Below are 72,089 nucleotides of genomic sequence, written 5' to 3' on the forward strand. Positions count from 1 at the left end.
ATTAGAGAGTGTTATGAGGTGTAGTTAAATATTTGCTTTGAGAGTGTGGGTGTACTGGGGTGCCGGTGTTAGAGAGAAAGAAGTCTATGTGTTGTAACAATTTTCACATAGTGATATTCTCTGGTTGTCATTTGGCAACGGCCGTGGTTTTTTTCTCCAGTAATTGGAGTTTTCACGTTAAATTCTTGTGTTGTGACTGTGTCTATTTTATTTCTCTGTGAAATGTATTTTCTCAAGGGAAAATGGTGTATTATTCCCAACACTTTTTAATTGCAACAATTTGGTCCTCTAAATTTTAAAAAATGCACCAATGTATTTTGTTATGTATTTTTTGTCACCGAAATTCAATACTGTTAGTGACGTAGCTCAAGTTTTGCCACGTTGGACATCTTAAAACGATGTCATACGCAAATTTTGGTGCTAAAAAATATATTAAATGACATCGTTTGAGGGTTATGACAATGAATTTGGTTGACAAGATTGTTCAAAATCTCAAACGACGTCGTTTAATGCTTTTTTTTAGCACCAAAATGCATACAACGTTGTTTTAATATGTTCAACATAGTAAGACTTGAGTCACGTCACTAACGACGTTGAACTCCGGTGACAAAAAATATACAAGGGACTATATTGATGCACTTTTTTTAATCTAGAGGATTAAATTGTAGCTATTGAGATGTCAAAAATTAAATTAGTGCAAGTCGCCAATTTTAAAGACCAAAATGAGATTTAACTTTTCAAATATGACTCAATAATTATATTGTAAAATAACAAATTTTAAATTGAATAAATATGTTTTGAGTTATTGAGTTAACAATGATATTTTTTTGGATTATATTGGAGTGTTACTCTCAAATAACTGAATAAGAAACCGTTTAATTTGAGGTATAGAGAAATTGAAAAAAAAATAAAGTAAAAAATTAAAATTTTTAATTTGTGTACTTTTCACAATTAAAAACAAATAAAAAATTACAATATTTGAGTATGTTTAGGCATGGCAACAGGTACCTATGGGGGCGGGACATATTCAGGTTGTGTCTTTGCCCGTCTCGTCCCTGCCACGAGTAACGTAAACCTCGTATCCGTCGGGAATTGGGAACTCCACGATATCCACGAATTTATAAAAAATAAAAAAATGAAAAAAATGAAAAAACTATATCAATTATCATGTTTCTTGTTTCTAAAGCATTAACAACAAAGATATTAACAATATGTTCCTTGTCTCCAAAAACATTAACAACAACAAACAATATCAAACATATCCATAAAATAACCAAAGTATCAAATATATCCAAAAACTACAAAGCATAATTCATCACATTGTAGAATTCTCAAATCTTTTTTCATGATGTAACGATAGTGATGGTAAATTTCGATTTGTTTGAATTCTACATAAAAAAGAAGAACACAATTAAAAGTCAAAATCGTAAAATAAATCATGAATAAGTCAATAATATGAAAAAAATAGTATTGTATATAATTTAGTAATTTTCTTACATCAACCTCTGCTTCAATGCTATTAATTGTATAGCACTTAAATCCTATGTTAGTTGTAGTTCCAAACTCATTCCAAAACCAATCTTGATTTCACATTAAAGCCTCTAACATATTTGGACGCAACCTACTACAATGTGGTGTAACAAATCGATCACCAATACTAAATGAAGACTCAGAAGCAACTGTAGATATAGGAATCGCCAAAAAATCCCTAGCAATCGCTTGCAAAGTGAAAATTTTCGTACCATTTGATTTTCACTGATTTAAGATATCAAAGTTATCTTCAGTTTGTGGCACAGGTCTTTAAGATAATAATCTAACTCGCTTTTTGTATCAATAAATACATATTATTCCTCACTTACATGGGCAGCAAAGTCAGCTTGCCAAAATTCATGACTAAACTTCTTCTCCCTTGAACATGAAGGTATTGATAGTGGCGGCAACATACTTAAATGAGTAGCTTGGTCTCTCTCTTCTCTTGGTTGCATATTTAACTTCGTCCCCCACCCCGTTTAGTATACTGGGTCCCGTCTCCCGTTTTCACGAGTAGAAATCAGTCATATATCTGTCCTCTAGTGAGTAAATTCTCGAGAGTACCGTGTCAAACATTTTTACCATGTCTAAGCATATCACTCATATGATATCACTTTCATAGACAAAAAAATTAACTTTAAATTTATGTGTTTTAAATAAGATCGGATCATGAACACCCTTATTTATAACATATCAAAATTATATCTAGCTATATTATTTATATCATCATAAATATAAAAATGTTATATAAAAGTCAGAAGTTAACAATTATCATATTTTTATAGAATTTTTAATAAAATAATTAATTACTAAAATAATCAATTTTGTTGCAAATAAATTTGTATGATAAAATAATCAATTTTTTATGAATATAAAAAAGTCGCATTAATTAACAACCTAGGTTCTAATGAGGTTTTACTTGGATAGTAAAGTAAAAATAAAAAAAGCCTTCAGTTAAAAATAAAATTAGAGCATCTTTTTGACTGAAAAAATTACCTTGTTCTATATAATATTTATTAAATACGCTGATAAAATTTTTTTATATTTTTGATATTAAATATATATACTCAAAAAATAAATTAAATTTAATATAACTTTTTACATACATAATTAATAAAATGAGAATTTTTATTTTAAAAATTTGATAATTTTATATTAAGTAAATTTTTTTACATTTTTTCATAATAAAAAAAATAAAAAATTAAAAATCGAATTTTAGTATCTTTTATATATTTTTTGAATAATTATCTAAATATTATTATAAAATTTTAGATCATATACATAAACATTTTACTAAAAAAAAAGTTTAAGTATTTTTATCAACATATTAAAAAGTTAGGAGCGGATTTAATAGTTTATCCATGTTTGGATAAAAAATTTCGGGTCCAAATAGACCCGACCCATGACTGAGATAAGTTATCGCACCGCGTGATTTCTGAAGCCCACTACCCACCCAAGCAGATAGCACCACGTTCTTCTTCGTTTCTGAAAATACCATAATTTTGTAAAATTAAGAAAGAAACACCATTGTTGTGAGTAAAACATTAAATTATTCAAATATCCTTCTCCCTCTTTATCCAAACCCTAGAAAATTAGGGTTCTTTTCTTCTTTCTCAGTCATGGTCGGAAAAGCCATGGCCCCGACCTCGCGCGAGAAGCTCGCCAACCTCTTCAACTCTGCCAAGTTCGCCGTTGATGTAACTTCCAAGCTCGATACTCTCCGCCGGTTGCGGCGCCAACTTCCGCCGGAGGACCCCGTAATCCTCGCCGAGTTCCTCCCGTCGCTTTTCGAATTCCTCTCTGATCAATTCAGCCCCGTTCGCAAGTTTGTCACCGAGTACGCTTCCAATTCGCCAGCTTTTCTCTTTCGATTTTACGGCATTGGAGTTTGTGCAATTGGAAGTTGAATTTGGAACTTTGTTTTCGTTGTTGGTGTTTTCATGCAGGATGGTTGGTGAAATTGGATTGAAGAACACGGAGTTCCTGCCAGACATTGTGCCTGTGCTGATTGAAGTGTTGGACGATGACACTCCTGCTGTTGTTCGACAAGTTATATTGCTGGGAATCGATTTGTTTCGTTCCACGCTTGAGAAAATCGCACTTCAGGTTTTTCTCTTTTCAATTTTCAATTTTCATTTTTTTATTGGGTCAATGCGTGAATTCGCAGTCTCTGAGCTTTTCGTTCAGTCAATTGTAAATTATTTTTACTATCACATTTTATTCTCAAATTCATGCATCTGAAAGATAATATTGTGAAGTTTGCTCTATTCTTTGATTTCTTTTATAAATTCTTTCTGGCAATCTTGAGATAGGTGCTATTCTGATTGTATTCAACAATTGTTAATACTCTACTTGCTTCTAGAATGGAATGGGGGTGTTCCAAGTTGAGAGAGATGTTGACTAGTTAGATTAGAATTTATTTATATAAATCGAGAAGGACCAAAAGTGAGAGAATAGTGTTGAAAGCATTAGAATTTTACTCTTATGTATGTTTTGTCGCCATCCATCTAAATCTGGTTTCCCCCTTCTTGGTGCAGAACTAAAACATTTTATAGAAACTGATAAAGCAAGTATACTATTCATATCTCCACCAAAAGAAATCAGGAAATTGATGAGAAAACTTAGCAAGTGTTCATGCTCAACTTTTGAAAATTATTGTTGTTGTTATTATTATTATTATTATTATTATTGATTGTCTTCCATCTTACCTTGTGAATACTTTTTTATTTTTGGGACTGTATGGACATTTTCATTTTTGTTTACTTATCTTTTTTAGGGTCTATATTCTAGTGATTTAGACAGTGCACTTGAATCTGCATGGGTATGGATGGTGAAATTCAAAGATAAAGTATACTCAATTGCTTTTCAAGTAAGTAGTTTCACTCTTCAAAATATGGAATTACTGTTTTGGTCTATTGTTTGATGGTTCTTTCTTAATATACTTTAAGCATGGAAGTGGTGGTGCAAGGCTGCTGGCACTGAAGTTTGTTGAAGCAGTTATTCGTCTTTACACACCTGATCCCAATGGTTCCTTGGAGCCCACTCCTCATCAAGGTCTTAAACCTCAGCAGAAATTTTTGTCAAGATAATTTTGATGTATTCCTCCATTACTTGCTTACATGGTTTCTCATCTGTTTACAGGAAGGCCCATGGGGTTTAATATATCATGGCTGAGGCGTGGTCATCCTGTACTTAATGTTCGTGATTTGTCAACTGAAGCTAGTCACAGTTTGGGTCTCCTGCTTGATCAACTCAGGTCTCCAACTGTGAAGTCTCTGAGTAACTCAGTGATCATTGTGCTAATTAAAAGGTATTTTATCAATTCTTATACGCCATTTGATTGCTGCCCATTAGTTAATGAAGCAAGTGGTTTCAAAAGGCACACGACTTCGTATTGTAGTCCTTATTTGCATGATTAAAAATATTCTATATATTCAACCTCCACTCTCTCTCTCTCTCTCTCTCTCTCTCTCTCTCTCTCTCTCTCTCTCTCTCTCGGTTTTGTCCACAAGCATGCAGAGAAACACATGGCCACACACAAATGATAACATTGTGTCACTAATTGATTGCTGATAACGTTGCTTGTAGAATTCTGTTTCTCCAAATATTAGTTGCTTGCTATTGATTTCCTTATTGATGTTCCTAGCCTTTCAGCTATTGCAATAGACAGGCCTACATTCTATGGCCGCATCTTGCCTGTTTTGCTCAATTTGGAACCCCCAAGCACTGTTGTTAATGGGGTGAGTGTAACAGCGGCACATCTTGCTTTGAAGAATGCCTTTCTGACATGCTCAAAATGTACACATCCAAGTGCTGCTCCGGTATTTATTTTAGACTAAGATGAGCTTGATATCCTGATTGTTTAATTTAATGGTGTTTTTGGTTGCACACCTTTTAGTGTCATATAGATGAATTGAATTTGAATAGAGTTGGATTTTTTTATTTCCTTTTCTTCTGAAGTGACTTATGTTGGTGTTTAGTAGTGCCTATATTTTTGAATATTTACTGCGTTTCCATATTAATTTCTTATTATATTTGCATGTCATAAAAAATGTTTGATGGGCAGTAGAAGTGGCAGTGTTTAGTAAGGCAACCATAGGGTTTTCTGGGTGGATCAGTTGTAGAAAAATAAGCAGATTGAAAATTCATTGAGTATACAAATGGCTAAATGTTGGAGTTTGAAAGCAACAAGAGTGGTATTTTATTATGAAGGGCATGAGTGCTTGATGATATACCTTGTAAGGTTGAGAAGCTAGATATTTTAGGAGGAAATGTGTTACTTGAGAGGTTTTTGCATGCTGTGGGAACCTATTGCTGAAACAGATAGGCATACGAGAAATTGACATAAAATTTCATGTGATTTTGCATACTTTGGGCCCAAACAATTTTAAAGGATGGGATTTATGTCTGGACTATATTTGGCGTAAAGCTCTTCATTGTTTTAGAGAATTTCTTCCCTTTAGACATGTTGAGAGATTGGAAAAGCTATGGTTCATTGATAATTTTTTTCCTTGTCTTTATAGCTCGTGAGGATGATCTCTTATTCTCCTATCTTGTATTATTGTTCTCCCAATGTTGATATCTCTTGTTGATTAAAAAAAGGATCTTATTGCTTATTTTGTGTTTAATATTTTATAAGTTTGCATTGAAAATGAGTTTCAAGAAGGTTTGAGTTTAATGTGTTCAAAGATGTATTAGAAAGTGCTATTCTAATATAATAAATCATGCCTAATTTTTATTTAAAACTTTGTTGCTTACCTGCATTGAGATGATGTCTTTTAATTTCTTGGTTTGTGGCAGTTTGCATTTGGCACAACCAATTGTTTTATATGTAAACCTTTTATTGTAATTCATTGTCTTGCAAATCATATGCTTCTGTTGGAATAATAAGTCATTGGAAAGAAATGATGTATATATCCCTTTCTATTTCTGGGGTTGGTTGTGAACAAAATTATATATAGAGTTGAAAGTATAAAAATAATTTAGTAATTCTAACTTTTTTCATATGAGATTGTATGAGTAGTCTAGTTCACATTTCATATTTGTGAAATTTGATTTTATCCGGCTTTATAGAAAAATGATTAGTTTCATTTTCATAGTGGAGAGATCGTTTGGCTGGTGCCTTGAAGGAGATGCAGTCTGATGGGAAGGCAGACCAGGTTTTCCACCTGATATCTGATATTAATGGAAGCTTAGAGAAAGAGAAAGATGTTCAACCACTTATCAAGGTAACTACCCTGCCTTCCTGGGATGTTTTTTCTTTTTTTGATTATTCCATTGTTATATATGTGCTTCTTTGAGCTGTATACACGTAGATATGGAACTCGTGTCAGCTGGATAAAATATTAGTTACTAATGGATATAGATAAAGGATTGATAATTCTATATGCATGAGGAAGAGATGGTAATTTCTTTAATGCCAAATAGAGTTGGAGTTTTGGTTCCAATTTTAGAGTTGTCTTCATGGATTGTTGAGTAACTTTTTCACTTTGAATTTGCTAGTGTATTTCTTATAGTAAGGGTGTCTTTGGGAATTGGGAAGGGTATATTAAATTGTGACTAAAAGGAGACCTTTTTACTGGTATACTTGTGGCAGCATTTATTGCTAATGGTTATATTTTTTTTAAAGGGCATTGCTCTTCAATTGTTGATTAGCATTTTATCTTTTGCAGAAAGAGGAACATGCTGTAAATTCATGTGATTCAGTGCACAGTAATTTGGCTAGTAAGCGAGCAGGATCACAAAATGGAGGTGATTTAGCTGAAGATGAAGATGTGCCTATAAAACGTGTCAAAACAACTTCTGATTTAAAGGAACCTAAGAAAGAGTTGGGCAGAGGTACCACTAACTCTCAGGATGACACTCCTTCAATGGGTCCAAAATCATCAAAAGGAGATGTAGATAATGGCCATGTGCAGCAGCTTGTTGCCATGTTTGGTGCTTTGGTTGCACGAGGTGAAGAAGCTGTTGCCTCCTTGGAAATTCTTATATCAAGTATTTCTGCTGACTTGCTTGCTGATGTGGTGATGGCAAATATGCATCACCTACCTTACCCGAATTCCGAAGGAGATGATGAACTGCTGCATGACATCAACATTATTGGTTCTGATGACAAGGCTAAATATCCACCATCTTTTGTGGCTGGCGTCATGTCACTTTCCAGTACTTTCCCACCAATAGCATCACTTCTTGGTGCTCATCAATCCGTCTCCAATGAGGTAAATCTATAATTTATTTTATTTAGTTAACTCATACTTTTGTTTTTAAGACATCTTTATTTCTCATTTACCTCCAATCCTAACTTTGGTGCATATTATAGAGGTCTCAAGGGGACGAAGAAGTTTCTGCAAGTGGGGTAGATAGTGCTGCTGTGCATTCTGGACTAATTCTTACTTCCGAAAATGTCTCCTCTCCTACTGACTTTCCGTCCTCTGATGCCAGCATACCTGGAGTGGAGAATGGATGTGCAACTGTGCCTTCTAATATTCATGATATTGGAAACATAGAGAGTGGAATCCCTGGCCTGGATTCTTTCGGTCGTAGTGATGCTTATTCCGAAAGTTTGGCTGCTTCCTCGTTGGCCTCGTCTGAGATTCAACATGAAGAAACTAATCAAGAACAAGCAACTAGTTTAGATCAAAGGTCACCACTGAACTTAGTTACATCAGTATCTACAGATAGATCTGAGGAGCTCAGCCCAAAAGCAGCTGTTGCAGATGTCAACAGCTTGGTGTCATCAACAGCTACTTCGGTTGTGTTGCCTTCCCGTGTAGTCCTGCCAAAGATGATTGCACCTGTTGTTGACCATTCAGATGAGCAAAAGGATCAATTGCAAAAGTTGTGTTTCATGCGTATTGTTGATGCATATAAGCAAATAGCTGTAGCTGGAGGATCACAAGTCCGATTTTCAATACTTGCTTATTTAGGAGTAGAGGTGAAATTCTTGCTTCTCAAACTCTTACTCTTCGTTTTTACTTGTATAATTTAATTATTTTACAATTAGGATAATTGATTCATATACTAAATGATATGTTTTATATTTTTCTTTCCTTTAGATGCATGGAGCACCCCATTTAGTTTATACACACATGATTAGTCATTATCTATGGTAGCATTAAGCTTTTATTTTCTAGTGTTTCCATAATACGTAAAAATTTGATTATCAAAATTATGGAATTACCTTTTTTGTTTTCAAGTGAAAGCAATTAGGATGTAAATACTTCTTGTGTGTCTAATGTATAGTTATAGTTCATATTTTGATCTTTTCTTCTCTTCTGCTATGTAAATCGAATTGTTCTTTGGCTCTATGGTGGAAGCTACTATCTACCACCTGCACAAAAATGATATAGAAATAAGTAGCAAGACCTGTATACACAATTGCTTAATCATCCACTTTGGAATAATGGCTTCACTTTTTTGTTTCTTGGGTTATTTCATGCAGTTTCCCTTGGAATTAGACCCGTGGAAACTATTACAAGATCATATTTTGGTTGATTATACTGGTCATGAGGTAAGCTTATATCTCAAAAATTGGTTACTGCATATGTGCCAATTGAGTTGGCTACTGTTTTTACTGTGACTAATCAGTTCTCATACAAGTTTGCACCCATCGCATGCAGACTGCATTCATTCACAATCTATAAATGCTGACAATGATTACCTAATGTCTCAGGGACACGAGTTGACATTGCGTGTCCTCTACAGGTTATTTGGTGAGGCTGAAGAGGAGCCTGACTTCTTTTCTTCCACAACTGCAGCTTCTGCATATGAAACATTCCTCCGAACGGTGGTCTGTACTTGTTCCTTTGTTTCTTTTTTGTCCATTTGCAATGCTAGCATTGAACTTTTTGTTTAATCCTTATGCAGGCAGAAGCACTTAGAGATTCTTTCCCACCTTCAGATAAATCATTAAGCAAACTGCTCAGTGAATCACCATATTTACCAAAATCAGTTTTGAAAATTCTAGAGAACATGTGTTCTCCTGGAAATGGGGATAACATTGAAAAGGAGTCAAACTCTTTGAATGCCGACAGAGTTACTCAAGGTCTCAGTGCTGTATGGAGTTTGATTCTTCTGAGGCCTCCCATTCGGAATACCTGCTTAAAAATTGCTTTACAGGTTTGGTTCCTACCTCTTTATTTATGAAATAGTATGGCGCTTCTTGTTATTGTTGCTATTTGTCCTCCCCTTTTACTGTTCTTTCCTCATGCTTAAATTGACCTTATAGCTTGCTTTCCTTAGTAATTGTAAATTTCCACTTGCAAAGTTTGATCTCTCGATTGATATTTATTGTCCTTTGGAATGAAGAGTGCAGTGCATCACATGGAAGAAGTGCGTATGAAGGCTATACGTCTGGTAATTGAAGAATAAGAGTTCCTCTTAAAACATTAAGTTGACTGATAACATCACTGGCTAAGAACTTGAGTTCTTTCAGGTGGCAAATAAGCTTTATCCTTTACCATCCATTTCTAAGCAAATAGAAGATTTTGCAAAAGAGATGTTGTGCTCAGTGACGAGTGATGCATCTGAAGCTACTGATGCTGAAGGATCCCTTGCTGATTTACAAAAGGTATTCTTTTATTTATTAGCTTATTTACCCTTGTTTCTCTTTTTATTATTTTTAACTAGAGTCTTGGTCACATTGTTAATTCCTGTTAACCTTATTATAATATTTTTGTTTGCTCTTTTGTTCTTTCGTCCTCTATTCAGGGACCTGATACTGAAAAGCTTGCAAATGAGACATCATCAATGACTAGCAGCACTAAGGACATCTCACCAGATAATCGTCAACCAGTCACATCTGAAAGTATCTCTCCAGAATCAGTTTTTGAGGCTCAGAGGTTAATGTCATTGTATTTTGCTTTGTGTACGAAGGTATTGGTGTTTTTTTTAGTCTGGATCCTTCATCTTGTTTCTGTAACTTAATTTTGTTGTCATACTATAAGTGTGATATATATATATTATTGTTGCTCTGTGATGGCAGAAACACTCTCTCTTTCGCCAAATATTTTCCATCTATAAGAGCACATCAAAAGCAGTGAAGCAGGTATGGGGTGCCAGATATGGCATTAGAGTGATTATTTCATTTTTGATACTTTTGCCATTATTTATACCTTTCATTTTATGGTGCAGGCAGTTCAGCGTCAAATTCCTATATTAGTACGTACTATGGGCTCATCTCCAGATCTCCTTGAAATTATTTCAGATCCTCCAATTGGTAGCGAGAGCCTCCTAATGCAGGTTTATACTTCCACCCATTTTGTTTTATGAAGTATATATTAATAATCATCCAGTTTAAATGTTAGCCTATACTAATATTATTAAGAAAATGATTGAGAAGAATTGAATTTACAGAAAACGGAAAAAGTATTTTACAAAATTTTCCTTAATATTAATGATATCTCGTACTTTATGATTCCTCTCACTTTTTTCCTCTTCCATTTTCATTCCGTTTTATCCATATTGCTTATTCCAATCATTTATTGAATAAAGGTATACTTGGGGAAAACGGAATTTAAAATAATCTAAATATCTCAAATGAACAATTATTTGAAACTGGAGGGAGTATATTTTGTGTTAATTTATAGAAGAAGTTGAGTAGAAGAGACGCTGACTTTATACGATTGGTGGATATTGACACGTTAGTATTGATCTTATCAGGTGTTACATACACTTACAGATGGTACAGTCCCTTCTAGGGATTTAGTGGTTTCAGTGAAGCAGTTGCATGATTCAAAACTTAAGGTATATGAAATGCTTGTATCAGTTGTCTTGAAATACTGATTTTTCCATCTTATATATATTTTTCTTCGCTTGACAGGATGCGGAGGTTCTTATTCCAATATTACCATTCTTACAAAAAGATGAGGTTCCCCCCTTTTTCCCTTTCCAATTGGATTTTACATTCACCATAGTTTTTATAATATAGCCGTCATGTGAAGATACACCAATAAGATTGTGATTTGATTTACTTTCAATGGATAAATACAAATTGTGGGGCCTATATGTTTCTTTGGAGTTATTTCTTGAGCAGCTCATCTGATGCAACATGGTTTAACAAATTTTTTGGTAGGTAATGCCAGCTTTTCCGAGTATTGTGAATCTTCCTTTGGAGAAGTTCCAAGCAGCGCTTAGTCGCATGTTGCAGGTAACTTTCATTTTACAGTTGTTAATTAGAGTTGTCAATGCTAAACTAGATTAGGGAGACATACCTCACTCTTAAAGCTTGAGTAAAGGTAGAACCAAGTTCATAGATTTGTTGGAATATTGTAAAAGCTTAACTTTACAAGGTAAGATGGAGGCAAAAACTAAGTTTAAAAAAAAGGTTCACACTTCTTTTTGGATAGGTTTCAAAGTATTGAAGTTGAGGAGGGTGATTAGATCCAAAGAAAAAAATTGGGGAATTCAAGAGGCACAACTGCAAAGATGTTGATTGTGCATTGAAATCAGTTGAGAGGAACTCTGGATAATCTAGAGAAAGGATTTCATTCAGATCAACCAAGTTCTTTCAACCTTTGCAAGCCTTTTATGCAATCCGAGATACCCAAAAGAAAAAAAAAATTTACATACAAGAAATAAACTATGACTGATCTATGTCCACTAACCTAAAGACACCTAAAATACATTATAATATCTCCTCCTGTTTCCAACACTTTGAGATAGCTTTTGTGGTAGAATTAGGTCTTCTCAATTCTAGGATGATATCAGAACTAATCCTATGGTTGATATCTTGGGCCTTGGGGTTAGAGATTTCTAATCCTGTAATCTTCACAATTCAAATATCCACTCCATGAGTGGATAACAGCCATAATGATGAATTAGGATTTTCCAGGTTGGAGTAAAAATAACAAGGAAAACCACCTCATCATGAGGTAGAATGATGGATAGGGTACATGCAATCCTGCTGATTAAATTCTCATGAAATTCTATTCCCCGTGAAACTTAATATTTCAGAGTCAACTGCCTTGATCACAAAGTTGTTACTTGTTAGACATATATGTCATTTTCTTTACTAGAATAAAAATTGTTCTGAACTTTGAATTCATTTTTTCAATTGAATGAATTTGATTGTTTAGTTTTTATGCAGGGATCATCACAAGCTGGTCCTGTGCTCACACCTGCTGAAGTCTTAATTGCAATACATGGAGTTGACCCAGAAAGAGATGGGATTCCCTTGAAAAAGGCAGGCTTGTATGATAATCATTTAAGGCATTGCAGTGATTCTTGATAGATTCTACATAACTGAAATGTTCATGTGCAGGTCACAGATGCATGTAATGCTTGCTTTGAGCAACGACAAACTTTTACCCAGGAAGTTCTTGCCAAAGTTTTGAATCAATTAGTGAGTTATTGGGAAATGGCTTTACATATTTGGAATGTATTTTCAACTTGGTCTCATCATGGAAGCTGCATGTGCCTGCAGGTTGAGCAGATTCCTCTTCCTTTACTGTTTATGCGTACAGTGTTGCAAGCAATTGGTGCTTTTCCAACGTTGGTAAGAAGCTTTTCCAAGTAAAATTTATGAATTATAATGCAAAGGAACATGCGTGGTTCTATAGTACGTGGTGTTTACCAGAATTTATTTTTTACAATGATTGATTGCTTAGAATTATGTCTCTGTTTTTGAAATCCCAAATGATTCTCAAAGTTAAGCTGCTTATATATTATGTCTTTGCTTATTTATTTTTAGTGTGTGGGATGCTACCTTCTACTTAATTCCTTACTGTCACATGAAATGAACCTACCTTCACCCTTTTACCTGCTTTCATTGTTTGATTTGAATTTGGTATTTTGGTACAAACTATTGACATTTATTAGGTGCCAGCTCTGTGAGAACTTACTAGTTCTTGGAAACTTATATCTTGGGGTGTGTTTGGTTAGGGGGGTAAAAATATGATGGAAGTTTTCATGTATGAGTAGGGTTCCATGAGTTAAATGACACATGGAACAAAATAGATCCATATTGTTAAGCCCTTAGTTTTGTCTTGTCCTTGTGGTGTGTGGCAAGTGCTACCATGCACCTTGCAATTCGACGGTGAAGATTGAGTTTACTGATACACCAATTGTGCTCATTTTAGTCACTCCCTGATTTTTCACGTTTTGAAAATTGTGGTTAACTACATTTTAAATAAAAGTTTATAGCCATGATCCTGGAGTTTCTTAGAATATCTCAAGAAAATTCTGTTTCAGGATCATGCAGGTTATTTAGAGAGAATTTAATGATACTCTTATGATTGCTGAAAATGTCCTGAAAAGGCTATGTTAATTTCGGATCACAGATAATTTTGGTCATTTTGTTTAATGTTCAGTGATTTTTACCTAATAAGCGAAGGATGTGGCATGCTTTATTGTATCAGTTATCCATTTAGGTTTTAGCTGCTCATTACTTTTTTGTGAAGATACATTATTCTCCTTTTTTAATCATTTAGTCTCTTAATAATTTTTTTTCTTTTGGGAAAAAATCATATATTGACATTTAGGTGGACTTTATAATGGGAATTCTCTCGCGGCTTGTGAGGAAGCAGGTTATTATTTTATTTACTTACTTCTTTGTAAATCAATCGAGCTGTTTAGAGTTTATATGCATTACTTGTTGAAATGCTCCAGATTTGGAAATACCCAAAGTTGTGGGTGGGATTCTTGAAGTGTGCTCAGTTGACAAAACCTCAATCATTTGGAGTTTTGCTTCAGGTAACATTATGTTTTTCTTTAGGGCTAATTTTGTTCATGCTTAAATTATGATTTGTTTAAAGCTGTTTTTTTAATATTTAATATTTTTATTTTTTAAAAAGGAAGCTAGTGGATTTTATTCATTCTAAACAATGTTTAAGTTTCTTACTTTCTAAATTTTAAATATATCTGTTCAATGCTATAAGACAAACTGTGTTTAAAGGGACTTATATTTTACTGACTTATTTATAGTCATAGCATATGATAGTCGGCGTTATTTGATCAGCCAATTCTTTATAGTTGAAAACGTTTTGTTGCTGCTGTTGTATATTTTTACTAATGTTTTTTCTGGTGGTGTATGCATGCAAGCAGCTACCTCCAGCACAATTGGAAAATGCATTAAATAGAATTGCAGCACTAAAGGCACCATTGGTTGCTTATGCTAGCCAGCCAGATATACAGTCTACACTTCCCAGGTTCATGAGTTCACTTGGCACAGTGCTGTGAAATTGACTTTTGTTTCACATTCACTATTAAATATCATCTTGAATCTGTTTTTTTTTCTCTACTTTATTTCCTGATTAATAGTTTTGATTCTTTTTTTCTTTTTGGGGGTTGTCAATTGTGTGGGTTCCCCTTTTTTTGCTTTAGGTTGGATCTCTGTTTCTTGTATTTGCCAATTTGTTACTGATTTTAAATTTTGAATTTGTGTCCAGGTCTGTGCTGGTTGTTCTGGGAATTGTATCAGAGTCTCAGGTTACAAGTCAGGTACAAACTAGTCAAACAGAGACTGCAGAGACATCCAACTCCGAAAAGGATACGGTGACAGAAAAATCTAAAGAATCATCTACGGCTAGCTGAACTGTAAGTGGTGGAATCTATTATTCAATCAATGGAAAGCCTAGATCCAATTAGACTAACTGGTGCTGCGACTTGTCTCAATAGTATAGGGAATGAAGAACCAGTACTGATAAACTTGTCACATATACCTAGATTCTAGTTTGGCCATGCTGCTACCTCTCAATAATCTTGGGGAATGAAGAGCGAGATGAATTTGTTACAGTTAGGTAGGTCTAGATAGTTTTTGGGCATGAGCCTGTATCATTCCTTCCCTCACTAACAGGAAAACAAGCTGGTGTGATAATTTATAGGTGAAAGAATGTATATTAAAATGTGTAGTAATAATATTTTCCTCAATTTAATCCCAATTTTGGTTTCGTTGTTTGATCCTATACCAATGTTTATGTACTTGTTGGTCCTGCATTTGTTTCATTGAATTTCATGTATGTCAAAGGGTCGATGACTTAATATATCAAAGGAGCCAGGTGTTTGGTAAACTAAAATGTTGTCTCATTAGATTCTAAGCATCTATTTGCCTTCTAATGTTTACTTGTATTGAACTTGTTTTAGTTGAGATTTATAGGATAAGCTATGGTGTATAATTTATTAGCTTTAAAGTTTAATCGAATCATCTGCTGCTTGATGGAACATAAAGGGGGTAAAGTGGCATTGCCTTCAGTGGAAGGCGTTGCACCTCGTTACACTAAATGGATAGCGTTTTATTCCGAGAGGTAAAGAATCCAATTACTCTCCAAACCAAAAGATGTGCAAGAAAAAAAAAAGAAGGTATACACAAAAGGTGGTGTAAATATATTTCTCTTATTCTCTGTAGGAGTGCAGTTGTTTGTCATTGCAAGTAACTTTTGCTGCTGATAGGTTGATATAATTAAGAATTTATTACATTTTCACCCTATATATAACAAAGAAATAATAAATAAATGTGAACGTATACATAATATTTAACTTGCCTATAGGTGCTAAATTACGGAAGATTCTTACTATTAGACTTAAAGACGCTAATCAATATTAAGTGGATGATAGTATAGAAATACAAATAATAATGTTATAATATTCAATTATAAAATTAAACTTTTTAAATCATTATAGCATTAGCCATTTTTCAATACAGATCCATCAAGTAAAAAATATTCCTTTTGCTTCACTATATCGATACAGATTGTACTCTTACATTAAAAAATTTAAGTAAATAATATTAATTATAATAAACAATAAAATATTCACTATAAGTTGGTTATTCAATAATGATAATTTGGCGAATACCTTTGTAATTAAGTTTTAAATTTTAATTGAGGTTGTAATTAGTATATAAATGACAAATGATAATCATTAAGAACCAAAAAGAGATTGAGAAACATCTGCATGTTGAGATAATGAGATGTTACTGTTGGTAATCCCATACTGCCAAACTCTACATTATTATGTAATTAGCTAGCATTGATACTAGGGATGTCAATGGGACGGGAGCGGGGGATGCCTCCCCGCTCTCCATCCCCGCCCCTAGATTTACTCTCCGTCTCCGTTTCTGTTTTTCATCATGGGAGAATATTGTTCTCCATCCCCATTTCTCACAGGGCTTCATTTTTCGCGGGGACTCCATTCCTCATCTATTTGATAATTCTAACTAATTATTAATTTCCATATGAATAGAGATGTAAATATTCATTCTATACAAAAATAACAAGATTTTATACAAAAAATCTAAACGACAAGATGATGACTTCTTTCGAAATGACGCAGTGGGGGAACGCAACGGTGAGCCAGAGGATAGAGAAGTGGACAAGGTGTGAGACGCGACAACAGAGAGGAGAATAGACACAACGACAAAATTACGGAAAGGAACGCTGCAAATAGAGAGCACGACGCAGTGAGGATCATGGCACAGTGAGTTGTGACGATGCGGTGAGAAGGGAGAGCGGCGAGAGGGTGGTTGCAGAGAGGTTGGATGGAGTATGGATAACGTTAGGGATTTTTGAATTGAAGAAGAGTTATGCAAATGAGGATTAGGAGTTTTGGGTTTCTGTGTGTATGTGAAATGACTAAAAAACATATATGAGAAATAAACTATTAAAGACAATTAAGTAAATTTATAAACTTCGAGAATTAGCGGGGATGGGGCAGGGATCCCCGCTCGAGTCCCCGCGCCTGTCTTGGTGGAATTTTGTCTCCGTCCCCTGTGTGAAATGACTAAAAAACATATATGAGAAATAAACTATTAAGGACAATTCAGTAAATTTATAAACTTCGGGAATTAGCGGGGATGGGGTAGGGATCTCCGCTCGAGTCCCCGCGCCTGTCTCGGGAGAATTTTGTCCCCGTTCCCATCTCTACGGAAAAAAATTTCCATAGCCGGATCCCCATTCGGACAGTTCCGCAGAAATCTCCGTGTCTTAGAAAATTTTGCCATCCTTGATTGATACTATTATAAAGACCAAAATGAGTATTAAAAATTAACCCAAATAAAAAAACAACATAATTAGAATGAAATCATCGATACAATATTATTTTTTTATTTAAATTTAATTTTAATATACCATCAATATAAATGTAAGTATTTATTAATTTTAATTACGTAATAATAATTTTTTATATCGACTACGTTAATTATTATCTAAAAATAGCGGGTATAAAAACGTTATCATGTGATTGTATCAAGATGAATATTTCTTTTTTAAAGTGACACTTAAAAATTAAAATGAAATAAACTTGGGCCTAGTAATTCGACACCAATGTTTTTTGACCTAGTACTCAGTGGTGTGTGACACAAGTGCAACTGTCATTTGTTGTTTTGAGCCCAGATATGTTTTATGTTTCTGTGTAAACCAAACCACTGCTTCGTCTGTTCCTTCTTTTCACCGGTGATTACTGATTACACACGTTTCTCCGGCCACAACAAAAATAACTGAGGAATCGGAGGGAGAAAAAAATAGAAGAAGAAAAAAGGAAAAATTAGAGATAGAAAGAAGAAGAGATGGGTGTGGACTACTACAAAATTCTACAGGTAGATCGAGGTGCGAAAGATGATGATCTCAAGAAAGCGTATCGGAAGCTTGCAATGAAGTGGCACCCTGACAAGAACCCTAACAACAAGAAGGAAGCTGAGGCCAAATTCAAGCAAATCTCTGAAGCCTATGATGTATGTGTTTTATTGCCCTATCTCAAATTACTCAATGTTATGTGAAATTGTGAATTGAATTGGGTTGTTAAAAAGAAAAAAAAGGAATTTGAGGTTTTAGGGTGTAAATTTTTCATTTTTTTTTGTGATTTTCGATCATTGGGATTTTGGGGTTTTGCTAGGAATTCGATTTGCGAATAGGTGGAGTGAACATTATCTATCTTAATTTTCTGCATGTAATGTGAATTACGTTGTGCAAAAAAAAAAGCAGGTGTTTTTTGCGACCAATTTTCCTACTTTTTCTGGGTTTAGAATTAGAGTTTGTTGGGTGTCAATTTATCCAATTTTTGCGATTTCGATAATTGGAAATGTGAGTTTTTTTGCTAGTAATTTGATTGGTGAACACGTGTTGAGTGAACTTCATCTCTCTCAATTTACTCAATGTTATTGAATTAGGTTGTGCGGAAAACAGTGTTTCTGGGCCAAATTTACTCCTTTTTTTTGTTGTTCTGTGAACAATAGGTGTTGAGTGATCCACAAAAACGAGCAGTTTATGATCAGTATGGAGAGGAGGGATTGAAGGGGCAGGTGCCACCCCCAGGAGCTGGTGGATTTTCCGCTGCAGATGGTGGGCCAACGACGTTCCGGTTCAACCCCAGAAGTGCTGATGATATTTTCTCCGAGTTTTTTGGGTTTTCAAGCCCCTTTGGTGGAATGGGTGATATGGGCGGCCGTCCAGGTGCATCTGGATTTCCCAGGGGCATGTTTGGTGATGATATCTTCACTTCCTTTAGGCATCCAGCTGGAGAAGGCTCTACCAATATGCCAAGGAAAAGTGCACCGATCGAGAGAACACTGCAGTGCAGTTTGGAGGATTTGTACAAAGGGACCACCAAGAAAATGAAGATCTCCAGGGATGTTACAGATGCCAGCGGGTGAGCTATTTACTCTTAACTTATTTGCATGTTTCATATTTCTTTTACTTCCATGAGGAAACATGAAGTTGCTTGCACAGTTGCACTGATTGTTTTATTTAAACTCAATTCTAATTTCAAAGTCAGTTTTAGAGCTTCCATTACTATTTAGCTGTGATTTTCTGATCTTGTTGATAGATAAGAATTGAGCTATCCCATTGCCATCTTATATGCTCAGTCTTATGCTAGGATCTTTATTTTTGTCATGGTAATTGTAGACCTGTGTTCTTAGTAGTGTTCTAAATTTTTTCCAAGATACCAGTTGAAACAAATTGCTTATAAATTATAATAACTTTTCTCTTCCATTCAAACTAGTTATGTAGATGATTCATGATTTCCTTTTTTTTTTTTCGCTTTATAAATATATTCTGTTAAATGAGCAGGGCCTATGACAAAATATGTAAGTACCTTTTTTTTCATTGCTTGGTCATGCACATCTTGTATTGGGTTGGCAAATCAAGTCCCCCTAAAATAATACCTAGAAGGCACATATTTTACTCTAATTTTCTGAAGGATCTTGTTAGGTATCTTGAGACAATACCATTTGTGCTTCTTCGTTTCAATAGCTATAGGGAAACCAGAAATGAATCTATGATGAAAATGAGGATGCTAAATGTAAAGCTGAAATAGAGATAAAGGGTATATTTATTGACATTGAAGTAATAAAGGGGACTTAAATTAGCCAGTCTGTAAGTATTTGTTTAAGTCCATTATTAGTTGAAGAAGAGGCCACTTATGATATTATGCTAACAATGCTGTGTACATTGAAGACCTTTGGATACACAAATCCTGATATTGACTTAGGAGGGTTATAGCCATCAGATTTATGCTGTTGTGTTTTATGTTGTTCATGAATGTTAGTTGAGCTACGATGTAATGAACTCAATGCCTGCCTTACATTGTGGACAAATATGCATAGTATGCAGATATAACTGATAGATCAAACAATTCAAAGATCGTAAGGTACCCCCAAGTCTTTGAGTATGACTTATTACAAATGTTGTTAAATTGGATCAAGATCACCTTATTTGGCTAGACAGTTGTTTTAGGGGTTGAATATGTGAGGTGGGTGGATTGGAAGTTGTGTTTATTCTCGTTAGAGATGTCAAAGGTTTTGGGCCATGCCTCTAGATCTCATGTTTCAAGTGAAATGTGCAAATTGTTTCGATGCTCATTACCTTTTAGATGAGGTCTGAATTATGATGGATATGTGTATTGCGTGCTGAAACATAATACACGTCAGTTGATTGATGTTCATAAAAAATAATCCCGTTTTCATGAATGTCGGTTAAGTTGCTAACTCAGACATGGTAATTAAGTATTTTACATGCTTATTATAAAATGATTAACTTCTTTGCATAGAGAAGGAATGAAACACCATGCCTGAGAAATAAGTATATGTTCCTCTCTTTTTGTTCTCGGATATGAACATATCTAATGCACATTTCAGAAACAATTTTTTGCGCCTTCAAGGTGTCGAATTTTACACTATTCAGTTGCAAATATTGTTACTTGTCTTTCTATTTTATTCATTGGTACAAGAAATTTTCAGGTTAACAGAAAAGAGAAAACTAGAATAGTATTAATTGTGACTATGACTATTTAATCTACTGTATGTTTTTTCTTCTTGCGTAGGAGAGCCACCACAGTAGAGGAAATTCTGACAATCGAGATCAAGCCAGGTTGGAAGAAGGGAACAAAAATAACTTTCCCGGAGAAGGGGAATGAACAGCGAGGAGTTATACCGGCTGACCTAGTTTTCATTATTGATGAGAAGCCTCATAGCCTCTTCAAGAGAGATGGCAATGATCTTGTTGTGACACAGAAGATTTCTCTAGTAGAAGCTCTCACGGGTTACACGGCGCAACTGACAACCCTTGATGGGCGAAGCATCTCCGTCCCCATCAACTCCATCATTAGTCCGTCATACGAAGAAGTCGTCAAAGGCGAGGGCATGCCAATCCCCAAAGAACCTTCCAAAAGGGGGAACTTGAGAATCAAGTTCAATATCAAGTTTCCATCGAGGCTTACGTCGGAGCAAAAAGCCGGCATTAAGCGGTTATTGACCTCTCCATAATAAAACAATGGTGGTAGCTCTCCCTACCACTGCACCATACCCATGTAAGATTGCAATTATTTTGATTCTCAGCCTTTGATTTTCCACACGGAAATTCTTGCCTTTGTGAACTGGGTTTTCAATTAGAACAGTTTATTTAACTTTTATTTAGAAGTTTGTTATTTGTTTGTTGCTTCTTTCATGTGTTATTTAGTTTTTTGGTAATATGGGTGAAAAATTCTCAACAAGTCTTATTAACAACCACTTGCACTTTTTGTTTCTCTCACATGTTTTTGGGAGAGTTCAACTCATTTGTAATTGCATATTAGGGTTCTTTGTTTAACCATTTCAGCGATCTAAATGCATATTGCAGAAATTGTGGAAACTACTTATATCATGTTTAGATTTAACTTATTTCATTCCATCATGCTCGTCAAAAATTGCATTAACTTATATTCTTAATATGATTCTGTCTCGACCCACATAGTTTGAGCAGAAATGAAGAAAAAAAAAAAACAAAAAAGGGAAAGAAAAGTGTGTCAAAATAGGCCAAAATATGAGTTGCATAAGCGGCACTCTCAATTTACATCAATTTTTTTATTATAAAATTTTAAAAATAGAAAATATTGAAAGTGAAAATAAAAATTTTCTGGGCACTAAATTTTCTTTTACTTCTCATATAATAGACAAATATGACCAAAAAAAAAAGGGAGCTTAGATGTGTTTATGATGAGCGGTTATTGTGACATGTAAATCGAGGAGTGTTAAGTTGATCATCGAAAAAAATATATATATAAGGATAATGATTAAAAAAATGTGATTATATTAAAACCTAAAAAATTCATGTAATTTATCCGCTATAATAATAGTCATTATTGTCAATAATACATATCTTGATTTTGATTAAGAGAGAGCATGTAATTTAATCTAAAATTTAGTTAATATGGCTTTAAGAGTATATATTAAGGTTATAAATTAGCAAATTTATATAAAATATATAAACTTTAAGGTTTCAATATATTTATTTTTGTTATACATTTATTGAAGTAGAAAATTTTAAAAAATCTTAACATGTATTTTGAAGACACACATTAGTTAAACTTCTTTAATATAATATAATATTGATTGAAAAAAAAATCTAATATAATATTGACAAATAGTCAAATATACAAGTAGTTTCATGAGTTGACTTTCCATTTTAAAATAAGTTTTGACATTTGTTATATATGAAGTGGATCTTCTATTGTCTTGATATTAAAATAGCTTTCCTGAAAATCTATAATGTCAATATTAATAATCTTCTACCAGATCTAAAAATGACAAAAAAACTTTTTTTATATCCTGATTTAAATTAATAAATAAAGAATTTCTTTTATTTTTCGTTCTTGCTTATATTACTTTTATCTAAGAGAATTCACGGTATAATTTTTTGGTTTTTATAAAATAAAAATAGTAAGTTCCATAATAATAATAATAATAATAATAATAATAATAATAATAATAATAATTATTATTATTATTATTATTATTATTATTATTATTATTATTATTATTAGGAGAGCTATATTATCAACAGTATATCTTTACCCTTAATAAAGTGGTAGAAGAAAAAAAAATTCTTTGGTCTCAATATTAACTTTCAAAATACCTTTATTTTTACAATTTAGTTTATAAATTTCAAATAAGAGTGCGTATCAATTATAGATATAAAAAAACTATTTAAATAAATAAATAAAGCTTCTTCTACGTAAATTACTAAGTCTAGTATCGATATAACCAATTTTTTTAATCGAGTATTAAGTTTATTTATTTGTTTAAGCAAATATTCAAAGAATAAATTAGTCATGCCTACCTTTTTTTTAAGGGTAAAATTACACTTTTAATTTTTCTTTACAAAATAAAAGAGAGTGAAGAATGCTAAACTTGAATCAAAGGATATCATTCCCTTTTAAAATTACTTTGCAATTTAATTTAATTTAATTTAGTTTAAGTCTTAAGAAATAAGAGTGTATTCTCGCTCTGACTGTGTCTTACTACTTAGCTTTCCTTTCATTCCTTCGAATCACATCACAAATCTCAATTCAATTCAATTCATTTCATTTCATGCATCACTTTCTTCTTCTTCTTCTTCTTCTTCCTCTTCCTCCTTCTCCTCTCCCTTCCCAAACCTCCTTCTAGAACCTTCTCCAAACCCCTCTTAACTTAGATCTGAATTCTTATATGGAAATGGGTTCGAGCCCCCGCACCGTTGAAGAAATCTTCAAGGATTACTCTTCTCGCAGAACCGCCATCGTTCGCGCTTTAACTCAAGGTAATTTTCTATTTATTTTCCATTTTTTTTCCTTAAAACAAAGCCTCCTTTTTTTGGTACTTCACCGTTCGAAAATTCACCTGTCCATATACATGTTTCTGACACTGTTTTTTTCTAATTTGGTCTCAGATGTTGATGAATTTTATGGGCTCTGCGATCCAGGTAAAACGCTTATCCCCGATCTGTGTTGTTCTTATGTTAATTTTACGTAAAAATATGTTTTTTTTTCTTTTCATAACTATTCTTAAGATTTTGAAGTTGTGGTTTTCTGTGTGAATTGTGCGGGCCTAGTTTCTGAATTACAGTGGTTAGAGTTGACCTTTTTTATTTATTTTTTCGTAGATTTCTATGTGGGAAAAAAAATGAGGGGATAAAATAAAAGTCACAGTTTTTGCATGCCCCATGTGTTGTTGTTTACTTACTCTCTGGTTTTATTTTTTCTTCATTTTTAAATATTTTTAAATTACAAAAATGCCACTTTATGTTTAATTTGTTTTCTGTTTTTTGGATTTTGTTATTTCAGTGTATTTTAATTTTCTTAAAAAGTTCTAAAAGCCAGAAGATAGGAATGAAAACAAAAACATAAGAACACAAGCCAGAACAAAATTGTTTGTTTAATTTCCTTTTTTTTTTTGAAAAAAAAAAATAACATGAGATTTGAACTACAGGTAAATGCTCTGCTATATAATGTGTTCATTTACGAAACAATTATTGTTGTTAACTTGTTATTAATCTTTTGTTTAGTAACTTTTCGTTTGTTTGTTGTTCCATTTGATTCAAAGTTTATCTGGTGTGTTTGGTCTTTTTGTGTTTTAAGAAAAGGAGAACTTGTGCCTTTACGGACATCCAAATGAGTCCTGGGAAGTGACCCTGCCAGCTGAGGAAGTTCCACCAGAGCTTCCAGAGCCGGCTCTAGGAATCAATTTTGCTAGAGATGGCATGAACCGCAGGGATTGGCTTTCTCTAGTTGCTGTGCACAGTGATTCGTGGTTGCTCTCAGTTGCCTTTTATCTTGGAGCCCGACTTAACCGCAATGAGAGGTACATGTTACAATGTAGTTTTGGTTTGGATTTATGCATTTGGTAGTAATTTATGGAACTGATGGACTTGCTTAATCAATTAGCTCCCTATGAAATGTTTAGAAATTATCAGTTGAATCTGTAGTTGTGGCTGAAAATGCAACATTCTGTATCATAGTGGATAAATTAATGTCTTCAATGAAAATATAGTTTATTTTTCTCTCTTTATCAATTGGAAGTAACTGTAACTAGACTCTGGTTTTTTGGGGATTGTAGATTGGATTAAATACATAGATTCCCTCAGTAGGTTGTAAAATGTGTCTAAATGAAAATTGTAACATCAGCAAAGGTTCCTTCTTATCTGAAAGATTAACAATATTTTAATTCATGAACTTGAGTTTGTTGGTAGAAGTAGCCAGGTGGCTGATCTATTCCTGATAACCCATGTGAAATCTGACTCTGTTATTCTTGTGTCATTTACCTCTCCCTATTCATGCTGTCATCCTATGTGCTTATTTGATTTGATGCTTAAAATTAAGATACCATTTGGTTCTGTCGTAGGACATGAAAGATGGAGATAGTGGGATGGTAGAGATCCGTCTCCTGTGTCCAAAGTATAGAAATTAACTTAAAAATTATATCGAGACAGAAAATTGTCATGAAATGGACAATTTCAAGTTTTTGTCTCCATACTCCTATTCACACATGATTTTGTCCCTAAAATCTGTCTCCTCTATCTCATGACAATAACCAAAGTCTGCCTAAGTGTTTCATGCATGCAAAGACACTACTTGAGTGAATTTATGCAATGATTTGAACTTTAATTTATTGCTTGTAGTTGTATGATAGAATGCGTGGTTGTTGCTGTTCTAGTCCTTGTGATGTTTACCTTCAGCATTCCCATTCCCATGGTTTTTTTAGTAGTTGCCTTTTTGCTTAACATCTTCATGTGACATTGGCATATGCTCCCTCTTTTCATATTGATGGTCCAACTGATTCTTTATGGCAGGAAGCGTTTGTTTAGCTTGATCAATGATCTTCCAACTGTTTTTGAAGTTGTAACTGAAAGGAAACCAGTAAAGGACAAGCCAGCTGCAGACAGTGGAAGCAAATCGCGGGGCAGCACAAAGGTTAGCAATCCCTTGTCTTTCTTATTTTTGGTTGAATCATCAGCAGTTAGTTGGATAATACTCAAAAGTTTGGTAACTAAAATAAATTTGTTTTGTTGCTTTCAAAGATATTAGACTTTTGAAAAGAAGAGATATAGAGCGAAAAAAGATGAAAAGAAACTGAAGAGAAGATAAATCTCCATTTTGTCTCCTATTACTTAGATGAAGAGACGTAATAAAATAAAAAGTATTTCTCTCTTGTTGGTTGAAGAGAAAGTAAGAGGAAAGAAATGAAAATCATATTAAATGGTCATTTATCATCACTTGAATGAAGATAGAAGTAAACATAGAGATAATGTTGTTTATTGCCTTTCCAAATTAAACCACCCTTTCTCTCTAGTTTTCTCTCCAAAAGTGAGAGAACTTTTTGTTGAGCTTAACACCTACTCTTTTCTTTCTTCGATTTAGTTGTCGCATCTAAGCAAGAGAGAATAGTAAGAGAAAATAGTAAAATCCACCCGTTTTCTATATTCTCATTATCTTTCTCTCTAATTTTTCATCAAAAATGCAAAGGGTAAGAGTATCTCATAAATCAAAGAGAACTATTTACTCGCTTATTTATGCTAGTTTCTTGTGGTTTAACTCTCAGAAGCAGCTCTGAGTATAGGCAAATTGTAATCTATGACAAAAAGAAATTTTGTGGATCTTAATCTAGTTGTTGATCTAAGTTAAGAATCTATCAAGCCTCACTTTTTTCTCTTTTTGCAACTCAAGTCTAGGAGTATAAAACTGAACAGAGTTTCATTGGACTTCATCTTTTACTATTTAACCACTGTGTTTCCCTGTTATTGCTACACTAGTACAAATAATACTTCTGGTCTATAATATCTATCACTTTAAAAATTTGGTGCATCAATAATAACTCAATGCATCTAGATACAAATTGCGTTCGGATGCATTATATTATGAATGTTCCGAAGTGGCAGATATTGTGGAACAAAAGGGGAGTATAAGACTTTGAATCAAAGTCTGCCCTTGTGGAACAAAGTTTGTGCCTTTGAATCAAAGCTTTATGATGCAATTGTTGTACACTTCTGCAGAGATCAAGTGACGGGCAAGTCAAAAGCAACCCGAAGTTCGATGAGGGTTATGAGGAGGAAGACGATGAGCACAGCGAAACTCTTTGTGGGAGCTGCGGCGGAAACTACAACGCGGACGAATTTTGGATTGGGTGCGACATATGCGAGAGGTGGTTCCATGGAAAATGTGTGAAGATCACACCGGCAAAGGCTGAGAGCATAAAGCAATACAAATGCCCATCATGCATGAGAAGGGGCAGGCCTTGATTAAGGACGCCATAAAAAAGGCAACATGTGAAAGTGAATAATAATGTTGAGTTTGATGCTGACAAAGATACTGTAATATTTGTTACATCTCTTGTAGAAGTTCATAATGTAATGGGGTATAGTATCTATGTCTGATGGAAAAAAATTTCAGAGACTAAGGTGATTTCTTCTACCAACCTGAATCCTTAGTGTATTTTATATATTTTAAAATAGAATAGAATACCATACATTCTAATTTGTCGATCAATTGATATTTGGTTTGAACTTGCGCATTATATTATTGTATGTCTAGAAGTAATTTGGGTAAATACACTGATCTTCTATATATGGTTATAAATATAGTTGTAACTTGTAAGTTGTCTCTTTCAATGGCAAAGAATGCCTTAGTTGTGGATACAAACTTCTTAGCTTGCATGAAGAGTAACAAGTCTAAAGCATGTTAAATTATGTATAGAAGTATGTATGGATTTTGAGCCACCGGGTTTAGAATTATACAACTAAAGTTGAATCTTCAATGTGGCAAATAAGCTTGCTAATATAGAGTTAATGACTGCAGTGACTTCTTCTATTGGGAAGTCCCTCTTCCTGTGCTTGCTGACAAATTATTGTGTGTTCATATTGGGGGTTTCATTTTCAGTGCCGCTAAAAGACAAGTGACATTTTTGTTCCGATGAAACCACCGACATTTGAGCAAGACTACCCATATTCGGGTAAGAGTCTTGCAGCAAGGAATTTTTTTTGAGAAAGTCTAGGGGAGCAGATTTATTAAAATCTGGCCAGCACTTAGCCAGTAAAAGAAAAATGATTGATTCTCTACCATTAGATGAAATCTCACATCATTAAATACACTATTGATGGCTAATTGATGGTTACAACTCACAAAATCTGCTGGCCCCTAGCACTCCTCATTTTTTTTTCCCATTCAAAAACGTCAAACTCAACTTTTGGTTAAGGGACTAAAGTATCTACTACTTGAATGGATCACACATTGGTAGAAGACTAATTTGAGGGTTCGAATCAGACTTGTGTACACAATAGTTCATTAATCATCGACAAATCTTTAAATGAAACTTCAGATCTAAGCCGGATCAATTATTGACATTTTGGGTTAGAAAATACTGTAAAAAAAAAAATTTGACTGTTAGGGTTTTTGTTTTCGTGGGTCTTCGTCGTTGGGCCTTTAACTTAACCAAAATCATATTGATCCAGTACACCAAAAGAAAATATTGATCCAACTTCCCCCTCTTTTTTTCTTGGTCATGGATGGAATCTTCCATATTTTTGGACATAGGATAGAATCTTTCCTTTGTTTTCGTTTGCTCAGAGGATGGAATCTTCCCTGTCCCAAAAATAAGGATGTAATCTTCCTTTGAATCTTCAATTTGTTCTCATATTGGGCTGCGCTTTTTCAGTTGAAAGAAGCCCAATCTTTCTCTATTCCAAGTGCAAACTTCTTCAATTCCTAAAGTGCCACTTTCTTAGTCCTTTTATAGTAACTCCCGCAAGGCCACAACTACAATTTCAGGACTAAATATCGATAATGGTGATTCAGATTCACCGTTTTCCTTAATTTGACATCTCATATCTCAATTATATTACAGTAATTTTTGAAATGGTCAGACAATATAGTAGTCTTTAGATTCTTTTCTAATGACTCAGCAATTGCAGTGATATATAACATTCTCATGCCACGTTAGATTAGTATGAAATGACAACGTTATTATTTAGCGTCCAATAAAAGTTAAAAAAAAAATATCGTTTTGACTCTAGTAGACATTTAAAATAGTTTTTAAAAAATCAAAATTACGTCGTTTAGACTTTCATTGGTCATCAAACAAAAATATTGACGTTTCACACCAGTCTAGCATGGCAAGAGAGTGCTACATCATCACTGTAATTACTGAGTTAGCATCGAAAAAGAGTCTAGGAATTACTTTAGTGTTCGAAGTTCAATTTCGAAAATCCCACTATAATACAATTGGAATATCAAAAATTAAATTAGTGAAAGCTGTGAATTTAAAAAATTACTATAGAGATTTAGTCACAATTTTAACCTTTCAAAAATTAAAAATTATATTCATACTAAAAAAATAAAAATAATAACAATTATATATACATTTTTAATAGCTAATCATATTATTTTGAAAAAAAAATTTCAGCGTCACTAATTTTAATTTATATTGGTCAATATTATTAATTAATAGTCAAATATTCCTAATCTAATAGTCTAATATCATATTTTTAATCAATATTTTTAAATAATATTGACTAACTACTGAGTAAAATAATAAATTGTATTGATTATATAATGTTGTTATATTTTTATACTAATCACTACTCTTGTGACTTTTACTCATTGAATGATAAGAGCAATTATTATTTTATTTTAACAAGTAATATTATTATAATTTTTTTTGTTCATAGATATTGTTATAATTTTCAAAGCAACATTTTGAAGAACTTATCAACTGTGATGGGTCCATGTAATACCAAACTAAACCAAAATAACTTTGGGTCAAGACTACTCGTTTTTACAACATATAATAATGCATAAGCCAAATTTGTTTAGCCTAGGCTAAGCAACTAGGTAATCAACTAATGGCTAATTAGCTTTGCCTAGTGTGAAAATATATAAAATTTTAATTTATATTTTAACCAAATAATTTGTACATGACGTCGATGACAACGATAAGAGTTTTGTTAACATATACTTTGAGGACATATTTTAATAATACTAAAAAATATTTTACTAAAAGTTATTAAAAAAATTATATTTTTATTATATTAAAAATTAAAAAATTTATATTATTATATTTTTAAAATGTATTAAAGGAATAAGATAACTAAATCTTAACAACAACAATAATAATAATAATAATAATAATAATAATGTTGTCTAGAGAACATACTAGAGTAGCACGTGGCATGTGATTGTAGGTGATAAGTTACACTTTTAATAAACTGCTTTTCCTTCATACTTTCATAGTATCCTTGTATTCTATCCTTCAAAAAGTTAGCAAACTTTCTCATACAAAAATCAATTAATTAAGGAAAGAAGAAAAAATGTATGGCACAAGCTTTCTAATATTCTTAATGGAGGTGCATTATGTGTCATCGCAAGAAAATTAAGGGAGAAAGACAAAACACTATCCAATAAATCAAGGTTCTCTAAATATATATCGTACTTGGATAATAAAGGTGGAGAATCTTAGAATTTGAATCTCATAATTACTTGATATCATCAGGTGTGAGAAATAATATTTATACTATGATTCATTCCATTCATTGAATTTGTTCCACATTAGCAGCACTATGGGGCTTCTTTAATTTATGTGAACTTGATTGGAGGAATCAATACCTTGTAATTTACAAACAAAGTAGAATAATGATATCCTTAACCTCCATTAGGGGAAATATCAGCGGTAAAAATTGTAGGCACAATACCTTATTGTAATAAACTATTATTTGACAATAGTAGGCACAAACTTTATCAATAATGATCGAGTTTGACCGAAAAGAATTTAGGTATGTATAAAAAATTAGTTATTTGTATAAAATATATATTAAAATATAAAATATAAATTAAAAATAAATTAAATAATATATATTCATTACAAATCTACAACTACTAATTTAATTCGATAGGAATAAGCAGTACTACTGAAGTGTCATAAAGAAATTAGAATTTGTTAAAATCTGTTAGTAAGATAGTTAGAAGTATTGTTACTTGTATAATTATCTAGAATTATCATATATACATTACTGTAAGAAGAGTGTTAGTGTATTAATAATTAAGATGTATACATAAATTTAAAATTCTTATAAGATACGAGAATATGTCATATATATAAAATAGAAAGTATTTTTAGATAAATTATAATAATATTTTAATATTTTATTGATATTAAAATATAAATTAATTTTTTAGTTATTTTTAATTTTTTTAATTATATAAAGTATTTAAAATATTTTTTTATAATTAATAATATATACTATTTCTAAACTCATTTCAAGAACAATATATGTTAAGAATAAGACTGGACATGCTGAAATGTAATGGTATTTAGCCGTGTCCAAATATGTTTGGAGAAGAATTTTTTATTTTTACTAAGATATAATTGGATACAGAAGACACGCGTGTCAAATAAGTGTTGATGAGTGTTGTGTGTCCGAAATGTGTCCGACACGTAAACATGACAAATAAGAAAAGTGTCTATGCTTCGTAGGTTTAATAACAATATATAATCAACCAATTATCTCTGTTTCGATAATCTCTCTCTTGTTCTCTCATCTCTTCGTCTCTTCCTCACTCTTAGGACCTGATACCTTTCATGGTATCAAAACTCCTTAGCCATAGCTTTTGAGGTTAACTCTATTCGAACGATCAGTGTAAAATTAATATAAAGTTATTTTGGTAAAAAGCTAAATAAAATAAAAAGATATGAACATTTCTAATTTATAACTATAAAATTTTAATAGTAGAAAATAGAGAATAATTATTTACTTTTAATTAATGAATTGTTTACATTAAAGAAGTGCATCTATAAATTGAGCCTCCTTAATTTAGTTTAATAAATTCATACAAGAATAATAGTAATATTAAGTTACATAGAGAGCTTTTTTCTTTGAGAGATTTTTTTTCTATATTTAGAGAGATGTGTATTCTCCTTTTGTCAAGAAAGAGGTTTATTTTAATCTCCTTGTGATAAAGATAAGTTGTAATTCTAAAAAAAAGTTATTTTATACAAATTTCTAATTTTTCATCTATATATTTATTGTTGTGTCATATGTCTGATACCTAATAGTGGTATCAGAGTCAAAGGTTGCTGATTAATAATTTTTTCTTCTGCTATGAGTTATAGCGTATAAAAAATGACAGTAAAGTATGAGATTTCGAATTCAGTGAGAGTAATTTTTTCTTCTGAAATTTGAAAATGAAAGCAATTATGAGGAAAGACAATTGCGTGGCAGCAATTGAAGGTAAACCCACTGGGACTACAGATGAAAAATGAAAGGAGATGGATGACAATGTCGTTGCGAACTTACACTTGGCACTAGGTGATTCACTCTTGTCAAGTGTAGCAGAGAAAAGAAAAGAAAAAATTTGGAATGCTCTCATAAAATTATATGAATTCAAGTCACTTCACAACAAGATATTGATAAAGAGAAGACTTTATACTCTTCGATTGAGTGAATCTATTTCGACAACAGATTACATCAACAACCTAAATATGTTATTTTCCCAACTCTCATTGTTGGATTACAACATAGCAGAAAATGAACGTGTAGATCTTCTATTTCAAAGTCTACTAGATTCATATTGAAAGTTTTTGATGGCCTGGAGAATGGGGGTTGAATCTATAGTCCTCTTTAAACTTGATTAATAAAGCCTTAAAACTAAAATTTATAACTTATCTTCTGTTTGGTCTGCGTAGCGGATTATGCAGGAGACAATTTTATTTTGTCTCATAAATAATAAAAAACAGAACTAGATTAGAGAAGAAGAAGATGACACAGCCATGTATCATGGTTCAATTGTCTAGTGTAATATAACCTACATCAAGTCTCCACCACAACGTTGGTAAAATTTTTACTATATTTTCATGTATTAAATACACCAATCCCAAGGACTCAACATAATCCTACCAGAGACATATCGAGTTTCAACATAAACTTGACTTGGTTATGTAACTACCTAGACTTGACACACTAAGTATTTACCCAATTTAGTAAGGGATATCTCATAGGTACATGACACAAAACAGAAATACAACTAAAAGAAATCTGAAATCACTCTTGCCTTTTTCTCAAGTATTTTTCTCAGCCTTTTCACTTAATGGCTTTTTCTCAATGCCTCTCTTTCTTGCCCTTTACTTCTGATTGAATACAAAAAAAGATATAACATTAAAACAGAAATACAAACAGTAAACCATGAAGGAGATGATGATTCACAGCCTTGACTCTATGCGTTGAACCCAACTTTTGAACTTAAAACATTGTTCTTCATCATGGCGGAGTGCTCTCTTTAGTGTAGGTGTAATACTTCCAAAACTTCAAACTCTGTTGTGAGGTTTCACTCTTCTCTCTAATTTGGATTCTCTCTCCTTCTGCTCAAATGAGAATCATTTTTTTATATCTTGTTCTGAGCCACGGCTAGGGTTTCTTCCTCAAGGTCAACTCCTTGATCCTTGAACCAACTGTAACCTTTTTTTTTCTTTTCTTTATTCAGACCACACAATTATGGATTTGAAATCTGATTTGGGCTTAACCGAGGAGATGGTGGCAGCAGCAAATTGCTTGCTCAGTGAGGTTCTCAAATCCACACCCTTAAAATTGTGCTTTGACTCTAAGAAACGATGTTAGCCATTGATTAACAGCAGAGAAAATTCAGCTACCACTTTCTTCATCTTGTCCAAAATGGTGGCGCAGAAGAAAGGAAAAAATGTGAAGCAATTTACTTGCATGGAAATAAAAACAAATTACTGTTAACCTCTAAACTTGCTTAGCATGCTTTTTCTTAGCTTGATTTGACAATAGCTTCCTTGATTAACTTTCTCTTTATTCCTCTTTGATGCTTGAATGGAAAAGTGAGGCCCTCTTTCTCTTCTGACCAACACCCGAAATGAACTTAGCAATAGCTTAGGATTGATTCCTCTTTTGATTGATTTGCATTGGGCTTGGTTTGTTTTTATTTTCATTTAGCAGCCTTGAAAGCATTTAGTCTTATTTGTTTGGGCTGCATCAATAATCTTTTGGGCCTGCACACTTGAACCACACCATCAAAAATTCACTTGGATTATTAACCCAAATTAACATGTTTATCATCATCAATGTGTTGTTTATTTTTCTAACTTAACACATATGATCAGCTCATCATTAACTTAATTATAATATTTTGACAGACTATCTTTTCTTTAATAATATGGTTGTTGCAATTCTTGAAGAAGAATCTAGGCGCAAAAATAAAAATAATAGATTAGAGAGCTCAAAGCAAGCAGAGGCATTGTTGATGATGAGAGAGAGATCAGTGGAGCGTGATTTGAGTATGAGCCAAAGTAGATCAAAGTTACAAGAAAATAAGTAATTTAAATGCTACAATTGTAGTAAGAGAGGACACTTCTAAAAATATTGTCGGAATAAGAAGAGTATAAAAAAGATTCCAGAAGGATCAAGTTCTCAAGGATGTGTTGCGAGTGCTCTGATAAAATTCTTGACCAATTGTACTACTCTATTCTATATTCTTATCCTTGATTTAATTAATTTATTTTATATTAGATCATAGGATAATATAATATAATGAAGTACAAACTTGACCGTTTATTGTATTAAAGCATTAAAGCATTGAGTTTTGAAAATTGTTACAGGACATGCCAAACTTAATTAATAGCACAAGTAAAAAACATCATCACTCCAATCATACATGAATACTCATAACTGATAATTGCTAATTTTGGATTGGCTAAAGTAGTTAGTATTCCATTGACATTTTTTGTAACTAGTCATTTTGTGTTACTTTCTACAGGTATCTCGATAATTCCAACCTATCTGGACATTTGGTACCTAAACTTGGGAAGCTTGAGAATTTACAATATCTTTTTGTTGTTCTTTCTAAAGTGACTTTATCTTTTTTCAGTTGATTTTAATTTAATGTATTTAATTTACTTGCATTCTCTTTTTTCTTGGTTTCTTTGTACTGGTGTTTATGAATGAAATTTATTTTCTGTTGAAGTCATGTTTAATACTAAACATTCTTGGGCAGCATCTTTTAGGATGAAGTTTAGGAACATATGCATTAAGTCATGTAATAACGAACTATACTTTAGCTACATCTGAATATGGTTTAGGTATTAATTACATGATCAATTTTGCTAAATTTTATGTGCTTATCCTATGGTTCATGGAGGGATGGGAGTTGCCACTAATGCATACCCAATGACTAAATCAGTTCTCTCGAGTTCAATGCGATATGGTGGGATGCTTGTACATTATAGTAGAAGTTCTAGTACTTCAGCTGATGAACATAAAATAGGTCAATTGATGAGTAAATTGGGGTTGTACTTTAAGCTTGTTGAAGATATTTTGTTGTTAAAACTAATAGCTCAAACTATTAGAGTCCTGTTGGTCCTTAACAACAACAATTTTTTTATGCTATTTTATCTTACAATCCTCCATCATACAGAAAAAATAAATTATATCTTAATTTCTTGCTTAAGTTGCTTCTCTGAGTTTTGGTCTAATATTCTGATTTTTGGTAACTTGTATGCAGAGACCAATAATTTCTTTCTCAATGGTTTTGTACTTTCTGTGTCCAATAATTTATATTCTTTTTAAAATTTTGTACTCTATTTAGTAATTCATTTGTTCCATTTTATGTAATTTTTCTTGCTGCAGTGTAAATGAGAGCATTGCAGAGCAGCCATCTTGTTTGAAGGGCAAAAAATCAAGGGAGTATGTTATATTTACATTTGGTTTAATTGATTTATATTTAAATTTTGTGAGAATCAAAGCATGATTGTCCCTAGTTCTTCTTTCAGGGAGATTTTCTTTGACTTTTTTGCATGTTATTTTTTTTTCTTCAAGGTTGTGTTTTGATAGGGGGTAAAAATGAAGGGATAAAATTTTATGGATAATCTACTGGTGAAGAATATGATTTACATATAGGATTTAAAGACATTTATTTTTGGGGCTTGGGGTGAAGATAATGAAATGGGTCTGGGTTTTTGAAATCTCTAATATTTTGGAATCTTTAATAATTATATATTTTTGATGATGTATTGTATATATCATTTGTGTTTTGTGCTCTACAATACCAGTTAGTTACCTATATATACTGATGATCTATTTGCTTTTTTGTGGGGTGAGAGTCTCAATTGAAATCGGTGACAGACAGGATTCTTATGAAGGTTTGGCATAAATTACTCCTTGTTGTTGCCTATTCTATCTTATATCCATTCTTGTAAAATTTGTTAGTTTTGTTTGGTACACCTATAAATTTGATGTGAGCTTAATGATTAATTTAATGTTAATTCATAATTCTGTATTTCCTTATTACATTTCCTTTGTTAATATTTCTATGTAAAATATTAATAATAGAGTAGATATAATAAGTCTTATTATTTCTTACTGTTACAACTCTTACACTGTATACATACCCAAGTATAGTTTAGTTGTTGATGAAATTCTCAAATATTTTAATTTTTTGCTGATAATTATTACTTCTTGCTCTTGAATTATTTTCATAATTTAATTTCTGTTTGAGCTGCTCTTTCTATTAGAATTATTCCAAAGTTATTTTCTTTATATAAGTATTAGTTTTTATGATCTGGTCTTGTTTTGTTGGTAAATCCTAATAATTTATCAATAATTAATCTATCAATAATTACAAATTTAATTTATTCGAATGCAAAATTTGAGTTTAACTCCATCATTCTTCTTTTTTTGTTTCTTGCCCAGAAAATTCTAATATAGAACCAATTTCTTGGAACACTTGTCTCAAAATAGCTATTGATGCTGCTAGAGGCTTGGCCTTTTTGCACACTTCAGAAAAACAAATTATATATAGAGATTTTAAAGCCTCCAATATATTATTAGATGGGTAAGTTTGATTTATGATTTTATTTTATTTTATTTTATTTTATTTCTACCTTACATGTCACGCTTATTCTCTTTAACAAACTTTATAATATATGGATAGATATTCAATTTATAACAAGTAACTTTAGATATTTTAAACTGTGATTACTTTTCAGTGAATCCTAGTAATTTCTATCATCAATGAATATGCATTAGATTTCAGAGGCTAGCAAATTTTCAGCAATTATATTTCGTTTTTCTTTCCTTATTGTAATACCCTTTTTGATGATAAGTTGAACATATTATGTCGTGATGCCTATCTTTTTTTTTTAATTTCTGAAATCTTTTTATCTAGTTTTCCTATTTATTTTCTATCATGAGGTGTGATCGTTGTTCATTCATGCAGGCTAATATCAGATTTAGTAGTTCTCATAGTTTCTACAATGAAATTATCCTTTTCTGTTTAGGACAACCGCTTTGTAACTATTACTCTTAATCATGGTGGCATTTTGTGACTTTTATGCAATTTCATTGATAATAAGTGTTTGTTTTAGTGGCCTTCTGCAATAAGTTATGTTGGGTATTGGATTTCATCTGCTTTATTTGGGTTATTGTGAGCTACCTTCTTGCGGGATTCCTTATTGGACTAGGAAGTTTGAAATTTATTAGTCAAATGGTACAGGGATGTTGTTCTCAACAACTCACTATCATTTTTGCTGAAGCAAACTTTGCTTCTGTAATTTTTAAGTTGTTAATTGTTTTGCACTGGATAACCTTTTCTTCTCACATTTTATATAGGTTTAAACTGTTGTACAATTTGGGATTGTATTTCTTCTCTTTGTGTTGGGTCTAGAGTTTTTCTTGGCAAAGGTTTGCTATTCCTGTCTTGTTGATAGTATTTCACATATTTTGTCCTGGGTTATCTCAACTCAACTTATGTGATTTTAAGATTAAATGAAAATATTGTTATCCTTGCCAAAGGCTTTCAATTAGGGGTTGTAGAATAATGATAGATTTTTATTTTTTGAAGAGAAGTTGTTCTGAAATTTGTATCCATGTAGTTAAAAACTGTTGGACCTATTGCTATTTTAGGAGGTCTTCTTCAAATTACTATTCTTTTTAAGGTATGATGCTGAGTGTATATGTTATGATCTTAATACAATTAAGGATTTATGGTTGAGTAGAGATGAATTCTGAGCATCATTTTTCACTTGATTTGCAGATATTTGGAGCCAAATTGGCTGAAGGTGTTTTTGTTGGCTTATTTTTCTCCATGTCATCAATAACAGTGGTATGTTTTTTCTGTTTTTCTAAACCAAAAATTATTGTATATACCCCTCTTTCTACTAAATCAGTTAACTAGTCCCATCCCCACAACTTTATCTCAAATCCCAAACCTGAAATCCTATAAGTTCATTTAATTGTAAATTTTTATGAGCTTGGGGTTATAGTATAGGGATGTCAATGGGGCGGAGCGGGGGCGGGGAATGCCTCCCTGCTCCCTGTCTCCGCCCTTAGATTTTTTCTCGTCTCCGTCCTGATCCCCGCCATGGGGAGATAATTACTCCCATCCTCATTTTCCGTGTTCTCCGTATTTTTCGCGGGTTTCCATTCCCCGTCTCTTTATATTGAACATTTATATGAAAATTATAATAAAAAATTAAAAAAATATAAAAAAATCACAAATCATTATTACAACACACATACATATCTTATCCAAGATTACAACTTACAAGTCAATAAATATAAAATAACAAATCATAGTCCATAAAACGAAATTTTAAAATACAACTTCCATTCTTAAAAAAGTCATAAAATAAAGTCTTCAACTTCCAACAAACAACTCCATGTTCCCTGTTAAAATACAACACAAACATGAATATGTTAACATACATCATAAACAAGAATATCATATATTTAATATGAATTTGATATAATAAAAAAAATAATTACCTAAACTTCTAAATCCCCATATCCATCACACAGTCTCAAGGAATTGAAATTTTCGACCCTGATTTATCAATATTATATCAACCAATAATTTACGAGAGTTAAATATAACATGAAATTGAACTTTAATATGAAATAAATTTTGAGTTATTAATACTTTTATCTGAAGAGTGTATCCAATGCTGAATGCAAATTAACGCCTCAACAAGTTCACAATCTAATTTATTGCGATGTGGATGTATAATTCAACCACAGGTGTTAAAAACAGACTCTGAGGCAACAGTCGAAATGGGAATGGCTAAAAATTTCTTGCAATTTTTTGTAAAGTTGGATATTTCACTCCAATATTTTTTCAGTAGCCTAAAATGTCAATTTTTTTTCAAATTTGTTTTATCTACCATAACACTCTCTTCCAAATAGAAATCCAACTCAGTTTTTGCAGCATAGTCTTCAGATGTATCTTCCACAAATTGCAAGTAGATAGAGTTAAATTTTCTCTTTGAAGATCCTTCATCATGTCCAACATTCAAAGCAGAAGCTGAATTATCATCATTTGTTGCTCTTCTTTTAACCCTAGCCTTTGGTTGATATTCACATACTAATTCTTCCATCATTTTCTTCACCTTGCTCAGATGATTCTTACTTTGAGATCCATATATTTTAGAAAAAAAATTTAATAACTTCATCTTATACTTAGGGTCTAAAATAGCTTCCACAGCCATGACTTCATTAATTTGATCCCAATACTTTTCAAACTTACTAATCATATTTATTTCCATTCTATGAATCATCTCATTGGGACTACACAACCACTCATTCCATGTCAATCTCATTTTATACACTTTGAAAAAGTACAAATTTGTCATTGGATATATAAAGTGCCATAGAATAATTCAGTTATACTATAAAAGACTTCTAATTTACCAACAAGTTCATTTGCCATTTTGCACTCATCATCAGATGGTACAACTTTATACAGAGATTTACGATGTCTTAAATGCTCAAAAACTTCTTTATATGGCAAAGTAGAAGCAAGCATTAGATAAGTTGAATTCCATCTAGTTTTACAATCAAGTGCAATTTTTTTCCTATAATTAATATTCAATTACTTACAAGTCTCTTCAAATTTTTCTTCCCTCTTCTGTGTTGCAACCCAAAAAGAAACACTATCTCTGATTTTTTCAATAGAACCATATATTACATTCATGCTATCTTTCACAATCAAATTAACAATGTAAACACAACAACGCATGTGAAAAAATTCTCCTCTCTTAACAAAGTTAGATGGTGAAATCTTATCAAGCAGAAGATGAATCATGGCATCATTTGTACTACAATTATCAACCGTTAAAGTTGACAATTTTCTATCTATGTTCCAATCATATAAGAAATTCACCAAAACATCACTAAGAACTTTAGCAGTATGGGTGCAGGCACATATGCAAACCTAAAATAATATAAATATAATAAACAATCATGACATTAAAAAGTCAAATATTTAAAAGATGCTAAAAGCATAAATAATACCTTATAAGTCGACACTGCAAGTTCTAATTATCATTAATAAAGTGAGCCGTAATCGCCATATAGCTTTTGTTTTGACAATCAACACTCCACATGTCAGTAGTGATAGTAGTGCGGCTTGAATTTTTTTCCCAACAATTTTAGAAGCTTTGCCTTTTCAACTTCATACATCTTCTCAACATCACCTCTCAACGTATTTCTTGTATAAAATTTGAACAAAGGTTGAGTCTTAACCATAAACTCATGAAAACCCACTTGCTCAACAAATGACATAGGGTGTTCGTCCCTAATAACCCATTTTGTGAGTGCTCGTCGTGATTTCTCTTGACTAAATGCGAAGTTTTCAACCAAAAGTGAATCCGTTGCCCTTCCCGTTCCTGTAGGACCTGATGATTGCTGCATTATTTTTAATATTGATTGCTTTGGTCTCCTAATAGTACGAATCGGACAAATTCTAATGTGATCATGCAAGTGCTTAGTTCCTTGCTTCGTGTCACCTCCAATCTTTTTTTCGCAATATTTACATATTGCCTTCCACTTTTCATCTATTTGCTCCCTCCTAAATGTTTTCAGGCCTCAGAAGTTAATCCTTTTTTGTTAGAACTATTTTGCATGCTTTGAATAACTTCTTGTCCTCCCTCTTGTGTTTCTTCTTGTCCTTCCTCTTGTGTTCCTTGAACATGTGTTTCAATTGCTTGACCCTCATCATCTTGAGTTGGTTCTGTCTCATTATTATTTTCAATAGGAGTCGATTTAAAGCTATCCATCCTATAAAGTAAGATTTAATATAGAAATACTAAATTAAAAATTAATATATAAAAATAAATTAAAACAAGCCAAAATAAATTAAACCCAGCAGCTCAGAATCAACTCAGAATTATTAATAAATTAAATTATAAAATTAGAAATAAATTAACAAGAAATAAGGATATATCAAAAACAGAAATAGCAAAAAAACAGTTGAAGAAGACAAGACTCAAGTTAAATAAACAGAAAATCAAAACCAGCAAAACAGTATTAAGGGATATATCGTACACTCATTGTAAGATTAATAAAAATTTATAAATAATAATAATCTATATAATATAGCTAAGGACTGATAGATAGAATCTAACAAGAAAATTGATGAGATAATAATTAAACAAGTGGCATAGTAGAATGAAGTTTGTGATGATGATGATGAATAGCTACCACAAACAAGAAGATGATGAAGAATCATGAACTGTGGTGGTGCTTTGTATGTGGTGGAAATTAGAAAATTAACAAACTTAACAAACTTAACAAAATTAGAAATAAATTAACAAAATCAGAACAAGCAAACTCCAATTAACAAGATCAATAAAAAAACCCAGTAACTCAGAACTACATAATCAGAGTTTTCAACTCAAATTGAATCACAAAATCAACTCAAAATAAGCCAAAATGAATTAAATCCAGTAGCTCAGAGTCAACTCAGAATTATTAAAAAATTAAATTACAAAATCAGAAATAAATTAACAAAATCAGTACAAGTAAAAATAAATTAACAAAATCAGTACAAAAAAATAAATTAACAAAATCAGAACAAGCAAACTCAAATTAACAAGATCAGTAAACAAATCCAGCAACTTAGAACTACATAATCAGAGTTTTCAACTCAAATTGAATCACATAATCAACTCAAAACAAGCAAAATAACTACATGCAGAAAACCAGAAATTAATAAAACTCTAACCAAATCCAGCAACTCAGAATCACAGAAATTATAATTAATAAAATCAAACCCTAACTATTTCATAATTATAAATTCTATATGTCTAATTGCTTCACATACATAGAATGAGAGAAAATCTAACATGAAGTCAAGTTGATGGAAAGGTGGAAGAGGACTGGAAGAGGGACAATCAGTGGCTGTTGCAGCGTCAGTAGCGACGCTCTCTAGTAGACGACGAGCAGCAAAGAGATGGTGGAGCAGTGGAATGCAACGCGGCGAGCAGCAAAGAGACGGAAGCAAACACGTAGACGCAAGAGTTGAGAGGGGAAGGACACCGTGCCTGAAGAGAGAGAACAACGAGGTGGCGAGTGGTGCAGGAGTGGCCGGTGGTAGGAGTGGCGACCGACGAGGGTGAATGAGATAGTAGAGTAGAGTAGACAGCGCAGCAAAGTGAGAAGGAAAGAATGACTGGATGAGATAGTAGTAGACGGCACAGCAAAGTGGGAAGGGAAGAATGATATACTGAATAATAGGGTTAGGGTCTTTAATTGGGTGAAATTACTAAAACACCTCCTATATTAGTAATAAAGTAAGGGTATTTAAGTAAGTTCAAAAATTCGGAGAATTATTGGGGATGGACGGGGATCCCCGCTCGGGTCCCCGCGCCTATCTCGGGAGAATTTTGCTCCCCATCCCCATCTCCACGGAAAAAATTCCTCATCATCAGAGCCCCATTCGGGGCGGTTCCCGCGGGGATCCCTGCTTTCTGGAGATTTTTGACATCCCCTAGGTTATACCATGTATTTCAAACAAATTCAAATATGCATTAGTCTTGGTGGTAATATTTCTTTGGATATTTCTAATTTTCTATATTTCATGTTCCATTGCAAATCTTTTTATTCGTGAATGCATTTTAATTATTTCATTTTCTCATTTACAGAGGACAAGAGTTGCTTGTGAAGCAATTGTTGAAGATGGATACTATTGAGGTTGAAGGTGAAGCGAAGTTGCGAAGAAAAGTTAAGGATAAAGTTACAAGTACAATTGTTAACTTTATATGTTTAGATTAAGTTAGGATTTTTTGAATTTACATTTTATGAATTATGACTATGTAAAACTTGTAGAATTCAACTTTTGAAATATTTGTTTCTATTTTTGTAAAAGTTGTGAGATTGAGTTTAAATTTGTTGAAATATAATGCCATTTATTATTTTGTTGGTAGACACATAAATTATTATTTATAATAGAAATAATTTTTGCAATAATTAATAAAAGAAAGTATTGATGTTGGAGAGATTATAACAGTAAAATAGCACTAAATACAGGAAAAAAACTGTCACAGGAATTAGTAACTTAGTGACGGTTTTAAATAAAAAAATCGTCACTAAAAATATTGTGACGGTTTAAATAATCCCTAAATATACCAAAAGACTGTCATAAAAACTAGTAACTTAGTGACGGTTTAAAATAGTCATGAAATATAAGAAAAAACTGTCATAGAATTTAATAATTCAACGACAGTTTCAAAACGTTGTGAAATACAGCATAAAAAAATATCTTTACAAGTATTACAAATTTGTGACGGTTTTATACTCTAAAAACTGTCACAAACAATTTAGCGATATTCCTTATCAACAGTGCTTTAAAATCGTCACTATATCAACTGGCGACGCTTAAATCTGTGACACTTTTTTTAATCATCATAAAACCATTTAGTGACAGTTAAAATTATCGCCAAATATTAAAAAAAACTGTCGCCAAAATGTTGTTTTATTATAGCTAATTAATTTATCACGCTCAGATAATCTTCAGTAAAATAATTTACTACAAGTATCATATATAATATAAAATTCAAATTAATAATGAGGAATTTAGGCCAGCAGAACTAAGAATATCTGAATAGGTTTCATCTAAAAGGAATAGCTGGTGATAATAATGATCAATAGGAACCCTCACTACCAATCAATATAATGCATACATGCTTTTCAAATTAAAGCTCTAGAGATATTTGAGTGGCATAAATTCAGCGCAAGGAATAATAAATTGTTGATCATAGTGTCAATTTCTTACTCTGGATGGTGATTGGTGATTTAATGGCACACATTCATTGGATCGAATAAAAAGTTCTGCAATTTTCCATGTAAATTTTATTCACACACACTATATTTTTTTTTTCCCAGAGAATCATTAATCTTGTGGTGTAATATTGGTTAATAGAGTAATTAATTTTCTTTGCCACTTTTATTAAAAAAGCACTAAAATTATCTTTAAAGAATATTGTATAGTTGTGCGCAGTTATATGGCAATATACTTTTGGAGGAATAAAATATAAACTAAATTAAATAAGATTGTCTTTTTTGGCCACAAAAGAAAATATTTGGGTGTTTAATAATATTTGAGAGATAATAATCGGTTAAAATGATCTAAATTTATTTTATTTAATATTTATTAATTATTTATATTTAAACATTTTTTATTAAATTAACCAAGTTTCATAACCTTTCTGTACGTTTACTATTAATAGAACTATTTATTTTTACACACCTTAAAATAAAATAAATTATTCAAAACTAATTTTTACTAAATTACTTCCATAATTTCTTACACAACCAATTAAAGAAAAAACAAAACTGTTGTGTACAAACAATTAATAAATCTGACTCTAGATTTTGTATCCTAAATAAATCTGAACTTTTAATTTGTGAATTTTAATTAATTTTTTTTATCTTTATATTCATAAAAAACACATCACTTCTCCATAATTGGACATAATATATTTGGGTCTTTATAACTAAAAAAATTAGCCGAAGATTAAACAATAGTTAAAAAGCCAAGTCTCTGGTGGCTATGTCTATGGTAATTAGTAGTGGCTAAAACTACACTTTTAACTTAAAACCATAACTCTTCACAAAGAAAAGCGTCACCTAATGGAAAAAAGTAAATTAGAAGATTTAAGAGAAGAAATAATTAAGTTATCAAAATTAATAGATCAAAAATTAATGATTTTAACTAATGTTAACTGTAATGACACCAAATTCTTAAAATCAATACAAAATAATTTTTCTCAAAATCTTTATTTTACTGTAAGTTTTATTGAAGGACTTCAAAAACCTGAAAAAACTTATTTTTCACACAGAATTTCTAAAAAATGTTATCATGGAAATGATTCCCCACATCTATATCATACTTTTAACCCACAATTAAATTCTATAGTAGATATGTTTGAAGAAATATTAACATCCATAAAATTTCAAAGAAATAAGGAAAAAGAGAATCCCAAGGAAGAAAAATTTCAAAACATAATTAACATAACAGATTTAAAAGTAAAACCACCACTAAAATTATGAATATTGAAGAAAAATTAGAAGAAGTTACAATGCTTTTTAAACAATTAAAAATGGCTCAAGAAAATAATATTATGGAACAGGAATTTCAAATAGAAGAAGAATTAGTAAATTCTGAAAATATAGAAAATGAAGAACATATCTTAGATTATTCAAGTGACGAAGAATCAGCAATTCCAATACAAGTTAAAAATGAAGCTGGAACATCTAAGGATAATCAATCTCAATTTAAATGGGAAGCAGGTTTTGATAATTATGCTTTTAAAAAAGGGTTTATAAATAAAGATTCAAAATATACAAAAATACCATCAAAATACGTCCCTAAAATCCAGGAAATGGAAGGAGAAAGAATGCTTGACTTAGACTGTAAAAAGAATGAAAAAGAAATTTTCGAAAATTGGTTGAATTCCTTTTTATTAGAAGCTTTTACTAATCCAAAGCTTAGTGAATTGTCTAGAAGAGATATTTGGAATTACATAGGGTTTCATACTAAAGGAACTATAAGAGATTATATGACATCAATAGAAAACCAAATAATAGAAGATTTAGCAACAAAAGCAACAGCTTATAATAAAATATTATATATAATGATGATTCTATATAAAGAATTTTTTGGAAAAAATATTATAGATCATAAACAAGAAGTCTATAATAAAGAATATCAAGAAGCAAAAAACCATTTAGCTAATATTCAGATATATGATCTATGTAATGTGGAATCTTATATATGCGAATATAGAATACATTATTACAAATTAAAAGAAGAAGATAAAAATCATTATCTTAGTATGTATATAACAAAACTTCCATATCCTGCTAATGAATTTATAATGGGAAGATTTATAAGAGAAATAAATAGAGGGACAATTGAAAATAATTTTGGTGGAGCAACCTCTGCAATAAGAGAGGAAATAAAAGAACGTTGTATGCAAGAAGCAACTCAAAAAAGATTTGCGAATATAATTAGAATTTGTTGTCAAGATAATGAAGAGATACCCCAAAAATATGGTCTTAATAAAAATTTTCAAAGAAAAAGAAAATATCAATTAAGAAAAAGAAAATACTATCCAAATTGGAGAAAAAAGAGGTATTTTAGAAAAAGAAATAACGATAAAAACAAAAGACAAAAAAATGACTATTGCCCGAATAAAAAAGAAAATTGTAAGTGTTGGTATTGCCAAGAAGAAGGACACTATGCAAATGAATGCCCGAAAAAGAAGGATAAAAAGGATCTTACTAAACAAATAGAAATTGCTAAGTCTTGTTTCATGGAACCATTAGAGGAATCTGATGATAACTTAGACTATATTTTTGAATATGTCTCGGAAACAGACTCAGAGACTGAGTAATAATGCCACATTTATTACTATAAAAATAACAGAAAAGTTTATAAATGCTTTCATAGATTCTAGAGCAACACAATGCTTTGCTAGTTCAAATATAAAACTTGATTGGAAAAAATTAAAGAAACCATTAAGAGTTAGAATAGCTGACAAATCAATACATAAAATTGACCAAAAAGCAGAGATGGTTGAAATTTTTATTCAAAATTATAGGTTCATTGTTCCATCAATATATATGTTAGATTCTGGAATGAATTTTATCATAGGAAATAACTTTTTAAAGCTATATCATCCATTCATTCAAGAATTAACATATATAGTTTTAAAAGCTCCACACGATTCTTCAATAAATCAAAAATCAAAACGTATAAAAATACCAACTACTACTATAGACAAGATTCTAAAATTTAAAATATTTTCTATCTTAAAGACATGTTATTTAAATTTATATTTTCAGATAAATATTCCGAAAAATAATCTTGAAATAAAGATAGAAGAATTTTTGGATGAAATTTGTGCCGAAAATCCTTTAGATGTTAAAAATACAAATAACGAATTAATAAGCATTAAATTAAAAGATCCTACAAAAGAGATAAATGTTCCAAATATAATTCCTTATTCCGCAAGAGATAGAGAAGAGTACTCATTAGAATGTAGAGATCTTTTGGAAAAAGGAATTATAAGATTAAGTAAAAGTCCTCATGCGGCTCCAGCCTTTTATGTCGAAAACAATAATGAAATTAAAAGGGGAAAACGAAGAATGGTTATTAACTATAAAAAGATGAACGAAGCAACTATTGGTGATGCTCATAAACTTCCAAGAAAAGATTCTATTCTAGAAAAAATCAAAGGAGCAATTTGGTTTTCATCTCTTGATGCAAAATCAGGATATTGGCAACTTCGTTTAGACGAAGAAACAAAGAAATTAACTGCTTTTACTTGCCCAACAAAAAAATCAACAAGTGTGTTGCTCTATGAATGGAATGTATTACCATTCGGATTAAAACAAGCCCCAGGTATTTATCAAAGATTTATGAAAGAAAATCTAAAAGAATTAAATGAATTTGTTTTAGTGTACATTGATGATATACTAATTTTTACAAAACAGGATAAAGAAGATCATCTTCAAAAATTATTAATAGTTTTAAAAAGATGTAAAGAAAAAGGATTAGTTCTTAGCAAAAAGAAAGCAAGAATAGCAAAACAAGAAATAGAGTTTCTTGGATTAATTCTATCTACTCAAGGTAAGCTAAAACTTCAACCAAATGTTCTAGAAAAGGTAAATTTATTTCCTAATAAAATAGAAGATAGAAAACAATTACAAAGATTTTTAGGGTGTATAAATTATATTTCCGATCAAGGATTTTTAAAGAATATAACAGAATACACTAAAAGCTTATTTCCAAAAATAAGTACTAAAAAAGAATGGAAATGGGATGAAAAAGATAGTATGCAAATTCAAAGAATTAAAGAACTTTGTGAAAAAATTTCAGAACTTTATATTCCAGAAGAAAATGACTACTTAATAGTAGAAACAGATGCTTCAGACATAACTTGGTCAGGATGTCTAAAAGCTAAGAAAGCTATAAAAAGTTTGGAACAAGAAAAAGAATCATTAGATTCTAAATATTCTCCAAAGGAATTACTTTGCAGGTATATTTCAGGGACTTTTACTCCAACAGAACAGAGATATACCACCCATGAAAAGGAAACTCTAGCAGCAATTAAATCTCTTAAGAAATGGAAAATTGATTTACTACCTAGAGATTTTACATTAAGGACAGATTCAAGTTACCTAACAGGTTTCATACGATATAATTTAAAAGTTGATTATAATCATGGACGATTGGTAAGATGACAATTATTTTTGTTACAATATCCAATAAAAATTGAATATATTAAGGGTGACAAAAATGTTATTACAGATACATTAACAAGAGAATGGAGTTCGTCTACAACGCATTAGATCAAGAAATTCAGAAATACGAACAAGAACTCGAAAAATGCAAGCATTATCAGCAAATAAGGACACAGATCCAATCCCTCAAGAAGGCCATCGAAGCAATGAAATCAACACAACAACCAAAACCATCAGAGTTCAGCCAGCTAAGCGTGGTGGACAAATCAGGTGAAGAAAAAATTCCAGAAAATAAAACAATTGTTAAAATTATCAAAAAATCCACCCAAGATAAAAAATATTATGTAATTTATAATGGCCCCATGAAAGGAGTATATGATGCCTGGAAAAAAGCAGCACCATTTACACATCAATCAAGGATAATTCATAAAGGAGGATTTTTAACACTGGAAGAAGCAAAGGAATCTTTCAGGGAATATGAAGCTCTTCATCCAGAGGAAACCCTAAAAAGAGCAGATAAAGCTCCAATTCAAACCCAGAGAACAGGAATAATAAGAAACATTCCTACAAGAGCTGAAACCAAGGAAAAGAAAAGGGTCTGTAGATCAAATCTCAGAGAAACCCTTAACATAGTCCTGAATTAGACTGAAGAAAAAAGGACAATCTTGGGATATTATCCTATTGCCAAAGAACAGCTAACAAAGCTGGTTATATTTTCAGATGCTTCCCCATCTTACACCTATCAGTTTTTCCAGTATGAATTAATTGATACAATTTTAATTTTTAATGATTTGAAAATTATTAGTGAGTTTCCTGCAGGATTCATTGATGCAGTAAAGAGATTTAAAAATATGATTGACAACGTAAATCCAAGGGATATATCCCTAAAATTTACGAATAGTCAACCTATTTTTAATGAAGAAGAAGAATGCTTGGTTCCAGCACATCAAGTAATCTTCATGTCCATCTTCCTAGAAAATTTTTAACCAATTGATCAAGTTCAAGATTTAACAATCTACAGTCATGAAGGAAGACTAGCTAGCACACTAGCAAGGGTCTTCGAAAGAACTCAAAAGATAACAAGGGAATCTCACACAAGAATCAATTATAAAAGCAGAAATACTTTGCTTGTGTCCAGTAAAAGGAATGAAATTGAAGAAAGAGAGATGAGACTCTTAGTAGAATTTGAATCAGCATTCTACAACTTATCTGGACTCTTAGAAAAGCTCTCCGAAGGGATAAAGAGGAATCTCTGCTATTTGATAAAAGACAGAGAAGACCACAAGTGCCAGCTATGTGTCTCAGAGTTATCTGAAGAAAGCAATAATGAAACGGAATCAACCCACATGATAAAGGAAGAAGATAATGCATCTGAATGTCACATAATGAAAGAGGAGGACAACACATCTGAAGCATCTCTCAACATTATTGCATAGTGACGTAAGTGATTAGGTCATAAAGCACCAACAATGTAGCTGGTGCAAGATAATAAACAATGTCGTAAGCAATGACGTCATAAGAAGGGTAAGGATGGGAATTGTCCATCAGACCCAACCATTATAAATAGGTTGCTTAGGCAATTGTAGAAGGCATCAGAAAACAGAAAGCAGGAGGCTAAGAGTACTCATATGCTAGGAGAGCAAGGAGGAAGCTGCCGAGGCGATTCTGTAGTCTGAAAAAAAAATTCCATTAGGAAAAAATAGTTTTAAACTCCCCTCTGGAGTTAATATCTATAATCTCTCCTCTGGAAATAAAAACATCTTATGTAAAATATACTAAATAAAGGAAGTTTTTCTCCAGAAAGGTACGCCTTTATCCTAATCTCTTAGTTATGAATTATTTAGAAAGCTTAGAATTAACGAAAGAATCTGATTATTATAGATTATTTGCTTTATTAGATAATGAAAAACATGCTGTTCTAAAAACAGAATTAAACCTCAAATCAAATGAAAATTTTAATAAACAAAATCTTTTAAAAGAAGTTTTTAATAGAAAAAATATAATATACTATGAAAAAATTCAACTTGAGGCCCCTATAAAGATAAAATCTGCAAATGGGGAACTCGAAATAGCTTTGATAAATGATGAAGAATTGAGTAAACAGATTGAGAAAATTAAGGATCAACAAAAAAGATGTAAAATTGGATGGATTTATATTAGTACTATACAAGTCTTAATCAAATCTACATATATGAAAGGAATTAATTCACCAATAAGTTTAGCAATCTGTGACAAAAGAATTACTGATGACCCAATAGATCAAATAATTGGAATTGTTCATGGAAACTTGGCAAACGTAAATGTTAAATTCAATGCCCATCTTGGATACGCTATACCTTTATCAACTGAAAATCTTGGAAGATCTATAAGTTTAGCTTATAAATTTCACAAAAAGAATCTAATGGAACAAGATGATGAACCATTTTCAATTACATATGCAATAAATTACGCTTTAACAAATAGCCATCATAGTATAATATTTAAAAACAGAGAAAGGATTTATGTTGATGAATTATTTCAGAAAATTGTAAAAACAGAAATACCAAAATATAAAGCTATTGAAAACCCAGTTCTATTACTAAAAGAACCATCAAGAAAATTAGTTTCATCGAATTTTCAAATAAGAGAATCTAAAATTAATAGCCCTTTAAGTTTATCTAAGTTAAAAATTAAAGAAGAAAGTTCTGAAATAAAAGAACTAACAAAAAAGGTCGAAAAATTAAATGAGATCCTAAACACTAAACTATGACAATAAATAAAGAAGAAATATATGTAACTTATCAAGACAAGAAACAAGAGCTCTTTGAAAGAGAAAATCGTTTGAATTATTTACAGTTTTCTGAAATAAATCAAAGAGCATTTGAAACCCTAAAAATAATCTATGACAAGTTGAAAAGAGAAGTTGAAGAGCTAGAAAAATTAATAGCATCTCTAGAAAATAGTGATGAATCGATGATAGAGTTTGCGAAAATTTTAAATAATGAAGCATAAAAAGATTGAAAAACCAGAAAATAAAATAAAAAGAAATAGGACGAGAAAATTAAAAAGTAAAATAAAGGAGTATAAAAGGGAATTAAATAATCTTCATATTGTAATTGATGATCTTATAATAAAAAGGATAGAAATAAGAATAAATATAAACAAGTTGGAATTAAACTTAAAAAATTTATAAATGCCTGGAAAAAGCATATTATGACTTAAAAGAATTAAAGCCGCTGAAAGAAAAAATGGAGAATGAAATTGAAAAATTAAACAGATATTTAGAAACAAGAGAAAGTGTAGAAATAAAAGAAGTTATTAAGGATTTGAGAAATTATATTAAAGAAAAAGACAAACAGATAAAAGATTTTATATATAGTAATTCATGCAAAAAAGAATATTATAAACTAAAACAAGATTAAAAAGTTATATATATCAAAGTAGTAGAAATGGTCAATACTATACTATAGAATTTACAAATTATTTTTATTCAAAGTTAAAAATTTGGTATCAGAGCCAAGTTAACGATCAAGGGTAACACTTTCTCTTTAAGCAACACTTTTAGTGATACGCTTTAAAAAAAAAAAAAGTCAGTTACCAGATGTCCACAATTAATTGGTAAACTTCTTTGTAGTCACCATAGGCATAATAAAATAATAGGTACCACAGAACGCACCTAGTTAAAATTGAAAATAAAATTTTTGACTAACCATTGACTATAAAAAAATTAACGATAACAATAAAATTAAGCAAATATTAAAGATAAATCGAATCAAATTAAATGTTATGAATAATTTTTTAAAATTTTAAAAATATTATGAAAAAAATATAATTTACTTTAAAACATAATGTTTAAAAAAAATAAAAAAGAATAGAGTCCAGAATATGATTTTTTTTTAAATCTTCTAAAATTCCACAATGTGATTGCCGACATCCATACACAAAACAAATAATTATATTAATAGTAAAAGGCTATTTGTAGTTTTGTACTGTAACGATGAGTGAGGGCACTGCTAATATCAAAAACAAAACAAGAGAATGAAAATTAAAAATAGACTATGTCGGCCAGGCATAGTGGCACATGGATAATATTTTATGTAGCTTATAAAAAAAATGATTATGTAAACGAAAGCGATGTGCAAGTAAATAATTGTCTATTATTATTGCCTTCAAAATAAAACTCCATATACTCGTAAAAAAATGTATATAGACGAAGGACCATAAAAAAAACAAACATTAATTAATAAATTAAAATAAATATAATTTAACTTAATGATCGATCATTTTAATTAATGATAAATTGATTTCAATATATAGTAGCTTAATTTTTAAAAAGAGTATTTTTGTTTATAATAATAATAATAATAATAATAATAATAATAATATCAACAAATTTTCTATTAATAATTTTTATATGTTAAACACCATCCATCACCACATCATCATTATTACTTCAAAAGTACAAATGTATTAAATTTATCTTGTAATATATGATGTTATAGGCCAAGGAGTTATAATTTAAATTGCATAATTTTTTTATATTTACTTAAAAAAATTGTGGATTCGAATTTTTCTATATTTTCGATAAAAAAAATCTTTAACGCTGTAGAAGACATATGATAATTTGTATACATCTTTTTATTTGTCAGTTATATATATTTTCTATTTTTTATAGCTAGTCATAAAGAAAAATAGTACAACTGTTTTACATTCAATAAAAGAAAAAGTTTCTACAAATTAAAATTAAAGCTTAAATTTAATTAAATTAACACCTTTTTTATTTAGTTCGAAGGTTAATTATTGACATTGGTTAGAACGAATTTAGAGGTTAGACACTAAATTTTAAATTAATTTTGATTTAAATAAAAAATAATTAATCAACAAAGAAAGTAAAAAAAACCATCAATTTCTTGTAAAACTTAATATAATTTTTAATATATATTATAAAATTATCATTCACATAAAAAAATCTTAAAATTTATAATTATCATAAATAAAAATAAAAATAATTACTAATCTTGATCTATAATGATAATGATATTAGAAAGAATTTATTTTATCTATTTTTTTACTTTCTTAATTTTTTTTAATTAAGTTATTAATAATAAATGAAGAAGAAAGATTTCATTGATAGGAAGAGAGGATTAAATTCGATTTTTTTTTCATAAAAACTAACTTTTATCAAATTAGTTACATTTTAAAATAATTATACAAATTTTTTTATTTTATTATTTTAATTAAATATTTATTAAACCAATAAAACAAGAAACATCACACATATAAGACATCATATAATAATATAATTTTTTATTTTACATTCTCTTACTTAGCTTATGTGCCATTATTTCAATTGATGGTTTAAAAAAATATTTATCATAATGTACATTTCTATGCAATTACTTACATAGCTTAATTTATCATGATAAGAATAAAACTGACATGAGTTATAATAGTTGTACGTCACCTAATAGACATAGTCCCTTCTATATATTACAAAGTTAGCCACATTTTTAACATGAGCCATAATAATTAGAAAGTATATAACATAATTAGTCCAACAATAATATCTTCATTGTTAGACAATACCTGATTATTCTAATTCTATTATGTATATAACAAATTGAAAATCAGGTAATACAAAAACATAATTTATTTGAGCTCAAAATATTAATATTCATACAACACCAACTTCATTAAAAACATACATTGATCCTATAAACTTCAATATGACTGGTAAATGTTTTGGACGATAACCTTTGGTCAAAGGATCAACAATCATAATATTGGTATTAATGTGCTATATTGACACTCTTTGTTTTTGAACTTTTTCTTTAATGGTAAAGTATTTCAATAGAATATGCTTAGCACCTTTGGAGTACTTATTGTTTTTAGAAAAAAAAATTGCTGCAGAATTATCACAATAAATTTCTAGCGAAATAGTAATACTGTCAACAATTTCAAGTCCTGAAAAGAAGTTTTGCAACCACTTAGCTTGAACCATGGTTTCAAAGCACACCACAAATTCAGCTTCTATTGTAGAAGTAGTAATTACTGACTAGTTCACACTCTTTCATAATATTACTCTTCTAGCTAAGAGATACAAATAACCAAAAGTGAATTTTCTTTTATCTACGCAGCCAAAAAAATATGAAATTGAATATTCAATCACTTCAAAGTGATTAGATCTACTATAAATAAGCATGTGTTCCTTTATCCCTTGCAGATGCCTTTTTTTTTTTTTTTGCAGCTTTTCAATAATTCAATTCTGGGTTACTTTGGTATCTGCTAAGCATACCAAATGCGAAGTTGATTTATGACCTTGTGCAAGTGTGAGCATACATCAAACTCCTAATAACAGATGTATATGAAATTTTTTTCATCTGTTTTCGTTCTAAATTATTCTTTGGATATTGCATGAAACTAAACTTGTCTCCTTTTTAAATTGGAACGGGTGATGCTGAGCATTGTGCCATTCTGAATCTCTCTAATACTTTATTAATATATAATTTTTGAGACAATCCTAATAGTCCTTGTGACCTATCTTAAAATATTTCTATTCCAATCACATAACTTGCTTCACCCATATCTTTCATTTCAAAGCTATTAGAGATATTTCTTAGTCTCGCTTAATAGACCAAGATCATTAGATGCAAACAAAATATCATCAACATATAGAACTAAAACAATGAATTTACTTCCACTGACCTTTAAGTATATATACCGATCAACAGTATTTTTCTTAAATTCAAATGACAGAATGGTACCATTAAATTTGATAAACTATTGGCGGGATGCTTGTTTAAGTTCATATAGTAATTTCTTAAGTTTACACACTATTTGTTCTTTTTCTTCAACCAAAAATTCTTTGGTTGATTCATGTAAACATCTTTTTCTAAATTTCCGTTAAAAATGCGATTTTTACATTCATTTGGTGTAACTCTAAGTCCTATTGAGCTACCAAAATCAAGATAATTCTTAAAGAGTATTTTCTAAAAACTGGTAAGAAAGTCTATTTGCAATCAACACTATTTTTTAAGTAAAATTTTTGGCAACAAGACGAGTCTTGTAACATTTAAGGTTGCCATGAGAATCACGCTTAGTCTTAAAGACCCATTTACACCCAATTCTCTTGTATCTTTTAGGTAATTCCACAAGATCTCATACTTTATTTTGTTCCATTGATTTAAGCCCATCTTTCATGGCGTCTAACCATTTTAGATTTCACTAAATAAATATAGTAATTATTTTAAAGGTTTTAATCTTTTTTATCTCACTAAATAAAGATAATAGTTATTTTTAAAAATTATATTAAAATATTAAGATTCAACAAGTGATTCCACAAATTAATTTTTTAATTATTGAGTTCTACCATATAAATTAAACAATAATAAAAATTATAATTTTAAAAATTTAAAAGATTTAAATTTTAAAATAACTATTATATTATTTAGTGAGATTTAAAATATTAAATTTTTAAATATATAATCAATAATAATTTGATGAACTCGTTTAAATAAAAGAATTCACCGTAAAAAAATTATAATATAAAAATATAAAATTTTAAAATATAAATGATAAAATAATTTTATAATAATTTAATTATTTTTATTGTTTTATATAAAGAGAATTTTTTTATTAAGATCTAAAAAATAATATTAAAATTAGTACTATAAAAAAATATTTTAAATTTAATATTATGGAAAAAATAAAAAAAAATTTATAAAGACTAATTTGATTAATTTTAAAAATTTTAGAGATAAAAATGACTTACGTCTAGACTTTTAGGAACTATTTTAATTATAAATAACTTTTTTATATGTCAAGTGATACGTGGCGTACTAGGTATCACTAACCTGACACGTCAACCAATCAACTTATGACACGTGGCATTAACCTACCATATCATCATGCCATGTGACACTTAACGTGACACGTCATCCTCTAACTAACAAAAAGACCAATTTGACTTACGTTTTATCTTTTAAGAACTAATATGACTAAAAAAATCTTTTGAGGACTAATTTGAAAAATGGATCATCTTTCAAGGACGAATTTGGCTATTAACAAAAAAAATAATGTTTAATATAAAAAAAGAAATTTTAAAAAAGGGTAAAAAAACTCAAATAAGCCAAGGGGAGAAAAGTTTTACACAAATCCGCCAAACTAAAATCCGCTTCGTAAATCCACCAATGCACATTTATATGTAGTTCGAACCAGTCTGATTCGAACTCCATTTCTACATAATTCGAACCAGTTTGGTTCGAATTATATACAAACACATGCACACTACAAGACATTATCAACATAGCGACCGATTCTGGAAGTTGCTAAAATCTTGGTCGCTAAATTTAAAACAGCAATCGATGTTGATTGCTAAGATTTAGCAACTGATTTTAGCGAATGATTTTCAACCAAGGCACCAAACCCATAGCAAATATTTTCGGCCACTAAATCGGCCGCTAACAAGATCGGTCGCTAAATATGGAGATTGAGGGGTAAATTTGAAATTTGAACAATTAAATAAGGATATTTTTGAGAAAAAAGGTTATTAAATTTTTAGTCTTTGTCCCCAAAAATTTCAGTTCTCATGTATCCCCACTTTTTAGAGGTACTGAAGGAACTAAAATTTTGTATCCCAAAATTGAAATTTTAGTTCTAATATCTGACAACCAAATATAATACTGAGTCACAAACTCCCAATCTTAATCCTATTCTCTAAAAACAAGCGCTACCTAATTGAGAAAAAAAGTGAAAAAAAAAACTCCTTAATTTCTCAGGGTGAATATCCATTCCCACCTCTCACGATTTCTTCAAAAACCATGAAGCCCCTTACAAAAAAAATTGTTTTTCGACCCTCGATCTTTATCTGAAACTTGTTAATCCGTCCATCAATTATCTCTCTTTGAGGTTAATTGAGCATGTTTACATAACACGTTAAATAACTAATTTGTTCCTTAAGTTTCAACTTAGATTCACAGATTTTTATTAGAGACTTCATTATTTTTTGAGATAATTGTCACCAATTATTTAGAATTTTTTTTCTTTATTTTTTATTACCTTTTTCATATTCATTTGCTAAATTTGTTATTTAAGAACTAAAAATTATTAGTAATTTAAAAAAATTATTATAGAAATCAAATAGAGAATATATATATATTAATAAAAATGATATTATTAGTTCTTGTTATTAGTCTTATTTATTTATTATTAATTATTTTAAAATGTTAAAATTCGAATTTTTAACGTTATATCTACTTGGTTAGTTGACATATTATATAAGAATTTCATGTTCCTTGCTGGTTTGGATAAAAAATATTAGTAGAGCACCAACCATTCTACTTAGAATTGAAAAATTTATGAAAATTCAATAAATAATTTAACATAAGTTATTCTAGGGACTACATTGAAATAATAATATATAAATATTCTTATTTGTTGTATTTATTTTAAATAAAATATTGTCTCAAATTTTTAATTATAAATTATAAAATTAAATATATATTTTTTTGATAATTCAAACTAATGGTTGATAATAAATGAGTTTATTTAAATTATAATATTTAATTTAAAATGAGTATATCTAAAATTTAATATAATTTTAATAATATAATTTTTTTATAATTTTTTTACATAACAATAAAAAGACTAAAAGAATATATCAACTATTCAATTTCTATTAAAAAATTAAAAATTATTAATATTTTTTACTTCTTACATAATTAATTTAGCCAATATATAAAAAAAAACAAAAAAATAGAAAGAGAAAAAATTTTAAACAACACTTAATAATTATTCCAAAAGATAACGAGGTCCTTTATAAAAAAAAAATCTGCCAATCCAAATTGGCATTTAACAAACAACAGATAAGCAGTTTAATATGCCACATAAGCATGATCCATTAATTCTAGAGAGAGATCATTAACAAAGAAGGGGCTAACTAATTTCACATAATTAAAGATTAAGGGTCGAAAAAGAAATTATTATTTTTTTTTGGTTAGGCTTCGTCTTTCAAGGTAATTATCAAGGACTGTTTAGATTTTTTTTCTAATTTTAGAGAAAAATATTTATTTTCAATTGTAATGAAATAGAGTATTATGTGACACAGTTTGATTATCAAATTAATAATATATAGTGAATATTAATTTTAATTGCAATAAAAAAAGTATCATGTGATATATTTTTATTGTTAAATTAATTATTAGTAATAATATATAAAAAATAAAGTAGGTGGAGGCTGAAAAGAGATAGAAGAGAAAAGAAAAACACTAAAAAGAAAAACGCTGAATACCGTCAAATTTAGCATCAGACCTTAGTGGCAGGTTTACCAACAGATTTGGCAATAAATTTGTCGGTAAAAAATTACTGTTGAATTCTATTTTTCGACGGTAAATTCGTTGATAATATTTGCAGGAAAAAAATTGTTGCGATCATTACTGTGGAAATTCCCGGTGAATTTTTAAAACTTGATTACTGGAACGTTGCGTTTTGTTCAATCAAGTGCAATGCATTACCGTCGGATTTATTGGTTGATAAATCCGACAGTAAATTTGTCCTAAATTGAAATCACGCGCCTTCTCCATTTACTTTAAAAGACTCTCTCTCTCTCTCTCTCTCTCTCTCTCTCTAAACCTCCTCTTTTTCTCTATCTTTCTGTATTTCTCTTCCCCAAACCATCTCCGGCAGGCTCCTTTGCAGTGTTGGTGCCACCAACAGTCTTCAAAGACCGCATAAACTCTCTGCAGTGCGTTGGTCGCTCTGTCGTCATCGTTTTCGTCACTCTTGCCACTAATGCCGCCGCTGCTGCTGCTATCACTGCTTCTTATGTTGCCAGAACTCCCTCCTTAGCTTCCTCCTTTCAGGTAAATTGTCCTCCTCCCTCTCTCTATCTTTTTTTTGTAATTTATTTAAAAAAAATCTTAATACAGCCTGTCGGTTAATTATTGTACTATCACTACGCCGTTCGTGCTGTTACTATGCTAGAAAAGTCATCTGCTCCATCACTATTTTCAAAAAACTCACTTACTAGTTAGTTTAGAGTAGTTAAACCACAAAACCTATTTTATGGTGTATGTCTCTATTCCTATTTTATTTTGATTTTGTCCTATTTTTATTGGATTTTAGAATTTGTTTTGATTTTATTCTTTTTTTGTTTATTGTGATTTGGATTTTAGGATTTATTTTGAATTCAATATTTCTTGTTTTGACTTGTTTTTAATTTTTTCTGTTTCTTATTTTTGTTATAATTTTTAATTTGTTCTTGATTTTTAGTTAAATTTTTTTGTAGTTCTGCATTGTTCTCTAATTATTGTTTGTTGTTTTTGGTTCTTAATTCTAGTTATGCTTTGTTATAATTTTATCTTTTTGTGATATTTTTGTAGTTTGAATGTGAGAATATTAGTGAAAAAAATTGTATTTTGATAAGATATTGATGAGACTTACATAATTATTTATTTAGTTTAATCTGTCTCTATTTAGAGCTAATGTCCATGTTGGCTTGACAGTGAAAGCTGATTTTCGTTAATAACTGATTTGTGTACTAGAATAGTGACAGCAACTTTAGGTTTAATTTAATTTTTTGGGTTAATTTTAATTTGTAATTTTTTTAGTTAATTATTATCTTATTGTTAATTATTGTTAATTTTTTGTGTTGATTATTATTAATTTTTTGAGTTAATCTTAACTTGTTAATTTTTTGAGTTAATTGTTGTCTTATTATTGATTGTTGTTTTTTTTTAGTTTATTGTTGTTTGTGAGTTAATTATTTTTTTGAATTAATTAGTTGATTGTTGTTAATTCTCTAAATTAATCTTAATTTGTTTATTTTATGAGTTAATTATTGATCTATTATTTATTTTGTTAATTTTCTAAGTTTATTATTACTAGATTAAATTATTTTTTAAGTAAATTAGTGTTGTATTTTTTGACTTATTAGTTTAAAAATTATTGAATTTAAATATTTAAAATTATATATTAAAATTTTTAATATTTTTTAATTTAAAATTTAAGTTTACATTCGGTGGTTATTAATTTAATTATTAATTAATAATACATATACTGTTGGATTTATTGAGGGATAAATCTAATAGTAAAAATTACTGTAAAAAAAATTTGACGGTAATTAATGGCGGACAAAAAATTCACTAATAAATAATTATCGACAAAATTTATACCATTAAATTTATTTTTATGCTAAATCTGATGATAAATATAACCGATAAATTCTTTTGATAAATTTGTCTGTAAATTCAATGTATCTGGTAAATTTTTTATAGTGAAAGAAGGAGGGATTTTGTTATTTTAAAAAAAATTAATTTAATTCTAATAAAAAATATTATGTGATATATTTTAATTATAAAATTAATAATATATAATAAATATTTTATTTATATTATATATTTTTTATTTTTGAGGATTTAAATATAAGGGATAAAGAAAAATAGAAAAAAAATGTAAACAAACCAAGCCTTCAGGTTTTTCTATCGTTACTTTTATGGTGATGATTTTTCTAAAATCTTATACCTCATTATAGCAACACTAATCAAGTTCGAAAAAAGGTTCGATAAAGTACCGTAAATTACAAATAAAGTTTATGCTGTATGTAATAATGCTACAAAATAGTATTGATAATAAATTGCCAACTTATACTTTAAAAAAACCAAAGAACGAAGCATCCACCACAATAATAATAATAATAATAATAATAATAATAATAATAATAATAATAATAATAATAGATATTTAAGAAAATCCAACAAAGCACCCTTTTATGAGACTAAGTTTAGGGTGCATGTGACATATTTTTCTGAAATGATTTTTCTTTCAATTTAATAATGAAACATCATTTTCACTTTAATCAAGCGCGTAAATGCATTATGTGAATGACAACTGATTGATCCTGTTCTTGCATTTATTATTATTATTATTATTATTATTATTATGGCAAATCACTCATTTAAACTAAGGGGATGAAAAAATTACATGAATCAGTCAAATCAAAAATTGGTTCATGAATCAATCAGTTTATATTTTTATATAGTTCGAATCACCCTAATTCAAATTTCATTTCTGCGTAATTCGAATCAGTGTGATTCGAATTACCTACACACGCACATACCCACTAATTCGAATCAACCTGATTCGAATTACACCTACACTAATTCGAATCAGGGTGATTCGAATTACTCACATACACGTGCACATAATAATTCGAATTGGGCAGATCCGAATTACTCAATTTTTAAAAAAATTATTAAAAAATTTAAAAAAATATATTTCTCAAGTAATAATTTAAAAAATTTATTAAAAAAATTATTAAAAAATTAATATTTTAAAAATTAAAAAATATATATTTTATTTCATACATTAAAAAAGCTAACAAAATATTTAATTACGAGATTTCTTTAAAATATTAATGAGTTATCAATTCGAATTCCATACAATAATCTTTTGCGCATTTTTAATAACTCACGAATATTTTTAATAAATTCTTTTAATAAATTTATTTAAATTATATAGTGAGATATTACATGATTCGAATTACGCATGTGGAAGTTCGAATCACTCTGATTCGAATTATACGATGAGCAATTCGAATTCTATACAATAGTTTTTTGTTCATTCTTGATAGCTCATGAATATTTTTAATAAATTTATTTAAATTATACCACAAAAAAATATTTTATTCTAGACAAAATAATTTTAAAAAATGGCTTTAAAGATGTTAGGAATACTATAAAAATTTGTAATGTCCTAATGACTTAGAATATTAAAGAAATACTCTACATAGTCAATAATAATTTAAAATTTAAAGAAAATATACTTTTATCATGTATTTACCTAAATCACTGGAATATTACAAATTTTTATAGTACTCATAACATCTTTTAAGCCATTTTTTAAATTATTTTGTATGGAATAAAATATATTTTTTAATTGTTTTGTATGGAATAAAATATTTTCTTTAATTTCTAAATTATTATTGACTATGTAGAGTATTTTATTTAAAATTTAAGTACATGCATGTACTTACCTAAATCATCAAAACATTACAAATTTTTACAGTATTTCTAACATTTTTTAAGCCATTTTTTAAAAATTATTTTGTATAGAATAAAATATTTTTTATAGTATAATTTAAATAAATTTATTAAAAAAATTTATTAAAAAATATTCATGAGCTATTAAAAATGGACAAAAGAGTATTATATGAAATTCGAATTAAGAGCTCATTAATATTTTAAAAAAATCTTATAATTAAATATTTTTTTAGCTTTTTTTATTGTATGAAATAAAATATATATTTTTTAATTTTTAAATTATTAATTTTTTAATAAATTTTTTTAAATTATTACTCGAGAAATATATATTTTTAAATTTTTTAATAATTTTTTTTAAATTGAGTAATTCGAATCTGCCCAATTCGAATTACTATGTGTACGTGTGTGTGAGTAATTCGAATCACCCTAATTTGAGTTAGTGTAGGTGTAATTCGAATTAGGTTGATTGAATTAGTGGGCATGTACGTGTGTAGATAATTCAAATCACGTAAAAATGAAATTTAAATTAGGGTGATTCGAACTATATAAAAATGTAGACTGATTGATTCATGAACCAATTTTTAATTTAGCTTATTCACGTAATTTTTTCATTTCCTTGGCTTAAATAAGTTATTTGCCTTTATTATTATTATTATTACTATTATTATTATTAATTATTATTATTATTATTATTATTATTATCAAATAGTGACGTGGCTGAAATTAAATAAGTGAAATCTCCTAATGAACGTACGCATTAAAAAGAAGTCTATATAGTGGGTATTAAAAACGTGCGTTTTGTGAATACTATGGTCTATGGTGGGTTGAATAGGTGGATATATAATAATATAAATATCAAAGGAGGTCTTAATCCACGTTTTTGTTACCCCGAAGATAGTGGGTAACAGAGGACCACTTTCTCTGCTTTCTACTGTTTAATCCACTGTCTCTTTTTAGTACTTTTATCATAAGAGGGACATGCAAAATTTAACTCCATTAATAGAGGGGTCAAGCACTACCAATTTGTAGTTATCAATTTCAACTCTATTTAATGTATTTGGTATATAAATACATAATTTTTTAGTGAACATCTATCTTAGTCTCTGTGTTTAGTTTAAATTAAGGTAATATTGTTGGTGTTGGCAATGTTAATAGTGTGAAAAAAAAAAAAGATAATAATGATAATAAACTACGATGATAAAATGAATGTAAAAATTACGATTACAATTTATGAGAATAGAGATGAAAAGAAGAGATTTAATTTAAAACCTACATAAATTAGGATTAGTTTTCTTTTTTTTTTTGTTAAGAATTACATCGTTTTTTCTATAAATAGATATAGAATGAATTGTGTGTTTATTATTAATAGTTTAATAAATTTAAGAAGGAAAAGAAACAATTATTTTAGAAAGGAGAATACTAAAAAATTTAAAATCATACTTTAATTATAGTAAAATATCAAATGTGATATCTACCTGTTTTGCATGAATTTTGTTTTTTTTTTTGTTTTTTATCTCGATAGGAGGTGTTAACTAAACTTGTGTTAAGATTTTAATTTGGAGAGTAGATACGATTTCTCTTACAGTTGTTCTTAGAATTTAGATATCGTACCCAATAAAAGTATAAAGAAAAATAATAATTAGAGTAAATAAGAAGTAAGAAAGAATAAATGCAAAAAATTAAAAATTAAAAATTACAAAACTTGTATTAAAATATGTAGAAATTTACAAGAGCTCAAATAAAAATAACAAAATTTAAATAACAGAAAGAAAATAAAAGAGAAATTGGAGTTTTCTAATACTTGTATAAACTCGTGACTCATATGTGATGAGTTTGGAAAACTCTAATTTAGTTTTGATGATGAACAAATATTATTGAAATAATTAATTACAAAATTATTAAGTTGATTTTCAGTGAACATATGTTAATTAATAATTTTGTGTTGCAGGTTTTATAATTGGGCCGAAATAAAAAAAGAAAGATCTCAAGCCCAATAAAATAAATTTCAGCCCCATGTAATTCTTGTTGTGAGATTTTTTGGCTGAAACGGTTTTATCAGTTGGGCCAGAAAATCTTGTTTCTATAAGCCCAAAGAAATCCTTCCTATGTGTTCATTGCTTGATCCCAATTTCATCAGGAAAGCAAATGTTAACCAAATGGGCCAGTTTTAATTTCAATGTTACAAGCCCAAATTCTATTAGTGATAAATGATTCCAACCTTGGTTCGAAACCAAAGAAAAATGAAAGCAAAGTGCTTCCAATGGAACCAAGCCTTTAACCATGTGATGGATTTCAAAATCTATTACCTTGTTAATTAATGCATGGGGAATATGAGAGAGAAAAAAATTCAGCTGAATTGATTGATGGCTATTATGACAAACACGCCACTCTAAGCTAGGGAAGTAAAAGCAAGCTATTCTCAATTAATTTGTTTAACCACTTTGTATTGTTTTTCTTCAGATTCTTTTCTTTCTCTCATCTCTTTCTTGTTTCTTCTTCGGTCTTTGTCCAGTAAACCATGGACGCCGTGCTCATCAACAAAGAAAAAGAAGGAGTTGCATGCATCAAGACCATCAAGCTAATGATGGCAAGAAAACATACTAAAATAAAAATGAGCTGTGGCTGAGATATTCACCAAATATGGTTAGATTTGGTGAGGTTATCTTGAGCTTTTCATGCTCAAAGTGTAAGGTGAAGATTCGGCCAGCATGAAGGAGATTCTTGGAGAATGGCTTGTCTTTGATTTTGCTCAACCACCACAGGGAGTAGCTAGAGTGGCGAAGTGATGGTTGAGGCAGAAAGTAAAGCAGATGAAGTCATTATCATCATGAAGCATCAAGGGCCAGAAATCCATCTTGGAGAGCAAGCCAAGGATGGAGAGCTCGGATTGATGAAGAGTGATGGTCAAGAAAGAACTGGAGGTAATTGCATGTTGGGTTCTACATGGTTATCTCTTCTCTCTCTATGTGGCCGAACCGGTTTGTTGAAGGAGGAAGAAGTTAGTTCGGTTTTTTGGTTTCAATAGTGGAGGCTTCTCTCTTCTATAATAAGAGAGAACAGCCACTGTTTGGAGCAAGGAGAAAATTTGAGAGTGCAAGGCACAGAGTTCTCAGAGCTACCTGAGCTAATAGTTTTCTCTTCTCCTTCAATGTTTTCTGTTTAGTATTTTTCTGTTTAATTTTGTCATGTCTTGAGTCTCATGGAAAAAGGCAAACAAGTGAGGTTTGAAAAAGCCATAGAGCGGAAAAAGGCAGAGAGAGCAAAATTAAAAGAAAAAGCCATAGATGTCTTAGAGGTCCTTTGTTCATCTATGTTGTGTATCATGATTCTGTGGGAATCCCCTTGTAAGTTGGGTTAGCACTTTACAAGTTGTAATCAGATTGATTATAGTGAAATTCTATCATGTTTGTGATGGAGACTGGATGTAGGCTGCACTGCACTTAGCAGCCGAACCAGGATATATCTGGGTGCAATCTTCTTCTCCTTTCTACTCTTTTTCTGTTTTTAACTACACAGAAGCAAAAACCAGAAGTTTCTCGTGCCAAGTGACGAGACAAAAAGAAAAGCCTCGTGGCTAGGGACGAGACAAAACAAAAAGTCTCGTGTGTAGTAAAGAGATAAAAAGAGTAAAAGTTTCCAGAATTAGTCTGACAAGTCAGCAAGCGTTATCAAGCAAAAAGGGGGGCTAAGATTCAACCCTCCCTTCTCTTAGCCACTGAAACCATCAATTGGTATCAGAGCTTGGTCTCAAAGAGATCAAGCTTTGCAGCTTGGAGTAAAGATCCTCATGGCAGAAAACAGTGGCTCAAACGTGGTGTCTTACAATCTGGCTGAAGGTCAATCAAGCAACAGACCTCCCCTTTTCAATGGGAAAAATTATACCTATTGGAAGGAGAGAATGAAGATTTTTGTACAAGCAGTGGATTACAGACTATGAAAAATTATCCTAGAAGGTCCTCAATTCCCATCTACCACAAGTGCTGAAGGAGTGGTCACTCTTAAACCAGAAGCAAGCTGGACCGAGGAAGATAGGAAGAAGGTGGAGTTAAATGCCAAGGCAATCAATATGCTCAACTGTGCCATCAGCTTTGAGGAGTACTGACGAGTATCACGATGCACAACGGCAAAGGAAATCTGGGACAAGTTGCAAATCACTCATGAAGGAACCACCATTGTAAAGAAGACTCGGACAGACATGTTAAACAGGGAATATGAAATGTTTGCAATGAAGGAAGGAGAGTCCATTGATGAACTGTTCGAACGGTTCAACTCCATTATTGTTGGCTTAGATGCTCTTGGAATTACTCATTCAGAATCTGTGCTAGTGAGAAGAGTGTTGAGATGTCTTACAAAAGAGTGGAAAACAAAAGCTTTAATTATTTCTGAGAGTAGTAGCTTAGATTCCATGACACTTGATGATTTGAGAGGAAATCTTCTTGCTTTTGAAAACTCCTATTTGAAAAAAGATTCAAAAAAGAAAGGAATTGCTTTTTCTTCTGTGACTAACCCTCTGGATGATGAATCCAGTGATAATTCTTCTGAAAATGAGTTTGTGTTGTTTGCAAAAAAATTCAGGAAAATGATGAAACTCAAAGGCAAAGGCAGCAGCTCAAGGAGGATGAAGAAAGACCTTAGCAAAGTAATCTGTTACAATTGCAAGGAAATGAGGCATTTTAAATCTGACTGTCCCAAGTTAAAGAAGGAGGAAAAGCCGAAAAAGGAAAAAAGGAAGGGACTGATGGCTTCATGGGAAGATTTGGAAAATGATTCAGATGATGATGATGAAGAATCTGAGACTAAGTCACAGCCCTGTCTCATGGCAAATGAGGTAGATCATGTATTCTTTCAAAACCCTGACACTGAAGACCTTCATCTTATGATAGATCACCTCTTTGAAAAAATAAGATGTTTTCTAACTGATAATCAAGATCTTGAACAACAAAATTTCATTCTTAAAGCTGAAAATGATTTCCTCAAAGAAAAACTAAGAGAGGCCGAAACTGCTTGTGACCTTGTGGAAGAGAATAAGCAGTTAAAAGCCCAAGTTAGAAGCTGTGAAAGTGACCATTCTGTCCTTGCATATGTGAATTGTTTTAAGCAAAATGAAGAGTTGCTTAAAGAGGTTAAAAGACTTAAGGAAGACTTAGCCAAGTTCACCCAAAGTTCTGAAAATTTGAATCAAATCTTGGCTAGTCAAAAACCTTTTTATGATAAAGCTGGGTTGGAATTTTATAAATCTGAAAAATCACATTTTGAAAATATTGCTTCATCTTCAAATGATACAAAGTATCAAGACCCAACTTACTTTAACAAAACAGCAACTCCAAGATTTTGTAGGCTATGCAATCGAAGTGGACACTTTCCTATTCAATGTTTCTTTGGTGAAAGAATGATTGGTGATAAAGTTTGTAAAGTTGTTTTTTATTACAATGATTTGGGACATAAGAGATGGTTTAACGTGAAAGGATCCAAGAAAATTTGGATACCTAAGGTCACTTGAGCTTATTTTGTAGGTATGCCTAGCTTCCAAGAAGAAAGAAAATATGTGGTACATGGACAGCGGATGCTCTAGGCATATGACGGGAAAGACAACCTTCTTCATAAAGCTTGATGAATATGATGGAGGGCTTGTCACTTTTGGAGATGATGCAAAAGGAAAAATAGTGGCTGTTGGGAAAGTTGGTAAAAACTTTTCATCTTGTATAAATGATGTGCTTCTTGTAAATGGTTTGAAACATAACTTACTTAGTGTTAGTCAATTGTGTGATTTAGGTTTTGATGTTATTTTTAAGAAGTTTGTTTGTTTGGTTGTTTGTGAGAAAACTGGGGATATTTTATTTGAAGCCAAAAGATGCAACAATGTGTATGGATTAACTCTTGAGGATTTAAAGGAACAAAATGTAACATGCTTTACATCTTTTGAATCTGAAAAATGGCTTTGGCATAGAAAGTTGGGACATGCTAGTATGTACCAAATTTCTAAGCTAGTTAAAAAGAATTTGGTTAGAGAAATTCCAAACATCAAGTTTGATAAGGATCTTACTTGTGATGCATGTCAATTGGGCAAGCAAGTAAAATCCTCTTTTAAATCAAAAGATGGAATCTCAACCAAAAGGCCATTAGAAATGTTGCATATTGATCTTTTTGGTCCTACTAGAACTCAAAGTTTAGGAGGTAAACACTATGGTCTTGTAGTGGTAGATGATTACTCTAGATTTGGTTGGGTACTTTTCCTTGCTCATAAGAATGATGCATTTTATGCCTTCTCCACCCTTTGCAAGAAAATTCAAAATGAAAAGGATTTGAAAATTGCCCATTTGAGAAGTGATCATGGAAGAGAATTTGAAAATCAAGATTTTGAAAAATTTTGTGATGACTTAGGATTTCTCATAATTTTTCATGCCCTAGAACCCCCCAACAAAATGGGGTGGTTGAAAGAAGGAATCGAAGCCTTCAAGAAATGACTAGGGCTATGCTATGTGAAAATGAGATTCCTAAATTTTTATGGGCTGAAGCTGTGAACACAGCATGTTATATTTTGAATAGAACAATCATTAGAAAAGGGTTAAAGAAAACCCCTTATGAGCTATGGAAAGGAACCCCTCCAAATCTTAAGTACTTTCATGTTTTTGGATGCAAATGCTTTGTACTTAACAATAAGGAAAACCTTGGAAAATTTAATCCAAAATCCTATGAAGGAATGTTTGTTGGATATTCCACCACAAGCAAGGCCTATAGAGTTTATCTCAAGGAGCATAGGACAACAGAGGAATCCATACATGTTACTTTTTGTGATTCTAACTTAATTTCCAGTACTGTGATAGATAATGATTCAGATGGAGAAGGAGCTGGAACAAGCAAAGAAAATCCCAAATCTGTCCAGAATGAAGAATCTGCCAGTCCAGTTTTGTCTCGTCAGATTGGAGGAGACACTTTCGTTTTGTCTCCTGAGCAGGCACGAGCAACTGAAACAGTGAGACCACCAGAAGTTCATCAAAGCTCTGCACCTGTCCGAAAGCCTAGAGAATGGAAGTCTATGAGGGGTTATCCTCGTGACTTCATCATTGGTGATCCCTCTCAAGAGGTAACAACAAGATCCTCCACCAAAAGGCAAACCGAACCTAGCAACTTTGCTCTCTTGTCACAAATGGAGCCTAACAATATCAAACAAGCTCTTGAAGATCCATCATGGGTCAAGGCTATGCAAGAGGAGCTTGTTTAATTCGACAAGAATGAGGTTTGGACACTAGTACCTCACCCGGATGGTAAGAAAGTTACCGGTACTAAGTGGGTGTTTAAAAATAAACTTGGTGAGGATGGACAAGTTGTTCGTAACAAGGCTAGATTAGTGGCCCAAGGTTACGATCAAGAAGAGGGTATTGATTTTGATGAGTCTTTTGCTCCGGTAGCTAGAATGGAAGCAATTAGGTTGCTTCTTGCCTATGCTGCCCATAAGGGTTTCAAAATGTTTCAAATGGATGTTAAGTGTGCCTTCCTTAATGGCTTTATTGATAGAGAAGTGTATGTGGCTCAACCCCCCAGTTTTGAACATAAAGAGTTTCCTAATCATGTTTTTAAATTAACTAAGGCTCTTTATGGTCTTAGGCAAGCTCCAAGAGCTTGGTATGAGAGGCTTAGTGCCTTCTTGTTGGAAAACCATTTTCAAAGGGGTACCACCGACACTACTTTATTTATTAAAGCATCTAATGATGATATGCTCCTTGTTCAAGTTTATGTTGATGACATTGTATTTGGATCGGCCAACATTTCCTTGTGTGAAAAGTTTGGAAAACTCATGACTAGTGAGTTTGAAATGAGTTTAATGGGAGAGCTTACTTTCTTTCTTGGCCTCCAAATTAAACAAACTCCTAGTGGTACTTTTATTTACCAAGGAAAGTATGCCAAAGAACTTATCAAAAAGTTTGGCCTAGAAAACTCCAAATCAATGGGCACTCCTATGCATCCCAATACTAAACTTGAAAAGGATGATGATGGCCAAGATGTGGATGAAACAAGGTATAGAGGAATGATAGGTTCACTTATGTACCTTACCTCCTCTAGACCGGATATAGTCCAAAGTGTGGGTGTATGTTCAAGGTTTCAATCTCATCCAAAAGAATCCCACCTTACGGCTGTTAAGCGCATCATTAGATACATTAAGGGAACTTGTAATTATGGATTATGGTATCCTAAATCTGATGACTTTTGTGCAGTAGGTTTTTGTGATGCAGATTATGCGGGAGATCGAGTGGATAGGAGGAGCACCTCCGGCATGTGTTGCTTCCTTGGAAGCTCACTCAACATGTGGTCAAGCAAAAAACAAGCCACTGTGGCTCTATCCACTGCTGAAGCCGAATATGTTTCCGCATCTGCTTGTTGCTCACAATTAATTTGATTAAAAACACAATTGGAAGATTACAAATTAAAAATCAATAGTATACCCTTATTTTGTGATAATATGAGTGCTATAAACATTTCAAAAAATCCTGTTCTGCACTCAAGAACTAAGCACATTGAGATAAAATATCATTTCATTAGGGAATATGTGCAAAAGGGTACTATTGATATTCAATTTGTAAAATCTGAAGACCAAATTGCTGATATTTTTACAAAACCTCTCTGTGAAGACAGATTCTGTACCTTGAGAAAAAGTTTGGGAATGTTTGATTTAAGTTTCATTGAAAATCTGTGAATATGTGACTCTGTTCAGTTTTGCTCGTAGGTTTGGACGAGATGAAAAATAATGGCATAATGGAAGAGCTGTGGTCAAGGGGGAGGTAACGCAGAATTCAAATTTTATGGGCCCCACCAAAATTCCATGACCCCACCATAACAGTTTTGTTAGTTATCTCTCTATGCAAATAAGAATCTTCTTCCTTGTGTCATCATATCTTCTTGGAAATGGTTATTGTCAAATCAAATCCCTCTCTCCATCTAATCCCTTGATTTAAGGCAACAACTTTTCAGTTTTAGATTTCAAAAGTTAAAAGGGAAATCATCTTTTTGGGTAATAACCACCCCATAATGGTCATTAACCACCCACTAATGATCATTATTTCCACCATTCTCTCTTTCCAAGCCTCATTTAATGCGTCACCCACCTTGCTTCTCTCCCACTCAACTCGGTTATCAACCCCACCCTTTCATATTTCATTCCTCCATTACCATGAAAAAGAAAACTGCTCCAAGAAAGAGTGAAAGAATTCTTCTTTCTCGAAAACCATCAACGCCTCAAACCCTCACTCATATCCACATTCATTCAACCTCATCATCTTCTTTTTCACCACCGTCCAAACAAACAACCACCATGAGAAAAAAGGTGATTGCCCACAAAAGTTCAGGCCGAGGCAAGAACAAGAAACCTGTAGTTGAAGAAGAAAAGCAAGAATCTCATACTTCTCCCACTCCTTCACCTCCACCCTCATCACCGAAAAAGACTACCCCCCGAAAAGGCTCACAGAAGAATCAGGGGTTTGCACTCAATGACATGACTGAACCTCCAAACTTGGAATCCATGGAATTCAGAGACAAGTATAGCAAGACTCACTCTCACTTTGATCCAAGCAGATTTAACTCTTGTACCTCTTTTGAGTTTCACAAAGAGGTTATGGAGAAGCGTCATTTGTGCACAACCTATCTTGTTAGCCTCGAAAATCTCAAAAGCAACAACATCTCTTCTTTGTTTGAACTCATCAACTGGAAGCCTTTGCTCCTCATCAAGAAACCAGTCTACCCTGGTCTTGTTCGAGAGTTTTATGCCAATATGTGACTCATTGACGGCACTCTTCATTCCTATGTCAAA

The 72,089-nt window shown here is 31.0% G+C and overlaps 3 protein-coding genes across 5 annotated transcripts; all 3 read left to right on the plus strand.

The window, feature by feature from the left end:
• Nucleotides 1–3,048: 3,048 nt before the first annotated feature.
• Nucleotides 3,049–15,532, plus strand: LOC130960912 (uncharacterized). 3 transcript variants are annotated; one of them, XM_057886438.1, is made up of 27 exons: nucleotides 3,049–3,367; nucleotides 3,477–3,636; nucleotides 4,307–4,399; nucleotides 4,479–4,584; nucleotides 4,672–4,840; nucleotides 5,177–5,270; nucleotides 6,630–6,758; nucleotides 7,203–7,748; nucleotides 7,850–8,464; nucleotides 8,972–9,040; nucleotides 9,203–9,319; nucleotides 9,397–9,648; nucleotides 9,838–9,885; nucleotides 9,965–10,099; nucleotides 10,240–10,404; nucleotides 10,514–10,576; nucleotides 10,663–10,770; nucleotides 11,191–11,274; nucleotides 11,351–11,398; nucleotides 11,603–11,677; nucleotides 12,617–12,712; nucleotides 12,791–12,871; nucleotides 12,953–13,024; nucleotides 14,010–14,054; nucleotides 14,137–14,220; nucleotides 14,572–14,675; nucleotides 14,916–15,532. In XM_057886438.1, the coding sequence occupies exons 1-27, from the start codon at nucleotides 3,150–3,152 to the stop codon at nucleotides 15,058–15,060; spliced, it is 3,921 nt and encodes a 1,306-aa protein (XP_057742421.1). In that variant the 5' UTR covers nucleotides 3,049–3,149; the 3' UTR covers nucleotides 15,061–15,532. The 3 variants fall into 3 exon arrangements, 2 of the variants coding, with proteins under 2 accessions (XP_057742421.1, XP_057742420.1); XM_057886437.1 differs by having other exon boundaries at nucleotides 5,177–5,351; nucleotides 14,916–15,531; XR_009079293.1 differs by lacking the exons at nucleotides 14,137–14,220; nucleotides 14,572–14,675; nucleotides 14,916–15,532 and having other exon boundaries at nucleotides 5,177–5,351; nucleotides 12,606–12,712.
• A 2,269-nt stretch (nucleotides 15,533–17,801) lies between these two features.
• Nucleotides 17,802–21,590, plus strand: LOC130961424 (uncharacterized). Its single transcript, XM_057887313.1, has 3 exons — nucleotides 17,802–18,193; nucleotides 18,695–19,107; nucleotides 20,782–21,590. The coding sequence occupies exons 1-3, from the start codon at nucleotides 18,029–18,031 to the stop codon at nucleotides 21,221–21,223; spliced, it is 1,020 nt and encodes a 339-aa protein (XP_057743296.1). The 5' UTR covers nucleotides 17,802–18,028; the 3' UTR covers nucleotides 21,224–21,590.
• Nucleotides 21,591–23,225: 1,635 nt separating this feature from the next.
• LOC130961508 (PHD finger protein ALFIN-LIKE 2-like) lies at nucleotides 23,226–27,262 on the plus strand. Its single transcript, XM_057887438.1, has 5 exons — nucleotides 23,226–23,513; nucleotides 23,643–23,675; nucleotides 24,331–24,553; nucleotides 25,542–25,662; nucleotides 26,742–27,262. The coding sequence occupies exons 1-5, from the start codon at nucleotides 23,423–23,425 to the stop codon at nucleotides 26,985–26,987; spliced, it is 714 nt and encodes a 237-aa protein (XP_057743421.1). The 5' UTR covers nucleotides 23,226–23,422; the 3' UTR covers nucleotides 26,988–27,262.
• Nucleotides 27,263–72,089: the final 44,827 nt, after the last annotated feature.

Source organism: Arachis stenosperma, chromosome 2, assembly GCF_014773155.1.
Source record: "Arachis stenosperma cultivar V10309 chromosome 2, arast.V10309.gnm1.PFL2, whole genome shotgun sequence".
Classification (NCBI taxonomy): domain Eukaryota; kingdom Viridiplantae; phylum Streptophyta; class Magnoliopsida; order Fabales; family Fabaceae; genus Arachis; species Arachis stenosperma.

Bases quoted from the DNA above. Each gene is read 5' to 3' on its own strand.
- LOC130961424 (XM_057887313.1), top strand. From the start codon at position 18,029: ATGGGTGTGGACTACTACAAAATTCTACAGGTAGATCGAGGTGCGAAA. The intron at 18,194-18,694 runs GTATGTGTTTTA...TGTGAACAATAG, and splicing joins AAATCTCTGAAGCCTATGAT to GTGTTGAGTGATCCACAAAA. The intron at 19,108-20,781 runs GTGAGCTATTTA...CTTCTTGCGTAG, and splicing joins GATGTTACAGATGCCAGCGG to GAGAGCCACCACAGTAGAGG.
- LOC130961508 (XM_057887438.1), top strand. From the start codon at position 23,423: ATGGAAATGGGTTCGAGCCCCCGCACCGTTGAAGAAATCTTCAAGGAT. The intron at 23,514-23,642 runs GTAATTTTCTAT...ATTTGGTCTCAG, and splicing joins CGTTCGCGCTTTAACTCAAG to ATGTTGATGAATTTTATGGG. The intron at 25,663-26,741 runs GTTAGCAATCCC...ACACTTCTGCAG, and splicing joins AATCGCGGGGCAGCACAAAG to AGATCAAGTGACGGGCAAGT.
- LOC130960912 (XM_057886437.1), top strand. From the start codon at position 3,150: ATGGTCGGAAAAGCCATGGCCCCGACCTCGCGCGAGAAGCTCGCCAAC. The intron at 4,841-5,176 runs GTATTTTATCAA...TGATGTTCCTAG, and splicing joins ATCATTGTGCTAATTAAAAG to CCTTTCAGCTATTGCAATAG. The intron at 10,771-11,190 runs GTTTATACTTCC...TGATCTTATCAG, and splicing joins GCGAGAGCCTCCTAATGCAG to GTGTTACATACACTTACAGA.